Raw genomic sequence first — 70,441 nt, forward strand, 5'->3', positions numbered from 1 at the left:
ATAGGCACAGGGAATAAATCTTCCTTTCAGATGAAAACAAAAAAACATGCCAAAACAGTGAAAGCCGAAGCTCAAGAACAGGTCGATGAAAATTGCTCTTACCCGATGGTAATTTTCAACCTGGAGACAAGCGTGTGCTTGTAATGACAAGGTAGGTCAACATCATTGGCTGAAAAAATAGCTAAGAAAAGTTTTGGACTGTGATGTTCTTACCTTCTGAAAGGGTGAGTGATTCAAATTTAAAAGTCAACATCATCTGTTCTGTAGTAAATGTGGCTACACGATGAGGTGTTTCCGGGCAGTTTGGAAGACATAACCAAGCTTGCATTTGCTCATATTCTTGCAGAACAGTTGTTATTGACAATGGCAGCATTCAAGTGGGCTTCACCAGTCCAGAGGCCCACAATAAATTACATCAAACCTAGAAATTGCCTTTGAATAACAAGGATCTCTAGAAATTTTTTAAGAAACTGCCATGTTTGCTATATTTTGTATTTGCATTTCCTTTTGGGTTTTGGTAATACATTTAAATTTGCTATATATTGAGATTCAGGTAAGGTTTGAAAATGTGTTAAATATGTTTTAGAAAGAAACATGGATTCTTATTCCAAAAGAAGCAAACGTATGTATTGCTAAAGATGCTATTAATATCACAATTTGCATCTCCAGTAACCCTGAGCTGTCAATAACTCGGTTCAGAAACAGAAATTATTTGAAATATTTAGAAACAACTATGGTCAAAATTGGCATTCTTGCTAACTGCCACAGCCCAATTATCTTCTGTCTTGTAATTTGTATTGCTTTTTACACCAAGCAAAACACTGTATAACAAAAAATGTGTTAGATATGGAGCAGAAATTCTGGTTTACTTGTACTATGTGACTTGTACTATATATTATCTGTCCTATTATTTGCTTGGGACTCTATATTACTATGCACAGGTGATAGTTCTTCCATAACACTGGATCTCTGCTGTGTTACTTTAGACATTTCCATAAATCTTGGCGTGGTTTGTGGAAGCTATGCTTTCCAGTCAATGCCTCAGGCTAATGATCCGTGGTTGAAAATCCATCCAACAAGACTGAAACCACCACAACAGCCAGTCAGTCAGATTTCTTCAGGTCTGTCAGAAGACCGGTGATATTAGGGGTACTTCATGGGAAGAAAGGAGTAACATCTATTCAAACTTCGGACTAAACAAAGAGATTTTAGCTTTTTACCTCTTTACTCCATTTCCACAATCTGTGACCTAAACATCGGGTCTCATTATCAGGAAAAAAAGAAAAATTAAAAATGTTTTGCATCCCTCAGAGCTTTAATGAGAGTTTGACTACAGAGGAAGTCAAGGAATCGGGCCACAGAAGTACATTTTCTCCTATATGAAAAACTGACCAGCAAATTAAAGGTAAGAAAATAACTACTTCAACTGTGTAAGCACTTAAAAATATTTCTAGAATTGTGATCTATTAGATTGCAGCAGAATATTATCTACAGCAGAATATTATCTGCAGCAAATGGCTTCATTCTTACATTGAGGTGTACGACTGAAATATATCCACTAAGAATTCTGTTACAGCATGCTTATAGGTTATCTGGGAGAAAAAAAGGAGAATGCTGTATTTTACAGCAGAAGTTTCCCTCCTCCCCACCTACAAGTGCATTACTGTGCAGAACAAAAATAAATCAGAACAATGTGTTCATGAGCAATGAATAACCACAAAACTCACCAGAGCGGGAATATGGATTGAGATCACCAATGCAAAGTTCAGTGCAGTATGGACGGCAGTCTAATATTTGTTGCTTCTCAAATAAAAAATTAATTTTAAAAAATCTTATTTTATTTCAACCTTTTGATCTCCTGTTCTATCCGTAGCAACCCAAGATTTACGTAACATTCAATAACATTTGGATTTTGTCTATTGGAAACATCGTCTACCGGAAACAACGGAAAATCTCCAGTAAATTCAAAGATTTTGGATCATGCCCTGTAAAAAAAAAGAAAAAAGTTACACACAAATATACACATGGACACAGAATGGAGAAAGGAAAAGCAATAGATTGCTAATACCCATGCTAATCTATGAGTAATCATGACCCCAACAGCAGTGCCAGATCATAACAGCCGCAGTGCAGTTCCTGTAAGAAGGTGTAGGCTGAAGAACATTTTCTTGCATTTTCAGTGGCTTAGTGCAAAAGAAAGAGTACGGCCCAAGGAAACACACAGAAAAACATTTCTGACAGCTTAAGTGCAGTTAATTATTTGTAGGCGAAGCATTCTGCTATCAGCATTGATTTGCTGTATTTGAAACTGAAACAGTCATAGCAGAAACAATTTTATTTGGCACCGCTGCAATTACCTGGCTATAAATAGGACAGGCAGAACCACAGAGCAGCACCTTCCCAACGGGGCTGCCTCTCCATCACTCCAGGCCAGCATGCTGTGTAGCTACCCCTTTGGTAAGCAGCTCATTCAGGTCTCATCCTCTCACATTTTTTTCCTATGTCCTACCTTTTTCCTCTAAGCAGATTCAACAGTTTACAGATGGTACAAATGAGGAAAACAAAAACTCATTTAAGTGTGTGCTCATTGCACACCCGTTTGAAGTGGCAAAGGGAGATGATACTTTCTTATGACTTTTGTGGGATTTATCTGTATCATCAGAGCACATGAGAAAAGGAAACTGCTGCTCCTGACTAATGACATTCACCCTTCCAGGAACAGAGGTGGGAAGGGAGCAGGCATTGGGAAGAAATCTCTATCCTCCACCAACCAACAAGAAGGAACTGGAGGCAGGATAGCATAGATTATTTGTCCCTTAAAAGCATGACATGGGGAAGAGACGGCCTTGTGCTCAAAGATCACAGCATTTTTCTGTTCTTCATCAACAACTATGCAGTTCTTTACTTTCCTTTCTTTGGTCCAAGTATGCTTAGCTTGTGATTAGGCAGATACAGGGCCAAGGATGAAGAGGGCAAGAGATATCTTGTATCTCTCATTCTTCCTTCCTCTATTTGTGCTGCTTCTCTTATAAAACAGTTGGCAAGTCTAACAGAGAAAATGATAAATCTCGTCTTGAGAATATCCACTACATGCACATAAAACTGTTAGGAGGCCAGACCACACAGCCACAACACAGAATAACCTAGGGTAAATTTCTGGAATTTTTACAGTAATCATACACTTCTCATTATACAGGAGAACTATTTGACTTTAGAAAAAAAAAAAAAAAAATCTATTTTTTTTAATCCTTTGAGAAATCCAGAGATACAATCTTGCCAATGTAAAAAATTACTAATTTGGATACCAGTATGAATATGCTATTGAAGTCTACCTGCCACTACAGCGGCACCACTACGTAATGGTTTAGCACTGGACTGCAACCAACTGGTAGGAATCTGCTGGAGTAACTCAGCAGGATACTGCAATCCACCTGGGTAACATCACAGAACAAGGAAGATGCTGAGGGCTGTATCTCACTCTGTTGTCTGTGAGGTCCACAGCACCAGCAGCTTCTTGCTACTGCCTTAGGAAGTCTCATTACTTGAGTCCTGGTTTACATTAAACTTCCTTCAGTTAATGCTTTGTCCAGATTCAAAAATTGTTTCTGCTCTGGAGAAATTTCATTAAATTCAATGAAAGGCAAATATTTTCATATTACACAATATTTCCATTGACTTTAAGATTTTTCTTGAAGAGAAAAAAAAAATGGTATTGAGAGCAGGGGGAATACTTTTTTTTAATAAGGATTACTGGGAAGAACTGCCCATTCACAGTAAGGACTAGTTAGGGTAAGATACTCTACAGAATACTCTGAACAGCTGTGATCATCCACTCTTAAGAAAGATTAAGTTGACTGGAAGGAGAGCAGAGAAATCTTTTAAAGACATGGAAAACAGAGAGCTTTTCTGTGGGAGGAAGGAAAAAGGGAGGGTCCACTTCAAACAGAACGGAGGCTGGAAAGGACTGCTCTCTCGACGTATCAGGGTGGAAAGATTCGGTCACTTGCTTAGAGTTGAGAGTTTTATGAAGTAGCAAGATGCCTAGAAGTTATCACTGTGATGCTGATTTGCTCTTGTGAAACTAGTTCCTACACTTACGTAGAACTAGATGCTTCACTTAAGGATGTAGATAAGGAATTCAGTTACAATCATCAGGTTTTTGTGTGTCATGTGTTAATTTTACCATGGCAACAGAGCTTGATCACTTCGTTCTGTAACGACGAAGCGAAGTTTCTTAGCTGAAGCACACTCCAAGCAAATACAGTAGGGTCAGTGTGATTTCAAGAGCAGTCTAGCCTCTTCTGTAGTGTGTGCAATTCAAACTAATGAACCATCAGAGCCTATATTAGCTTCCCAAATAACTTGATCCAGCAGCTTAGTTGAGTGCTTCCAGAACTGGCAATACTATGTTGTAAGAAGTCAAACTACATCCAGCAAGACCTACTGGCTATGTCTGTACTTGTAAATTAAAGAATGTTAATACCTGGGACAACTTGATCTAAATATTGTTAGAATGACCCCGGTATAGTTTTTGCACAGGCCATCTGGCACTCTTCCAAACAATCATCAAATATGATTTGGGAGTTGGTTGCATGCTGCATACAGCAACTGTGCTTTGCAGGCTAATAAATAGGACTTAATTTTGTTAATGTAGCCAGATCAGGCCAGAAAGAGCCTTGGCATCATACGCACACAATAACTTCAGCTCAGTTTGGACATCAGATGACTCCATTCATCCATTGTTTCTGCACCATGCTCTAAGCCAGACAGTATGTTAGCACAGAGGCGGTGCTCAATGTGAAACTGTGTCTCTCCTGCTGAAGTCCTGTGCTCAGACTAAAAAGTTCTCAGCATTTGGTACAGAAACAATTTATTGGCTCTCAACAGCCAGACCAAATCTGGCAGGGTTAGCAATGTGCTAGTGCTAACAAAACCAGCTGTAACCAAGCTGGGGTACAGATGACCCTCAGTGCACTGTTCTCTGCAGCATCTCTGGTAGCAACATATCTTACTAGCTCCTTCCCAATGCAAGACCCAAGTGGTTTCTGTGCAAGGGGTGGTGTTTGTCTTGATCTTACAGGCTTGCCTACTACCCAGAGCACCACTGGCTGCACTGAAATACCTTAGTGACTTCGAGGGAACCAGCCCTGGTCCACTAGGTTCAGTGCCAAAATATATTTAGCAGCAGACATTTGATGCCTTTGACCATTCAGTCAAACAGATTAACCTAAAATATAAACAGATTGTGAGTATTTATGTACATGTGTATTTGTAGGTACATATATACAAAGATATACAGCCCATATATATGAATTATATGATAAAATTTTAAAATGTTTAAATTATTAAAAAAAACAAACATCTTTCAATACAAACCCCATACAAGACAAAAACATTTTGTGCATTCATTTCAGTTCAAATTTGACAGCAGAAATAAGGCTGCAAAACAGAATTACAGACCACGATTAGCTGGCCCAGTATCCAGCATTGTTATCCAGTTATCCAGCATTGTGATGAATATAATACCTATATTACAACCCTCCTTAATATACATAGCTTTTACCTATTTTTGCAGTCAGAGGAACATTGTTCTCATAAGTGCCTGGCACTATTAGGTCAAGGCCAAAGTATTTATAACTATTACTGTATGTTATTGGTGCATCACAAATGAAGTACAGAAATATACTGGATGTTCACCTACAGGAATAGCATATCATTAGAAAACAGCAACTGCAAATTCTTTTGTTATTATTGTTATGGGTGGAAAAAAAATCAACACTGAAGCAATTCCACAAGATCCAACATCCATGTTTGATTAGTATCATATTAATATCCCTGCAGAACAGCCGCACTTCTTATCTGAACTCCAGTTGGTCCTCTTTTTTCATGTAAGATGATCTTGCCCTCTGCTTCCTCAGTCCAGAACTGTCATTAAGAAATTTTACTCCCTGGAAGACAGTAGGGGCTATAGTTTATAATGAATCCACTTATCCGAGCAGCATTATCCCTGAAGAAGTGGATAGTTCTGTGATGTGGCCCACCTTGTTGCCTTTTTTTTTATCTGTGTTTGGGTTTTGAAAGTCCTTTTTTGCAACACACTGAGAAACAGGAGATAAACACAGTTAAGCGAGACATTCTGCCATCGTATTCTGCTTCTTCTTGCTAGGTCTCTCTTTCACGTACTCTATTTACTTCTTGGGATCAAAGTTTCCATCTCCTTGCCTTTTTGTTAATCACACATCACTTGGCTCACCCGTCCTTGCACCTCCAGCCTTTGCTGTCGTCAGTCTTTAATGATGATCTTTCAGTTAAGAGCTCACTAAAGTGTAGATCATGCTGAATGTAAAAGAAGAAAACAATATGAAAGTATTCTTTTGAGGCACACAGAGCACTTAGATTTTTAGAACCCTTTACTGTCTGTTCCTCAGGTCTGACTGTAATGGCCTGTGCTTTTCTCTGCATTTTTTCCATCTCTCTAAAGTATCTTAATTATGATATATTCAAGATGGGTATCAAAAAGCACTCAAGAAATAACACATTTATTATCGAAATCCTACTGCACCACAAGCTGTGTTTGAGCTTATTAAACTGCAGTCTGATGTCTGAATTTGAACAGTGAAGAAACAAAACGATTTTGCTTCAGCATGTTTGATTTTTAAAACTTCAACTAGCAGCTCTTGGCAGGGCAGGCAAGGTTTGCCATGAAATTGCATTATTTTGTTTCCTTTGGAGAAAACTCCATGAGGTAAAAAAACCCCACAAAATGCAGACACCAGCTGGAGCGAATCCACATATATTAAATGCAGCTGTGGAAAGCAAAGAAATGACAGTATATTGCCACAGCTCCGTTTTACAGCAACTCCAATTCTGACAACACCCAGGAAACTACAGGAAAAGCGAATGTAATTCATACAATTTTATTCAGCACCAGGCAGTGGATTTTGGCTTATGGCCACATTTTAGAATGAAGGAAGCAGGGCTCAGAGGAAGCTGCACAACAGTAGAATCCCAGTAGACCACGCTAGACCACACTACATAGCTGACTTTGACAGGGTCTTTTAGCCAACACAAAAACGTGGGGTTACAAATGCTTCTCTCTCCAGCCATGCCTTGCCATCTCCCCTTGTACTACAAACCCAGCTTGTCTAGCGTAATTGCCACGCTTTCCACTCTCGCCCCTGTGAAGAGGAGTGGTGAACAAAGACACTCAGCCCAAACCCACAAAGCTACTGGATGCGAAACCCCTGCTCAGATTCATCCATCTCAGGGTGAGCTGAGCACCTACCAGCTTCTGTGAGTCTGGTTCCTTCTACTTTCTTTCTCCCTCTCATGTATGCAGACACAGGCGCATACACACGAGGAAAAAAAGCTTTGATGTCAATAGTATTTAGAATTAGTATTGAAAAACATCAGCCTGTAGCAATGACTCCTCAAGACATGGGGAACAACAGAACAGATAACAGACCAATGATCAAAGGAGAAGTAACATTTATCTTCTTCCACCACATACAAACCTGCCTTGCAGAGGGATTACTGCGTGCAAGGCTGGCGTGAAGAGGCTCTCTGTGCAAATACATTATGGAAGAAGGAGCAGAAAAAAGGAGTCATAAAACAGCACCTACATTTAAAGTCTGTTAACCTTTGTTGTCAAGTAGTTTTATGATGTGATTACAGGGGTGACTAAAAGCATAAGGGTTGCACCAAGGCCTTACCTTCAATATGATATTCATATATCCATGTACTGGGCATTTGCAACTGTGCACTAAGGACATTTGACAGCTGAAAGGAGGAAGGGGAACAACACACAACTGGGGTGTTTATCTTCAAGCACATACTTAAAACAGGAGTTTGAACCATGCTTACACCACCATGAAAGAGAGATTGTAGGAATGACTACAGGCATGGTACACCCCATGTTCCTACCAACTATCTACTTACCTATTTACTTAATACCTTGAGCATCACATACATTGGCAGCTGTAGTATTTTTCTTATGATTCCTCTGAATCATAAGAAAAAAGATCAGCTGGTATAACACAGAATAGAATTTGATCCTAAACTTGTACATTAAAATTTTTATTTTATGTAATGTCATTATAACATAGGCTATTTCACCCATCCTAGGAAACTGCGGAGGAACAAACATTTTTTCCCTTGGTTTGGCCCTGGCACTTAATATTCTGTATTGAGGTGTCAGTAGATATAAGGACATGCTTCTGTAAGTGGGCACGCTTCCCTGAATCAAGATCAGAAGCATGTTTGGTAAGACTAAGGAAACCAGTCAGTTGGTTCCAGTAATTCCAAAAATACAACTTCACAGGTCAAATGTCTGTTTCTTCAGTGAAATGACCAGACTTACCAGTACAGATAGTAGAAGAAGGAAAGGAGATAGAAAGCTAGCTTACACCAGGCCTCTTTTTGACAGTAACTCAAGGTATCTGCATTCATGACTGCAGGTGGGTCATACGCTAGCTCTGAACTATCTGCTGGGCAACGAAAATACCTGAAAGAGCAGGAGAAGACACCTGGAATGACTCCATAACATTCTGCATTAAATATGTGCAGATACACACCCTTCCAATCACCATCCTTTTTTCAAGTCTCTGGCTTACTCACTAATAACTTACATATTGTGAGTGACAATGTGTGGCAGCTTGTGATCCCAGCATGGAGGAAAGATTATGAGGCTTTAATTGCATCTACACAACTGATTTCAGACATCATGACATGATGAAAGATGACAATCTCAACTAACTAACTGATAGTTCAATTCCTTCGACTCTGAAAAGTAAAAAAGTCAATATGGAGTAATATAAGAGCTGTCTGACTAATGTTTTCTACCTGTAGTACTCCTCAAGAATTTATCATCGAAAAAATTTTTAATTTGCAAATGTTTTTCTTCTTACGTAGGAGAAATTTCTAATTATTCTCAGCAGTGACTGGATGTTTGAGAAAATCCTGACAAAGGAACATTTTTTATTCATTGGCAAAGGAACTTTTGTCTTAGTTACTTTGCAGTAAAAAACAAAAGTAAACAAACAAAAAAGAAGTCCTCAGCAAAGTTAATGAGCTGCTTTAAGATCAGCACAAATCAGATAAAATACTGTTATTTTTGTTGCTTTGAAACAGTAATGTAACCACTGAAGATGGCTGGAATTGCTTATAGATAGACAGACAAACAAATATATATAAAGCCCCCAAAAGAAGTTATGTGCAGCAAACTTTAAAAGTAAATGTTGTCATAATAACTTTGACTTCCTCCCTTCCAATATTAGTCACATCTACTTACAATCTCTGACAACATTACAAATTATTTTACAGAGACCACAGGTGAGACCTTACTTAATGATCTTCATTGGGATGAAGATATTACACAGTATCTTCCACTGGTTTCATGCAGAACCTTTCACAATTAACTCAAATCTGTCTGTGGTTAAGCCAGCAGAAATTATGAAGCAATTAGAGCAAAGTGTATGGAGAACCATGAAAATAAAGACAGACAAAAGTTCTCTCCAAAGGTTTATATAATTATTTAGAATCTGGCCATTTTCACCTTGGACATGAAACACAATATAAAAAAACCCCAACCAAACAACAACAAATAAAAAACAAACAACCAAACAAAAACCCCCAACCAACAAACCCACAACTTTTAAAACCAGTATTATTGTCACACTTGGGTTGTTAAACCTTAGTAAAACAGCACCATTTTTATTGCACCTGACAAACAGGGAGAAAAGCACTTCCAGCTTCGTTCCATTTACCTTTCTGAGAACTATACTGGCACTCTGACTTCTGAATAATACACTTTATCATATGAATCTGCATTGCTACCAAGCTTTTGCAGAAAATAGTATAAAAAAAGCTATAACTTTTTAGTTTCTAGTTGAGATAATGGTCTTGCCTTCTCTACAGATTTACTCTTCAGGTTACTTCACAACAGGAGCTATCTGCTGCCATGTGTATCTTTGTAACGCAAAGAAACCCTGACAGACAAAAATCATCTGTGCCTTTACAAACACTGTGCAAATGCAAAACTTGCCAAGACTCCATACTGACAGCCACAAAAATTGATGTCTTTTGGTTATCTTCAGAGGCAACAGAAGGCTGATCCTCCACCAGAATGGAAACGAAGATGCAGCAGCAGCAGCCGCACTGCCTGGCCAGAAAACATTAAAGCTGCTCAACAGCAGGTCTTACGTGATCAGCTCTGAAAGCCCCTCCGTGAACATAAACAAATGTCAGAGATCCAGAGTGGAAACACTCCCCACTTTTTCACATGGGTAGTGTGAAGACAACTTCATCTACTGCAGTCCCTACTCCAAGAGTCGAGATTTCTCCCGCAGAACAGAAATTCTGCACTGTACAGCACAAAATAACTTATTTTACACTGAAAAAAAACCCAAACAAAAGCAAATATAAAGCGGTATATGAAGATGAGAAGCAAAATTGCATCAACTTGTCTAGTCTCTGTTTCACAATTCTGATGGAAAGGATTCCTTGCTAGGGCTGTAAGCAATAGGTACAAGATCTTTCAGATATGAACTGTTTTACAACTCCCTATCTGTGAAGTACTTAGAGACGCACTAAGTTCCACTTCCAAATTCCAGCCTATTTAATTTCCAAGTTTTCACTCAGTTGTGGTGAGTGCATCCTGATATTTTTGTAATACTTATCTAAGTTAGTAAACGGAAGCCACATTTATATTATTATGTGTTTTCTTTGTGTGTTCTAAGTGTTCAGCCAGACTCCTATCACTGCATTTCATACAATCTGCCTGTGTGCTGAGTTGGCAGATAAGATTAATAAGCAGTCAGCACATAAAAGACGGACTTACCTCCAGAAGTGATAAAAAAGCAAAGGAACATTTAACCCCAGTGTGAGCCACTCTTGAGCACACAAAAACATTATGCAGAAAAGACTATGGATAGAGTACTCCGGCAACACCAGCTAAAAAGAAAGGAACAGAAATAACAGATGTCAGTGAAAAGCCTCTTTGACTTTAGTCACCTAAGCAATTTTGCAGAAAAAAAACCACCTCTGCAGGTCTCCTGGGTGTCTGTGTCTGTCCCTAGACGTGTCTCAGCTGACAGACGGCCTGGCTATGAGCAATGAGCACAAGATGCAGCGCCAAGTTTGGCCAGGTTCTAACCACGGCTGTACTCCAGGTGCTTGCTGAGAGGCACAGGACAGATCACTTACTGTCTCAGCTGCTGCTGCAGATTTCTGTCTACAAAGTGTAGATTATATTGCTGCCTCCCTCACAGAAGCATTGTGAGAATGAATTAATGCCTGTAGAAGAGTTCTTAAAGAACAAAGTGTCATTCCTGATGCATTTGGAAAGGAAGTAATAAAGCTATTACTAAAGCTTCACTTCTATATTGGAGGAGCAGACTTTGAAAAACATAAGGCTGCTTCTACCATTTTGCTATGTTACATACACCCTAAAGAGATCAAATCTATTACTAAGTCAATGTTGTGAGACAAAACCCACAAAGACAGGAAACTCACTTCCTTAGCAAATCCATGGCTCCCCACACTTCTTGTTTCAGATTCTTTCTATCAAAAGAGAAAGTGAGTGGGCAGCTGGTAGAAGCAGAAATTTATGTGATGTTGATTCAGAGCAGATATTTCTAAAGGCATTTTGCTTTTTTCACTGCTTTCCCATTTCTTGGCTGGTTTTCTTCTCCTGTTTTCTTGCAATGCCTTTTCTCAGAAATCTCTATTTCTTTTCTTCATTCAAGACATAGAATAGATTTATTTCCAGCAGTACATACTTCTCAAAGGTAGAAAATCCCCCCCCACAGTTCACCTGCATCCCTCGCTGCATCTTGGAGCTACATCAACCAAAGTTAAATCACAAAAAGCATTTGAGGGGATCCTTTTGATCTAAGTTCATTTTCATTTATCAAATAATTAAAGAGAGCCCTATTTTTAAAAACAACATAAAACCTACTACACAGCTACTCCCAATGCCCACAATGCAGCTGTGTTGCAACGAATTCCATCTTCTTGGTTCTGGAAGTCTTTCCAACTCACATGGAATCTATTTTTTTACTTGAAGTAGTTAACACATTTGGATCTCTCTGTGTCTACACCTTCAACTTAAATATTCTCAAAAGTTTATCTTATGTGGTGACAAATCATGATACAATTACATAGCTCAGATTCCAGATGGTACTTAGTTACCACTGCTGGATTTTCTTTTATTTTTAGAATGTGATTTACAACATGACTATAACCTTTCCCCAAAGAATGATTCATCTTCATAACAAATTGCTAACAAGAAAGGCCTTAATGATGTACATCTACCTACTAAACATCACAAATCTTAAACACATCTTACATTCATTATCACCTATTTGATTTCTGATTTCAACAGAATCCACAAACTTAGCAATAACACAGCCCTGGTGCCTGATCAGTGGGCTGGCTGGTAATAACAGGGGGGGAAACCCAGGGTGAAAATTTATGCAGAGCTCAGAAAACAACAACAAAAAAATCTGCTGTGAAGTTAGAAAGGCAATGAAGCAGTGGACTCTCAGAAACAAACTCACTTTTCAGTCACAGGTTTCGGTGTAAATTAAATTTACCTATGCTTTTGATAGAACAACAAATAGGTCATTTATGTCTCTTACACCCTTTTCTTGGAGTGATATTTTCCTGTGGACATAAATAAATAAAGGATAAGTGCTGATCACAGTTTCTGAAGGGAATTCATGCGAAGAAGCAAACAGAGCCCAGCTTGCAAAGCCAATTACAGTTTATATTCAGGCGATTTACCTAAGAGACCAAATCTAAAAGTAGCTGAGAGAATTGAAAGCATGAAGTGTAGAAAGGCACTAACAGCAAGGCTTGTGAGGAAGAGTAAACTCAATAGCTGAATAACTTAAAAATAATGCTGCCTCAGTTCTTGCCTGTAAGGATCATCCTGCAGTTGGACACAATGTCCTCTGAAACCAATGGAAACTTTCAATCAACTTGAGCAAACGTGGGTTTCAGTTCCTGGGGAGAAGCAACTGGTTGAGAAACAAGTAACACTCAATCCTTGTTGATCCTGCTGATGTACTCAACTGCAATAGCAACTTCCGTGGAACAGAGAGCTGTGTGAGTGGAACTAAACCACAGTCTTTAATTCATTTCTGGAAGAACATATGCATCCATCAGATGGTAAACTTGTTAGGATATAAACAGCATACTTCTATTTTGAACCAGGAACACCCTGATTCAGATAACGACTTCTGCTTTCTCATGCAGCTCAAAATGAAGTCTCGAGATGGTTATGGAACGCAGACTTGAAGGAGAAACTGGCAAAGTAACACAGATCTTAAGGGCTGCAACTTGGTCACTTTGAGTTTCAAGCTAATGAATGGCATAGCAAATTTATCATCAGAAATTTCTCTGACTGACATTTACCAGTAGAAAACCAGAGGAAAGACTGAAAAGGAAGCCAGCTTCTAGATCAAAATGCTGCTAATCAGAAACACATTTTGATATAACATAACCAAGAGAAAGAAACTACCATACCTTTTAAAGTTTTGCTCTGATACATATATATAATATCCATATTAGCAAATATACACAATCCATCATTTGCATTTAAAATGTAAAAATTTTAGGTATCATGCTCCTATCATTACCTTCTCACCATAAACATTCAGTACATACTCATACAAAGTAGTACATACATACATGCGCATGTAGATAGATTCCTCCCATCTAATATCAAAGAAAATAAGGGAAGCTTTGCTGTGTGAAGACATGTAAGTTTGACTGAACTAAAGCATGGGAAAACAAGCACTGAAGCTAAGCACCTGTCAGCAGCTTTTTTTGTGCTTATAGGAATACAAAGACCTCTGTAAATTGCAGCTGCAGAGGGGCATCTCTCAGGAAGCTCAGTCCTAAATGATTTTATTCTGTTCCCTATTTCCTAAATATATTCTGTTGTTCTTATACAAAAGATAAACCCATCATTTTTTCTGTCAGTACTTTTCCGCCTTATTCAGTTCTCCTCCTCAAATGTAATTTTGCTTTTACAGAACATTATATCATTTTTACATGAAACAACACTTACAGTTTGTCTCACCACTGAACAGGGCACAAAATACCTCACAGAAAACAAAACTGGGAAGATATTACAGCAGAAATAGGAATCTCCCTTTTTCAGTGCTATTATATCCTCCTGCTTAGAAAATCAGCTGTAATAAGCGAACCAAACTGTTTTCCCAGTCACTGGTTAAGCCACTAAAATGCCAAGATCTCACACTTCTGTCCAGCACTTTGCTTAGGACTAGTAGACCTCAGTGATGCACAATAATAGTAATTCTCACACAGTTGCTGTTTATTCCCAAAAAAGACTCTGAGTCGACATTAGTCTCCAACTGTGCATGTCAAAGACTCCACACTGTAACCACAGATTTCACACCATACCCAGAAATTGCCAGCCATTACACACTCTTCCCTTCCCAGGATTTCTAAAAGTCTTCATTACACTGACAGTGGCCAAGACCACTTCCCTTCCTAACGCCTGCCTTCTCCTCCCACCCACGGCAGGAAAAACACCGAAGTGGAGGTTGAATCTCCTTCATGTAAAAAGTTGTTCACCTTACAAGCACACAAGGCAACACAAGGGCAAGTGCTGGATTTTGCACTTAGGATACTGCAACCCTGGCTGTACATACAGACTGGAGATCAAGATGCTGGGGAGCAGCTCCATGAAGAGGGATCTGGGGGTTCTGGTCAAACATGAGCCAACAGTGCGCCCTGGCAGCCAAGAGGGCAACCACATTCTAGGGTGCACCAAGCACAGCATTGCCAGCCAGGCAGGGAGGTGATTGTCCTGCTCTGCTCGGCACTGGTGCGGCCTCACCCGGAGCTCTGTGTGCAGGTCTGGGTGCCGTAGTATAAAAAGGATATAAAGCTACTGGAGAGTGTCTAGAAGAGGGCTACGAAGTCAGTGAAGGGTTTGGAGGGGAAGCCATATGAGGAGCGGCTGAAGTCACTTGGTTTGTTCAGCCTGGAGGAGACCGAGGGGAGACGTTATGGTGGCTACAGCTTCCTCACAAGGGGATGAGTAGGGGCAGGCACCGAACTCTTCTCTCTGGCTAGCAATGATAGGACCCAAGGGAAAGGCACAAAGATGTGCCAGGAGAGGTTTAGGTTGGACATTAGGAAGAGGTTCTTCACCCAGAGGGTGCTGGAGCACTGGAACAGGCTCCCCAGGGAGGTGTCACAGCCCCAAGCCTGACAGTGTTCAAGAAGAGACTGGACAACACCCTCAGATGCATGGTGTGAACTGTGGGGTTGTCACATGCAGGGACAGGTGTTGATGATCCTTATGGGTCCCTTCCAACTCACGACATTCCACGATTCTATGACAAGAAACTGAACGTACCACACATATGCTGAATCACTCCAGGGCCCCAAATCAGGCCTGATCTAAGTGCACGTGGCTTTATCGCAGTGGTTAATGCTGCTGCACCTACTTCCACTAAAAGACAGCTGCAGCTTGCCACTATGGTGCTCACTTTGCTGCTTTTTTCCACCATGTCCCATGCTAAAGCTGAAATGTATAATTTTTCCTCATAGGTAGCAGTAAAAGACAGGACGGAAATGTACCCAAGTTTTTCAGAACACAAGAGTTATTTTAATTACACTTTAAAAGCCATCTTAACAGCATCTGCCAGAGCTCACCTGGGTTACTGAGGAGTGCCAGCTCCTGAATTAAAGACATTGAGAGACAAAAGGGAGACTTATTTAATGACTCTGAAATTCTGCTAATTGAACAACATAGACTACAAAAGTCAGAAATGTAGTCCAAGCAAATAAAAAAGAAAAAGCAAGCAGAAACACAGGAAAATAGCAGTAGCATGTGCATTAGCCCAGATGATGTGCATATATGCAATGTGTGTACATTGAAACAAAAATATCATATCTGTTTGCTTCTGGTGGTGCACAAACCAAAGAAGAATGGGCAACTCTGTATAACTTAGATACACAGACCATACATGTTAATATTTTCAACAGTTTTAAATATACTGCTTGCATGGATGAAACACATGGAACACTTCAAATTTACTGCCGAAATACAGGAAGGCTTCCCACTTACGTTTTCTAGTGAATCTTTCTAATTTACATTACGTTGTTTGAGTCACTGGACTTCCAAAACCTGCTCTGAAACACTGCCCTAGAGCCCAATACAATGCTATAACAATAAATATACTAAGGTTTTTCAGTCCAAATTTTCAGGTTCTATTTCTTTCAGTTCTCCTGTTAAAATCCACACTTGTTTGTGTCTCTACAGGCTCTGTTCTGAAGCTGCTTATAGCAATCACTTAGAAATTCAGTTGTGTAGTCAAAATGGTTATAACAAACCTATCACCAAAACATCCTAAGCAATTCAAAACCGCGCTATGCAAACCAACAGAAATATTTCGCAATTTGCTATGTAGATGTATGCAACTAGCTGAAAAGAAAATGGCTGGAAAATGGATTCCAGATCATCAAAAGAACAACCTGCAGCTGAACCTACTAAGCTCACATAAACAGCTATACATTTTATCTGAGAGGAATGGTGCACACATGCAAGACTCTATGTTATGGACCAAATGCAGAGCAGAAACAAAAGAAAGGATATAACATCTGTGTTTTCACCCCTCCACCTTTCTGGATCACAACAATAAAGTGAAGCAGCACAAAGCCGATGCTTTGTAAAGGAAATTTCATTATTCTAATACACCATTGGAATTTCTTTAAATGGCATCAAGTGGATGTGAACATAAGTCACTCCACAGCACAAATACCAGACAATGATATAAAGAACACAAAGAACCTAATTATCATTCTCACAAAGCATTCTGTATCCATCTGTAACACAGTATCAGGTCTAATATTAAAATACAGGATTTCTGGATGTTCTTTCCACCTCAGCTACTAAACACGCCTATATTTAGGCCTATCATTTCACTTCTCATTGTCTCATTTTTGCCTTTTGCAACATGGGGATATTTAAAATCTACAGATTCCACTGGAGATAGTTTATGACTAGAATATTTAAGCTTTGTCATAATATAATGACTTGAACAAGAGTGACAGAAGAAGATCGGGTCTTCATGGGACATTAGTCAAGAATACCCATAAATATTCCTATATTGCAAAGAGTATGGGAGGTCATAAAAGCCAACAGGTAAAGAGGTTATGAAACATATTTAAAAAAAGACTTTTCCACTATAAGGCTTGCACAGCACCACCACAATTCAAAAAGTGCCCGGTCCTTGGAAGACATCATTAAGGCAGATGTGCTGTGATCTTACAAGTGTATCTCCTCTCCTAGCTGTTCTTTTCCACTCAGCAGGGATCAGGAGATACCTTCACAACCTTTCTTTTTTTAACTTTAATTCAGAACCGGTAACAGAAGCTGGGTTAGGAACCCTGGAGCGTGAACTTCTCTCATTTTCCCAACACTGACACGGAACAGGGTAACAGACGCTTTCTTGCCCTACCTCACTATTGTGTTTCAGACACAACCAGCCAAGACACCCCGCAGCTGGGTTATTCCAAGAGCTCATGCCGTCTTTGTTTGCTCTCCCAAAACTGGGGAGAATGACAATTAGTACCACAGCTGTTAGTTAGGATCTCAAAAACCAGCCCCTCATTTCCCAGGCAGGTCTGCGAATGCAGAAATCTCAGTGATCATTAAAATTAAGTTCAGCCATCTGCACGGCACAGGAAGGGCCCTCGGGCCTTCTCCCAGGGGTCTGCCCAAGACTGACAGTTTCATAAATGCTGAAAACTAAGTGTTCACTAAAGGGCTGTTTCTGTATCTGGCATGTGAAGATTGCGCTGTAGCAAATCTGCTCCCGCAGACTGACAGACAAACCCTGCCCTGCTATTCTAAGAGCTTTATTGAAAACATCAGCATCTAAATGCAAGGGAGGACATTTAACTTCCAGCAGAAGCAATTGTCATCCTTATAACAGGTATGATGTAAAATCATTGCACTCTATTTTTAGGTATTACATTGCTTTTTGTAATTGCATAGTGGCTCTATGGGGTCTGATACTGACTTAAATCCACAATGAACATTCTGTTAAACACAACAGTGACATTTGATTTAACCCCAGTTTCTTTAGTTTTATTTAAATGTAAATATTTACTTTATTGCGTATCAAATCAGAGCACATACAGTCCATTAGCAAGTCAAATTTTGCCAGTATCTTCAAGATAGTGCTGAGGAACAGATGCATAAATTACATTACCCCAAGCAGCTGAGAAGCACGCTGCTCTCAGGGGTACATTACAGGCAACAGCTACTCACATACATTTTTGCTCCATCTTCAGCCTCATTCTGCTTTTACTTGTGATGTTCTGACACTGTAAGGACATACGTTTACATATCCTCCAGCATAATACTGGAAGAAGTTGAATTGTAAGGCAAGAGGTCATCTATTACAGGGTAATAGTTTGTTTGCCACTCTCATTATTGAATAAACATTTAAAATATTAAATTAATAGCAAAATTCAGTTGGTTAACCTGGAACAGTTTCATGAGTAATAATAGTATAAAGACCCATATATATATCTCCCTTCAAAAGATATTTCGGTTTCCATCAGGTATCACATTGGCAAATCGTCCATTCTCCCTGGAGTAACAAGGGGGTAAGGACCAAGCTGTGACTGAATCACAAGTTTGAATTCTTCTCTCTTGCACTAGTTTTGTAACTTTTCCCCTTACGATCTACTCCTGCTTTGAACACCTGTGCAGGCACAGCAGGATACATCTTTTAATTATCCTTAAGCACACAGACATCCTTAGGTAATGATTGCTAAAAATAACAATTGTTATGTTCTAACTTTGAAAAGTGCTGATTTCAGGAACCTGTGAATTTGGCTCAAAATAGTGCTGGTACAATGCACATAGCAAATGCGCATCAGTAATGAATTAATTGCCTGTCAGAAATACTAGACTTTCTCTATGTTCTTTAGTCCTATCTTAAGGACTTTCTTTCCAGATAGGGTACTGTATACAAGGAAAGGACAAAAGGGATTATGTTCAGTACTTCTATTGCAATAGCAATACCTACCCAGTAAATATGTATCTGATATATATTCAATAAAATAAAAAGTGTGACAAGAGACACACTATCTCTAGTCAAGCAACATTTATGGGATTGTTTGGACACAAAGTATAAATACTGCCTGCTCCTTGGTCCCAGTTCTACTGTCAGTTCTGCAAAACAGCTACTGTGCCACTTTCCACTCTTTATGATGAAATTAAAAGTATGTGAGTGCCCAGGAGACTGAATGAATAGGGCACACATCCATTTTATCCCATTCTACACTTCATAGATGATAAATATAACAAGAGAGTAGGCAGAGAAGACTTAGGAAAGGAAAGGAGAGAAGCTTTTAGATTACCTGTAGCGAATTTCCTATCAGTCTACAAAAGAGGAAAAGGTGCCTGAGCAACCAAGGTACTGAAAGCTTGTTTTGTCTATACTGCAAATTTATTGGAAGATTCAAGAAAAATCATTATGTCCCTCATGTTTCCAGATGCAAACATAATCTCTATAAAGTGTGAATCGCTACCAACATGTTAACTTCATCCTCTTTTAGGCAAGCTGCAGAAAAGAAACTAATATAGAGGTGGTGAAAGTCTATAATAGTTCAGTTAAAAATATTTTACTTGTTTTTCCTGTATCCCCACTTTCTCTGTCGAGCTACGTTCCTCTTTCTTTCATTTGTGCAACTTAAGGACAGCCCCACTATTTATATGAAGAGCAGATTTTAAATTTATGTCATGCCTCTTTTGACTAACAAGAGATGCTGTACTGAAACTGTCTAAAAGTAACCCAGCCATAAGTCATTTTTTCCATAAACTAAAAATTGTATACTAGTACATTTTTAGCTAACTTCAAATTTCATCCTTAGAGTGTAAAAGGTTACTCGTTGCTAGTATAAAAATACTTTCTCAGAGCCACTCTGAAGGCCAGAAGAAAGTTGGCTTTATCATCTAATACCAGTTTAGCAGTATCTTTCAAATAAGTACTGAAAACCACACCAGTTTCATGTCTCTCACACACACTCACAGGGGACTTATATTAAATTAGTTTTATGAAAGATATTGTATTGACAGTCCAAATCCTAACCCACAGAATCCACACAGCATGGCAAGCTTACATCCTACAAAATCTACAGGTCTAATTAGCACTTTAGAAAGAGCAATATCCTTTATTCCAGTGCCTGTATGAAAACTCTAGAATTTCTTCTGCGGCAGCTTAGGAGCTAATTATGTGTGCATATGTCTAACAGGGGGGTGTAGCTCATACTCACTACAATGTTGATGAGACCTATCTCATAATATTGTCTATGTTTATTAGTATTGCTGTAGAGCAAGCATCACAAGACTAAGCATACAACACGAGATCATTTTACTCCCAACAGTCATAAACTGGACTACAGTAGTCTGAGTCTGATTCCAGACTGGGCTGGATTTGAACAGCTGCTGTAGAGATTAAAGGCTACATGCAGTTATTAACTCAATGATCCATCAAGACCCCTCCAAACAGCAAACATTTTAACTTCTACTAAAACTAAGAGATTCAAACTATGCCTGCTAATAAGAAAACTAAGTAGCTCTCTGCAAACAAGATTTCCATCATCAGATCAGCTGCGCAGCCTTTCCTTTTCTGTCACATACATGTCTTGTGAGTGTAAACAAATGCTCTTCATATTTCTTATCACGGTTTTTTGTTGTTGTTGTTTCGTTGTTGTTTTTTGGTTTTGTGTCTGTGGTTTTTTTTTCTGTAGCACCTGGCACAATAAGGTTTTATTCTTTACCTGAGTCTGGAAGTACTGCAATAACACCAACACTAATATAATAGAAAAGGAGAGCCAAGTCTTGCTGAAAGGAATCTCAGGCTGAAGCACAATAGGGCCTTTAAAAGATCAAAGTATCCCACTAAAGAAATAAAAAAAGAATGCAAAATTCAATCAGTGGCCAAACATAGGACAGCAGTATATCCACCTAATCAGAACAAAATCAGATTTGCTCCTGTATTATATTTTCTTCCAGAAACAAAACAAATGGAACATCCTAAAATCATCCATTTGAATTTACTGAAGACTCCTTTAAAATGTGAAGATTTTTCATATGATAATGTTAATTCAGAATATCACCATAATCCAAATAACCGATCTTATGTTTAAACCTCTAAAAGAAAGGATTACTGAACAACTGTTTCATATCCTATTGTCTATCAGGCCAGTTAATAGAAAGCTCAGACCTTGATAAAACTAGAGGTAAAACTGCAATCTGATCAAAAGGCACCCTGAATTCTTGGAAATATGTGCCAGACACCTTCCTTCATGACACAGTCCTCTCCCAGTAACTGCCAGACACAAAGGGAAGAAAACTATTTTACACGGAGTAAAGCCTTAGCAGCTCAAGTGAACGGCTACAAAGTCGTAAGCTGAATTGTCTAATCAAAAACTTGTATTTCTTCCCCTCATTGTACTCAGTGTTTGATCTTTGTGGTTTCTTCTGACTTTCACTGGGAATTTTTACACAAATTCAGACCTATTTAGTCATAACCACACCAACAAAGCATTACATAGTTTTTATCTAAATGGTTTCCGAAGTATAAGAGCTCAAAATCCAAATCTAAGTCCAGGCCTATTTTACATTGGTTTATGCTTGAATATCAACAGATTTCTTACCTCAGAGCAATAAACAGAAATTGCTCCAAGTTCTCAATGACAAGAAGAGACCAAGAGTGCCCACAGAAGCCTTTTACAGCTGTTCTTGCTGTAGTTCAATCTTAGAGACGAATGATAAGCATGAACATCAAACTTGAAGTCAAACACATTCAGAAAGCTTCTTAATATAAACCAACTCTGTTTTGAGCCACTGAAATGTAGTGCAAACATTGAAAAAAAAATCATTTGAGATTATAAAAATATTTTTTAAAATACACAATATTTACTTAAATCAATTTCTACACAGCAACGTCTGCTTGGGTACAAGCTTCTGTATTGCATTGGGTCCCAGGAAGAAAGAGTCTTGAATAACTACCTGGGTACCTGCAGTATGTTTTCTATCTACGTAGTTGTATATTCATTCTTCAGAAGTTATCCACATTGTCTTTTGATTAGGGTTTTTGCTCCTAGTCACTCGGTAGGAAAGGTCTCCTGATAGAATTCCTGCTGCCCAGATGATTAGTCAAAACTCGGGAGTTTCATCATATAGATGAGGTATGAAACGAGAGAGCATTAGATATATCAAGAAATACAACGTGTGCTCAGAAAACAGTAACAACTATGAACCCTTTGGTCTCTAATGAGAGTGGACAAAGCCCATGTGCTCCCTCATTGTAACAATCGCTGTTAAAGGGAAAAATGTCACACGGTGCTGTTTTTTATTCCCTTTTCATCTTTGTGACAGCAGCTGTTTATCAGAACTCTGGATGCATCACCTTCTTTGTCCTGCAAGGTGGAATATCACTGCTATTCCACAGTCCAAAAATACCTTTTGACTAGACTAAAAATCCTGCTTTCCTCTCAGATAACACAAGCACCTAAATTTCAAAGGCAAAATGTTGACTGCCGGTTAGGAGGTGCTGAATATAATGCATAGCACAAACCTGGTATGTATTTACCTTGCAGACTTATCCCTCTAGTCCCTCTATGCTGCAACATTTTCTGTCAAGTCTAACTTAATGAGGAATTAAAACATCTTTACTGAGGTTGTAAAAATATATATAGCACTGCAAAAAGTAAAACTATTACTGCTGTTCCCAGTTCTACAACAAACTCATTTTCTTATTGCCTATGAGATTTTTCAACCCCAGGAAAAATGATTCCTTCTTACATATGGATGGATGTGCACCAGTTTAAAAATTCCTTGTGATTATACATAATATTTGCTAAATTTGCTTATATAACATTAATTTAAGCTTTTTAATGAACTATGTTATAGGCTTACAGAAGTACTCTGCTAATGACTATCAGCCTGCAGACTGACTAAAAGAATGTCATGCATCTATAAATCCCTAAATCCATGACAAAGCAATCAACTGACATATCAAGAAACACACACTTAAATCCAACACATTATCTCAGGCTTTCCAGTGACTATCAGGCAGAACAACAGAAGGAAATTATCATCATAATAACCCTCATATTTATCAAGAAGACTATGAATGGTCTATGAAATCAGCTACTGTGACACCTGACATTCTCCAAAGGGATATGTCCACTGTAGCTGCTGCATGCAGAGAATGGCAGGAGCTACTGGTAGGGGAAGGTCTGGAATCTAATAAGGTCCAAGTATAAAATTATTTCATCTGGCAGTTACTCTAGTGCATATTGGTCAGTCTCCTTCATCGAAAATATGCAGAAAGGAAACTGTCAGATGTATAAGGATAAACAAAGAAAGATGGGGCTACTTTTTAGCAATGCTGACTTCCCATAATATTTATCTACACATAAAGCAGAACCACCTTCATACTCAGAAAATACTGTTTTCGTCTGCTATTAAGCAAAAATATACCGTGAGTTTTTTCCAAGCTTTGAGTATGTGCATTCAACACTGACAAACAGGCATGACACAGACCCAGGATCACACCTTCCTTGGTGTGGTGGTTGCAACTCCTCTGCTCTCCTGGGTCACTCCACTGCCTGGCTACCAGGGCAGTCAGGCACAATTTGGGGAAAACAACTCCCATTGTGCGAGTGCAGCGAGATGGAGCACTGAGGCACCTCCCATGTTCTCGTAGCTCCACTGAGAACAATTCCCCATTGTGTAACTGCAGTGAAGGTGGGAAAACTCGAGGCACAAGTGTGGTGAGCCAAGACACGAAGGCACAACCCTTCATACTCTTGGAACTCCTGCTGTATGGGAATAGACCCCCTTTCTGCCTGGGAAAGGTAGCAATCACCAGTCACTTTTGACAGTTCGGTACAGGTGTTACCTGGGACTCAGCCTGAGCAAAATGGTACCAGAACAATATGATCTAGAGAGCTCTGGATGCTGTCAGAATATTACCTCATCGTAAGAGTGGCTACAGTGGAAAAATACTGGCTAAAGTCAACAACTTCACGACCCTGCAAACAACGATCCTAGAGTGAGGCCCTCTGAGCTCTCCTGGATCACAGCGGATGTGACTCGGCATCTCCCTCTGAGGTGGGACATCCCTCAGAGACATCTCATGATGAACTGATGCCACAAAGCCACAACTGAGAATGGATTCCTTGAGTTTCAATAAATCACTCATTCAGAAATGATGATGCATTACAGTGAGCAATTTGCTTAACTTGAAACAGAAATTTAATAGGTATACCTCCACATATATTCCACACACCTATCCACAAAAAGCCATAGGTTTGTGTGTGTGAATATATTCAAATATCCATGTATTAAGGTGCACAAGTATGTGTGTTTATAGATTGGTATGTAAGTTTTTAATCATATACCTTTGTGTCTATATGTAAGTGATTTAACTTTCTCTTTTATATATACGGTGTGACCCTTGGTATCATCAAATCTGTAATCAGGTCATTGTTCTAATATCCAGAAATCCCACTGAATTGTTTTAAATAATTTTGTTAATCAGCTGTTGATTAAGCATTATTAGAAATCATATATTAAAATTGTGATCTACCTTAATAAATCCTAAATTGTTGCCAAATCAAACCTCTGTAACGTTCCATTCTGTGACTCTTGGAATACTCCATCTGCAATTGAATCTGTGGTGTTAACCCACAGCCCTTCAAGCTTACGATTGATTACTCACACATATGAATGACTTTCATACACACAAGTAATTTTTGGTGGTTTTTTTTACAGAACATTTAAATACAGAAGCATACCAAAACAAAATTGGATGCAGACACTCAGGTGTCTGGAATTATGTATTAAGCTCACTAGGTTTTATGTTTTATTTACATATCTCAGTGTGAATGGATTGTCTTCTATAACTGCTATGTAAGGGAACGTTGGTTTTGGTTATTTACCAAAATCTGTAAATACATTAAAACATAACTGTGATGTGTATTAGGGTATATACTATGGAATATAAATTTAAAAGATAGATTTATTTTATTTTTGCGGAGCAGAAAAAACAGAATTGAATGTGGTAAGCACCAGAACTATTGAGTACAGAATAAATTTCCACCACTACCACAGATCCAGCTCCACTGGAAACCACAGCAACAGAAGTCTTAAAACAGCCCAAGCACTGGCAACCATCAGCCTCCTAACTAAAACATTAAAACTTGTTTCAAAAAAGATTAGGTGAACAGGTTTTTGTTTTGTGTTGTTTTTTGTTTTTGTTTTTTTTTTAAACACCCCAGCTTCTGATTTACAATCTACTGTTGCTACCACTCGTACTGGAGTGTTGAACTGGCTAAGTCTGGTTATTCAAAAGTTGTCCCTGCAGGGTTTTTGTCTGCATATTTGTTTGTATTTTTCAAGACAGTTCAAGTTCATCTGGAACATCTTTGATATTAATGTTACCTTGCCTGCAGTTAGATTTCCTGCTGAATTTGCTCTCTTGCAATCATCCCTTCAGGGCTTGCAAAAAAAACCCCAGACAAATAAAATCAAGAGAAAGGATTGAGCTCCGGTACAATATTTTCTTCCACTTGCAGTTTTATGAATTTTATGCCTAACTTAATCAAAGTGTTCCACGACAGTAGGAAAATGAGGAAAAGTCTGTCTTTTATCTACCTCAATTCCCTCCCTCCCAGGTAAATTCCATTTCCAGTTTTGCTGTTCATAAATCAATCTTACTTTAGCTTAATGGGATTTAAAAATACAGTTGACAAAGTTTACCTATATTGTTCAACACTGTTTGGCATGGACAAACTGCAGTCTGAAATACATTCACAGAGCAGGAAGTGAGTTCAATCTACTCTCCTCCTTGGTAAGGATTTCTAAGATTAATTCAAAAATTATGACTCATAACATAATCACAATTTAAATTTCCTCAAAGGTAAAGTAATAATATTACAGTAGTTGATTAATGAAATAGTGTTTTAATCTAGGAAATTCCTGATTGTCCTTAGTGCTAAGAATAAGTATATCCAACAGAAATCAATCAGGTGGATTTCTTTAAATACAACTGCAATTACAATTACATAATGTTGCTGTCATCATTAACCAAATATACTTTAATAACCCCACCAAAATATTTAATCACAAAAATCATGGTAAGCCTATATGGCATACCTCACCTATCCCACTCCTCAGCAGGACTAATGATCCCAGAAGTCTGTCCTGCAGTACATTGTACTGCTTCTACTAGTGCAAGGCAAGTCATTCACAACTGGTTGTGTGTGTGTCTGGTTGATGGCAGAGCTCAGAGGGTTGTGATCAACAGTGGAGGATCTGGTTGGAGGCCCATAGTTAGTGGGGTTCTCCAGGGGCCAGTGTTAGGTCCAGTCCTGTTCAATCTGTTCATCAATGACCTGAATGAAGAGAATGAGTGCACCCTCAGCAAGTTTGCAGATGATACCAAACTGGGAGGAAGGGCTGACACACAGAAGGCCATGCTGCCATTCAGTGAGACCTGGACAGGTTGGAGGACTGTGCAGAGAAGAACCTGATAAAGTTTAACAAGAGCAAGTGTAGGGTCCTGCACCTGGGGAGGAATAACCCCAGGCCCCAGTACAGGTGAGGGGCGGACCTGCTGGAAAGCAGCACTGCAGAGAAGGACTTGCGAGTTCCGATCAACAACATGTTGACAATGAGTCAACAACATGCCCTTGTAGGCCAAGAAGGCAAATGGTATCCTGGGGTGCATTAAGAAGAGTGTGACCAGCAGGTCATGGGAGGTTATCTTCCCTTTCTACTCCGCCCTGGTAAGGCTGCATCTGCAGTACTGTGTCCAGTTCTGGGCTCCCCAGTTCAAGAAGGATAAGGAATTACTGAAGGGAGTCCAGCGGTGGGCTACAAAGATGATGAGGGGCCTAGAGCACCTTTCCTGTGAATAGAAACTGAGCGAGCTTGGTCTGTTCAGACTGGAGAAGAGAAGGCTGAGAGGAGATCTTGTCAATGTTTATAAATATCTCAAGGTTGGGTGTCAAGAAGATGGGGCCAGACTCCTTTCAGTGGTGCCGAATGATAGGATGAAGGACAATGGGCACAGGCTGAAGCATAGAAGTTTCCATCTGAATATGAGGAGAAACTTCTTAATTTGAGGGTGCCAGAGCCCTGGAAGAGGCTGCCCAGGGAGGCTGTGGAGTCTCCTCTGGAGACATTCAAGACCTGCCTGGACACATTCCTGGGCGATCTGCTCTAGGTGAACCTGCTTTAGCAGGTGGGGTGGACTGAATGATCTCCAGAGGTCCCCTCCAATTCCAACCATTCTGCGATTCCGTGTGACAGAAGCCTATCCTTATAGAAACAAAGGTAACTTAGCAAAAGGAAGCACAGACTCCACAGCATTCGCCAGTATTAGTGTGTGTCCTATGTGAATCATGTAACACTTGTATGACACATCCATGGCCACGCATGGCATATTCACCAGTTTACTGAGCACACGAACGAATGCACACACATATATATACTATAAATCCCTCAAAATACACTGCTAAATGAAATTACATATCTGCATCCTGAGAGAACCTTGTTTTCTGCTAGCTTCAGAAAATAGGCCCTTCCCTTCCTTTACTTCAGGATGGAAGGGATTTGACCATGGCTATACAAAGTTCATAGCTTCTTTAGACATAATCAATCATTCTCCAGTAAAGAGAAAACTTAGGCTAATCCAATTCTATAGCACCACAAAGGCACGGACCTACATGTACATGCGCTGGCACCATATATACCTGCTTCACATGATTTCTCTTCATTTTAACGATATAGAAAAAATTTCCCCAAGCCAAACATCAGAAAGCACCTGGATGCAGAAGGATTACATCCTCCACTGTATTTTGGAAAATGTAAAGAAGTTATATTATACCTGGTGACATAACACATACCTGGTTATAGTTTGTTAATAATCTTCTCCAAATATTTTGGACTTCAAGACATGGGAAAACAGATAAGTTGTGTTTCATAGAAAGAGAAACAGACCTAAAGCCTCACGATGTTATAATGGGGGATATACTTAGTGCTTGCTGAAAGCATCCTAACTGCTATTTTCCTGTATCTCTATAGCTGGCACTCAATTTTTCACTGTTTTTTCCAGAATTCTCGCCAACAGTGAATCCTTTATACTATATAAACTGAAGCTATTTTTAGAGATTGTCAGATTTGAAGACTACAAATCTTTGTAGTTATTCCACCTTCCTCTTCTTGTGTATAATCTTCCAATTAAAACAAACATTTCCCCAAAGAACTTTGAAGAAGAGGCTCCATTAACAAACTGTTTAAGTGAACCAGAAGCAAGCCAATCCCTTATGAATACAGAGTCTGTAATTAGCTAAAATGCTTCATTTTGCTGTATACAGTGGGGCTGAGGCTCAATAAAAATTAAGCACTGATGCAGGCAAGACATTCCCATGGGGCTCACATATATTAATACATTACCACTCACTAGTTGCTTTACATTAAAGAAACTGGGACACAGCTTGAAACTGGCTGGCTGCCTGCTTGATAAAAACAGAAAGCTATTGGTGATAGGCATTTTCTCTTATTTCACATCCTTAGTGTCATAAATAGGTGAAATAAGTACCTAAATGTGGCTCCTAAACAGTCACACGTTCATAAAACCATATCTGAATCTAGTTGTTAGCTTGATTAGGATGCAGTCAGCAGTCCACACTTCAGTTTTAAACTTCTTAAGCAAAAGTGCTGAATAATTTAGGTAGCTCCATCACTAGTCTGCTGAAGCCCATTTATGGGAACTTGAATATGTAGAGTAAAATAGTTTGGAACTATGATTATTTTAACTTCAACAGGACAGAATCCAGAGAACAATTAGTGTTTCTGAAAACTCTTTCAAGGTACAGATGAGTAACTCAACCCTACATTTTATCAGCTCCTTCAAAACCCTCAGAAACTGAGGCACTCAGCATCCTTCTTGGGTCAAGTTAAAACAAATGCTATATCAACTTCTCTATTCAGGCAATTAAAAAACTTATACATTAAATAGGTAGCTAATAAAATGTTTAGTTTATCAAATAGTAAGCCACTATTAAAATGAAAGAAGGTATTTCTAAAGCCTGTATTACAACAATATCAGTTTATAGAGCTATAAGCACCTCAGGCTGTAACTGCAGGATGATTCACTCCCTTTGAAAAACATGTTCCAAAATGAATGAGCAGATGCCCTGAAATTTCAGTTCTTATCCAGAAATCCTCTATTAACTTTTTATAGTTTGTCCTACTTATTCCATACAAGGTCATAATGACTTTCAATTCTGCAGTAGAACTCAGCCTTTCATCAATGGAGTGTGAGGATCATTCAAAGAGAAAACAAATGCAGATGACCACTTGATGGCTTTAGTTCTCATAAACTTCACAAATCCTAGGCTAGTTTATGCTCACCTTTCGCAGGAGGAAGCAAATGCGCTCAATATTTCTCAGCCGCTCTCTCTGTCAAGAAAAAGTGGGGAAAAGGTGAAAGATTAACTGGTGTTATGAATTAAGACACTGTATTACAATTACAACGGGTCAGTATCAAAATTAATGTCTGCAGGGAAGCAACACACATTATTCTGAAACAATAGTATTCACTTCTTACCTACTGGTTGCAAGTCAAATGACTGACCCATTTCAAAGTCCCAATAAGTTATTTTTTCAATTTTACTAGGTGTAACACTATAAACTGGGGATTCCAGCCTGTGTTAGCCTTGGGCCTAGTTGTAGTAGAAGTTGTAGAAGTTGTAACTTCTTTTTAAGTCAGCATTTGTGGCTCTATGCAATGGTGCCAATCTATACCACAGTGCATTTTCAGGTACCCAACCTCTGGATTGAAGGTAATTCTGAATGGAAAGAACAACTGCACAGCTGGTATGGGAGCCCATCCTCTATCACTAAGAGTATGCCCAGGCAATATGTGATACTAGAATTTAACCCGTTAGTGAAGAATTTCTGAAATGTCCTAGAAATGACATGTTAAAAAACTGATGCATTCATAAATACTGAAAGTCACTCTAATCAAGCACTGTGACTCAAAAGATGCTCTGAGCTTGATCCACAGAAAGAAGTTCAAGACAAATTTTCTTTTAAATAGCTTGTAATGAGAAAAATCACTAGAAAAATCAGATTTCACTCTGCATAACCCCACCACTAGAGTAACTGTGAAAGATTCTACTGTTGATTACAATGCAGAAGGCAGAGTGGTTTTGTTGTCCTCAGAAGACTACCTGGTAGTATTTTCATTTAGACATGGAAAAAAAAATGTTCTGAATAATGACCTTTTTTAAACAGGTAATGTAACATACCAATGTGAGAAGCCAACTCTCCCTAAGCTTTTTGCTTTTCAAATGTTTTACATTTGCTCCAAGTTTGAGTTCTGATTCTGTTCTCCAAAGAAACGTCTCTTTTCCTGTCCCCAAGTTTCAGTCATTTTTTTAAAAAAAGAATTATTTTGGAGAGACAGTGGAAGCTTGATAGGCACCAGACAAACATTGTGCCTCTCTGTGGTATCTGTGATCTAAAAGAGATTCAGAAATTTCAGACTCCCAGTTGCAAGCATGAGAATGGACATGTGGATGTGCCTGTGAAGCTGCAGAAAGCTTTTTTGCCTTTAGTAGGAAGTACATGGAGAGGAAAAGATAATCCTCTTAATTCTCTTTAGAGGACAGATGCCTAACTGCAGCTGGCCTTGGAGAAGTAGGAAGTCCATCTTTGAACTGCAGGTAACAGAGGAAACCAGGAAATTTTAATTAAATTCTCAGTACTGCCATTGTCTTTGTCTCTGATTTCTCTCTAATTCAGCCTTCTCTTGTCAAAAAGGCTCTATCCTCTGCCTCGAAAACACTGTAGAAAATACTTAAGTAAACATCAAACATCCTTATAGCGCAATAAAGAAAAGTACCCCACCAAATATATGGAATATGTGCATGAGCAACTATGCATAGGGAAAAATGAAAATACTCTTGACCAAAGACATAAAAATAAGAAATACCTGCTAAAAATCTTCCTTTTATGTCAATATAAAAGGCATCAACATGTATACTGTGCAGAAGAAAAAAATCTGAGAGTATTGTTCGAGTTATCACAGAAAGTTTCATAGGAGAGAGTGAAATACATCAACTGATCACAGAATAGTTTGCTGTGTCTTACTAGAAACTCTATAACGAACTTTTTGATTATATCACTAATATGATTGAAACAGGGGCTTACTAACTTTATTTTTTTAATTCTGGAGACCAGCTCCATTACCACTTTAAAATAAAAGGAAGTTATTTCCATGGAGCATCTTAGAAGTTTAAGGAAGAAAATAAATTACTGGAATTTGGTACATAGAAATACATATTTCTTGTGTGCAGTTCTGAAGATGGGAAGTGAAAGCAGATAAAGTAAATTCAAAATCAGATTACTTCCAGTAAATTCAAAACCAGATTACTTCAATTGAAGCCCTTCATAGGATTTCTTCATATAATTTCTTTCTTCTATTCTCATTCTTTGCTTATGTGTTGGTGAACAGTAAACAAGCCTTCTTATTTGAAGATTTACGTAAAGATTATGCTTAATATCAGTGGTCTAAGCAGTACCGCAAACAAGCTACTGAATCTGGTTATAATTTGTGGGCAACACAATAACTTGATAATCTGTAGAGATCAAATTAAACACCTGTCATAATCATTGTAATTCCCAGTGAGAAGATGGGGAACCAAGTTCAGCTCTCAGTTCTGGTGGTACAAATCTGATACATTTTTGTAATAACTGTAGTCAGCTAAATCACCCCAGATTACAGCTTTAATTAACAGAAGAATTTTCATATTTAATGAGTTGCATTTTCATTCATTAGGTAAAACCAATTTTACAGTCCCAGGCTGATATTTAACCTTTTCAAGAGCAGATGCAGCAGAATGTGTTATTTACTCTTAAAGCACGGGACAATTTAGGACCCTGCCATGGGACGGAGAGATCTAAGAATGCACCTTTTATCAAATCTCTTCAAGCTTTTGACTCATTGATCCGGTGTGGGAGAAGGTGGTCACCCCATGCTTGAACACAGAGAAAGCAAATTATGTCAAAAATGAAAACTCATGCCATAGAATGAAAAGATAAAAAGAAAGCATTAGCATCACATCATATATCCTTCAGCTTCTGAACTTCCAAATTATTCTCCTGCCTCCTTCAGCAAAAAGGAAAGTTATTAGCAAAAAGAGTTGCCATCTGGCTTCCTAAAACCAGCCCAATAAATCAATTTTCCAAATTACAGTTAACTTCACAACAGACTCTTCGTCCATTTCCACACTCATACTGACAGCTCAGTGTGTGTCTCCCTGTCTTTAGCAGCCGCTGCTTAGCAAGCCCCTGGTTGTACTCACTGCATGGGCCGGGTTGCACTGATCTATTGGGCTCTTGAAGTCTGTCCGAAGTTCATCAAAGGCGATTATCTGAAAAACAGTTTTTTCAAATATTTTAATAAATGGTTATCCAAATGTTTATTTTTGCTTTAGGGCTTAGTTAGATGCATCACCTCCCTTCCTTCCTTTCAAGAGAAAATATGGGAAATTAGCTTCCCCAATACTCTCCTTTGAGAACTAACTAGTTAAAACAAAACATGGGATACTCTTACATACAGCACTGAGAACCCATTAATCTGTCACTCTGTAAAATCATATCTATAGCCTTTTCAGCATTGTTGCTTTCCAGATTTCTTGTCTCATATCAGGTATAATTTTTTCTCAAACTTCCAAAACAACATGAAATTATTTCACAAGTGAACGCATCTCCACACTTGATGGAAAAAGTCATTAGCTGCCTAAAACACTGCAACACATCAGATACGCCATTCCAGGTTTAATACATACGCAATAGCCCCTTTTTATTAGTTGTTAAACGTACTTCAGTTATCAATTCTCAATTAGTGTCAGCTTAATTATTATTAAGTCTCTTTTCATTATAAAGTAAACTTCTCAAAAGGTAAACTACTCCCGAGCAAAACATGCCCTTCCTAAATTCCATCAGGTTTTAGAACCTTTACCTCAGACCTCATTAATGGAGACATGTCTTTTGCTCATGTCTTTTAGTTTCCCCTATCAACTGATAGATTCAGACACACTGGTAATTATTGCCTGCTTTTAAAGTACAGCACATCAGAGTGTCCATAAAAATAATAATGCTCAATAATAGTTTTTTGGAAAGAAAACACCTCAGCATATTTCATTCAAAAATCTCAAAGCATGTTCTTTATTTTGTGTTTGTGTTCTGGTAATACCTTTCCTTCTGCTTGCTTCATCCGAGGAATGAAAGCTCACTCTGACAGACACCACATAAATATTAATATATGTTAAAACAATTATTTCTTTTCAGACAATTTACAACCCAGGAAAGTATTTGTTCTCAATAAAAAGATGATGGAAGTACAAGGCAGCTGTTGGGTAACTGGCATATGAGTGGAACAACCATTCTGTGAGATGTTACAGCGTGCCTGCTACCCAACTGTTCAAAAAATAATCAACGGGGTGTCACCACAGACCTGCTGTATAGGTAAAATAAACTCACTTTACAGATATGGAATGCAGGAGCAGAAATCCTGAAAATGACCTACCTGTGATTGATATAATAATCTGGTGAGAGGCTTGAGAATAAAATCTAGAGCTACCATCCACAAATCTAAGCATTACTCTGCATCCCACTCTAATGCTGCATTCATCACACTGAAGTGCATTTATTAATAAAATCAAAAGTGTGGCATTTTACAAGAGCACTCTGCAGAATTCAATTTATTCAACTATGACAAGTCACAGTGCCAGAATAAGCCACAAAGAGAACTATAAAACATGATTATAAGTGAAGCATTTCTCCCCACGGATGCAGTATCTCTACAAGTTAGGAATCAGATCTGTGAGGGATGTTTAAACTAAAGTAAAGGAGCAAATAACAGAAACCGTGAGAGAGTCAGCGTACAATTGTGAAGAAAAAGGCTTATGACATCTCTATATTTAATACTTCTTGAACAGGTCTTCATATTCTCAAGCTGGGCCAACTGTTAAGAGGGTAACAACCACACAAGTCAGACACACACACTTCTGTTCGTAATTGGGTATCAACATCAGCACTGACAGAAAGGGGAAAGGATGTCCCTGTTCATGGCTGTAACACCAATTTACTTTGAGGTTCTGCACATCTCCCTCAAATTCTCTTTGTTTCACCGCACTGGTGCTTACAGATGTAGCTTTGAGATTAAAAAACCCCTGTTATTAGCGTTGAATGACAACTGGTTTTAATAATGTACAGTGGTAACAGCTTTTTTCTGTTATGAATGTAGAGATGAGCTGAAATTTCCTTGAGGGAAAAAGAAGAAAAGAAAAAGAAGGAAGGGGAAGGGGAAAGAGGAAGGGGAAGGGGAAAGAGGAAGGGGAAGGGGAAAGAGGAAGGGGAAGGGGAAAGAGGAAGGGGAAGGGGAAAGAGGAAGGGGAAGGGGAAAGAGGAAGGGGAAGGGGAAAGAGGAAGGGGAAGGGGAAAGAGGAAGGGGAAGGGGAAAGAGGAAGGGGAAAGAGGAAGAAAAAAAGAAAAAGAGTGACTGTGCTGCACCTTCCTTTTGGTAGTCGGTAACAGTAAGCAGGAGTTGGAGACAATCATGATATGGCAGCCAGTGCAAGATCCAGCTCATGGTGTGAGGAAAGACTGGTCTGTGACAACACCATGAGGAACCCAAATACTGGAATCACAGGATGGATCCCCTTCAAGAAGCCCAGGAAAGCCTCTAAGATTCACTGAACACAAAGACAAGATGATAACCCTGAAGTGTGCTTAGATGAAAGAGAACTAGGTAGCTCTGAAAACCAGAACCATGAAGGCAGGACTCTGTTGAGCTAGTCTTAACTAATGCAGCTGAGCCTTGAAGAAATCCTAAACGACAGCTGCTGATATGCGATTTATTTTATATTTTATATTTGCATTATGTCTAAGTGCATTGAAACAAATCTGACAGTATTAAGCACATTGTTTTCACAGAACCAGACAGTGTAAATACAACAATGTCACAGAAAAACCCTTGGGGAGCGGGCAAATTATGACAAAGTTAAGACACATTCCTGCCACACCTGCAAGAAACAGATTGGGGTCTGGTATCAAGCACACAGGATTGGAGAGAAGGTTCTTCAGTAAAAGTTCCAGTGTCTCTCTTGAAGGACACCAACAGAAATAAATCCTCCTCAACTCTCAGTGTTTTACTTCATAAAAGTTCCATAATAGTTTATGTTTTGTTAAATCCCCAGGAACAGAAATCCAGCAACGACATGACAAATATATTTTAATTTATAAAAAAACACATTCCTATTTCTCAGTCACAGTGCAAAGCTTGAAAGACTAATATTAGGTAGGCTCACAACTAGAAGGAATATAAAGAATCTCTCCCAAAGTTTGGGGGGGCTTTTTTTCGTTTGTTTGTGGTTTGGGTTTTAAATCTCACAATGCTGTGTGCTGCAAATGAGAAACAATAGAAACAAAACTGTAGCTTCTAGATTGGCAGTTGCTCACAATACACTATTTAACTTCACAACAAATTATATTGTATTACTGAACATGAGGCTGGGTTGTGCTGCAGCATCGTTTATGTAATTAATTAGGAAACATTGTCCACTTTCAATTACAAGCATGCTTGTGTAGCACTTTAATGACCTAGGGCATGTGTGGCCACAGTTGTCATTTTTCCCTACAAAAAAACCCCAAATAACTAATGACTTGCCTCCACAAGTATTTCACATGGTTTTCACAAGGGCTGCAGTGTTCTAACCGTACTCTAGAGAAACAATCTTCTGCCCAATTCCATTTCGGCTGGTTGCAGCACAGCTCCCCGATTCCCAAGCATCAGCCCATCAGAGCTGCTGAGCACTCTGCAACAGCATCCAAGTACACTCAGGGTCTGCTTCACTTCCCAAACTGCTGCTCTCGTCAGCAACTTGACAGAGTAGCTCATTTGGAGGAAAACAACGTAAGAAATTCCAGTCAGGGTACTCCACTGTTTAAATTGGCATCATTTCGTCTGTGTAAATGGATGCATTTTATAAACCGACCAATGTATTTCAGTTATCCAATCTAATCTGATCCAGGGCAGCAGTCAAGACTACAAAACATACATATGCGTGACACCAGCAACCAAATCTCTCCAAAGGCCACACAATAAAAAGATCATTCCAAAGAAAAACGACCAGCCTCCAGTCACAAAGCTAAGCAGACAGCTGAGCAGATAGCATTTTAGAAACATGTGCCAGGGACTGATCTTACACAGAGGATAAATTTATTTGTGTTAGTAAATATTACTGCTGTACACAGCTTTATGGAAAGACGATTAGATCCATGTTATATTTATTTAGGAATTCCAAGGAAAAGAAAACAAACAAACAAACAAAAAAACCACCACACTAAGTTATCTGGCTAGTTGCAAAGCTATATCAGGAAAAAAAAAACATCATCATGTTTAGCAATAATTTATATCATTACTGCAGAAAGGGGCCAGGAACTGAATGGAAAATTGATATTGAACTATCTTCTGACTTGGGGAATCTTCCCTGTGATTCCACATTGGAAAATATTGCAGGAGGTTTGTTCTGCCACTGCCATGCTTCTTGTCTGGTGATAGAAGTGTACTTGTGGGTGTTATCCACCTAATACAAGTAAAGGTTTATAAAAATACTGGTTGCATTCTCTGGTGATTCATACCATCTGCAATTCTCCCAATTCCAAGCATAATTCAGCAAGGAGTTTGGCCCAGTTTAAACACAAACTGAACAGACGCGACTGTGATGACAACCTATGTTTCATTACAGCTACAATTGCAATGATATTTATAAAACTTGTTTTCATTACCCACACTCTCTGTGCTCATCTCTCCAGACAATAACAGCTTTGAATAATGAAGTATTCACATAAGATTGAATCGGAATTTTGTTTTCTTCCTATGTTTATGCACCCATCAAACTTAAAATTTCACCTATTACTGGCAGGAATTAATTATGTTCTCTCATTTTCAGGGAAGATAATTTTTTTTTTAAATCACTGAGCTCTTACAGAAATACATTTTAATTGAGAATGTTACATATTAGGGTGGCAGTGGAGTTGGTGTGGGTGTGAATTCAGTGACAGCAAAGAAGTTGGATATTATTGCTTGTTGGTATCTCAGAGAAGTTAAGATGGAACAGAACTTGATGACAATCCCACCAACCACAGAACAGAGCAGTAACACTTAACATATGTTTCCTCGTCACCACCCTGTCAATAGACAACAATCCCATCTTGAAGACACTGTCTTTAATGGTTCGTTTACACAATTTGTCTACCCCTCCACCCTCATACACAGGTTTCCCAACACCCATATCAGCAGTTCAAGGGCTGTCTGCAAGTCAGCACACAAACAGAAGGGGGACAGGTTTAAGAGCAAGCTGTGCTCCTAAACTTCATGCCTGCCCGTCAACTGCTGTATAGACATATTTACTGTGCTTGGGAAATAATGTTGAACATTTATCACGTTTGAGCCATGTTGATACAAGCTGGGTGAGTTACTGTTGGATTTTGTTGAGCAGAAGCAGAAACAGACAGAACATGTGAGAGACAGCCAGGTCAGAATGCAAAAGGACCTGAAATGGGAGATGATGAAAGATGAGGAATGGAAGATTGGAACTGTTTAGCCTGAAGAAAAGGAGGCTGAGGGGAAACCTTACCACTTTCCACAACTGCCTGAAAGGAGGTTTTAGCATGGAGGGTGTTGGTCTCTTCTCATAAGTAACAAGTGATAGGACAAGAGGAAATGGCCTCAAGTTGCACCAGGGAAGGTTCAGACTGGATATTAGGAAAAATTTATTCACAGAAAGGGTTGTCAGGCATTGGAACAGGCTGCCCAGGGAAGTGGTGGAGTCACCATCCCTGGAGGTGTTTAAGACACACAGATGAGGCTCTTAGGGACACGGTTTAGTGCCAGGTTAACAGTTGGACTCTATGATCTTGAGGGTCTCTTCCAACCAACTGATTCTATGATTCTAGAAATCACTGTCTTCACACGATGGAGTAAGGGAAGCATACCGAGAGATACAGAGAATGGTGACATTGACAAAGCAACAGACTGAATGACCAATTTTCGCTATCCAATTCTCGTCATCATATGAAATTAATCTGAACAAGAAATTTAGCTATGGGATTGGTGAACATCTGTTCAAGATGGTTGTTCCTCTTCCTTCTTTCTCTTCTGGTTGAACTGATCTGGTTCATGCTATCAAGCATTGTAAAGACAGCAAGGAAAACCCTTCCCCCTCCACAAGGATTCCTCTGAGTCAACACCTCCATTGTGATCTCCAGTGAGAAGGGTCATTTCAGCTTAAGTGGCTGTTGGTCACAATACATTCAATATTCTTGCAATATCCTATAAATCATAAGACATGTTAACTGTAGAATAATTTCGTTAATGTTATTGTCTTTGATATGGCCCAGAGACCATACATGACACATCAAGTAATGTAGATGTAAGATCTGAACCTCTTTAAGTACTGTCTTCTTTCCCCTCACCAGGACGGCTTCCTCCTAAATTCAGCACTCACAGAACCACAGATTACTAAAACCAGGTCTGAATCAATCTGACAGTCTTCTTTTAAGAACACAATATAGTGCTGACATTAGACTAGGAGAAAAAAAATGAAATCAAATCACTGGGAAAAAAATTCTGCCTGCAATATGAACAAATCCTGTTACACAATGCTGAACTGTACAGGAGTACACCAGAGAGCAATGTGTCCTGCTTCCATTCAGAAATGTAGAAAAAGGATGGAATGCAGGTTGTGCTATGACAGGAAGTACCCTTTTTTTTTTAACTTGCCAGTGCTTCAGCATATTATTTGTCATTTGTTTTTACTGAACATTACTAAACGTCTGATGGGCTGGGGTGTCCTGAAACCAAGAGCTGGCTGCTCAGAAGAAATGGTGTCCAGCTCTCATTTTATATTGTATTGTAATAAATCACTGTCTTCCTACAACATCTTGATTGCCACTGAGCTGCGCAGCTCTGCCTTCACAACCTCTGAAGGCAGAAGGGACAGAATTTCTGCTGCAAAAAACACAGCCTGCTGTTGCACTATATCATCTACCTGCAGCCCCTCAAAAAAGGGGCATCCAAGAAAAAAATGAAGGTACAGTGATAGGAAAACATCAAGAATGTGTGCATATGCACTTTATAAACATTTTATAACTACTTAAATAGGAAATTAACTTCATGGAAGGGATGGAGGCTCACAGTTCAGAATATGCACAAAGCTTTCAGATCAGACCTACATTTCTTCACGACAGAGGGGTTATCAGTTGATTCACTTTCTAGAACACCTGGAGCTGGGGAGACATGCAATGGGGGAGTCGTTCCCAGATTCTCTTCACAAGTCACCTTCTCCCTTCAGAAGAGGGAATGAAATAGGCTGTTACTGCCCAAGTTAATTCAAGAGAAATGAAATCGGCTAAACACAGAGGCTGATGCTGCAGAGCATCGTCCTATATGCTGACAAGCAGCTGAAAAATAATCTTGTTCCAAGTCTTTGGGTTAACTTTCACACCCCTCAGAAAATTTCCAGATCAGTATAACTCTCTGCTTTTCACTTCTTAAAGAGGGAATTTTTATATCTTACTAAGAAAGAACGAAACAAGAATGTTACATGGTACTACCCACTCATGTTCCTAAGACTAATGGTCTGTAGCCAGCATTGGATCTGTACTTAACAAAGGTCATGAAGGTTTCCTGGCAAGCCTCAGAGCTGCTTCATGTTCAGATTCACAGGTTCAACCTACAGACCCACTGAAAAAACACAAAATTATTCGTCACTATAGTAAACTCATCATTTCAGCAGGCCTGATACTGAAGCATATTCACTTTAAAAAGCTGGAGTTGTTCAATATTACAAGTTTACAAAGCTGTCCTCACTCATGGCCCCAGTAAGTTTCTGAGTGTAAAAAGATCTCAAAGAAAGTAACAGTTCTTTGTTAAACAAACTATTACAATTTACCGGAGATTTAGGGCAGAAGAAAATAAAACTTAAACTACAGTTTGACCAACACATGGAAGTCAAAACACGGAAGTCATACAAACTTTCAAGGAAACATTACAGATTTGGTTTAGTCTCCAGTTTCACCTGGAAAGAATAGCTACCATCAGCATTTTGTTAAACAGCACAAGCAATCAGATCCTCACTTTTAGTAAGAAGAGGTCTAGACATACATATCAGAGTTTTCAAAAACATTTTTTCTCTAAGTCAGAAGAAAAAATATTTCCAGCATTTCCAATGAACTAATTCTGAATTTCCATATTTAAAACAGAAAGCAAAGTTTTATTCCAACACTGTATTTTTGCTCTGGAATTTATTTTGGTTTTAGGAAAATCAGATTATACGAAATAGCTCAATATTCCATTATATTTATTTTAAACAAAACACACTGCTTAATAGAGATTGAAGCATTTTATCTTCCTTTACAGATCAAAGTCTCTTGTTTGTCCTGTAATGAAACAGTAATGCCAGTAAATATTATTAATTTTCAAAACAGAATCCAGAGAAGAGAACCAGAGGAGACTTCCTGGGCTGTCAGCTTTAGCCCCCAGTTTCTGCAGACACCACATCAGAAGGTCCAAGTGGTAAATACCCTAAGCTCATTTTAAAGAGAGGGAGGAGGCAAATTATTTCCCTTTTCACCACTCCATTTGGAACACAACACAGACCTGCTCTGAAAGTTGGGAGCCTTCTCCTAACTCTTAAATTCATTGCATAGATACCACAAACAACGTGTATCATTGCCAGGGCTGCTTCATTACAACAGCTACTTAGTAAAATGAGGAAGATTTATTTTGTGGGAACTTCCATCAAAATTGGCACAACACCAAAAACATTTGTCTTCAATTCAGCAGAAACTCCATCTGAGCTCATGCTAATTGACATTCATACAAGCCCACACATACACACACAAATCTTATGCATTACAGCCCTTGTATGGGAATTAATAACAGAGCTAAATGATGCTGGCACTGTATCTCTATTTCATATTTTTCCTAATGTAAGTGGATTAACTCTTGGGTGTCTGAAGCTTTTTATCCTGACACCTGCTAAAAGAAACTAGATCTAACCAATCATTTTTTTTAAAAAGTCACATCTTGCCAAATGTCTTTAAAAGCTTTTACACATAAGGTACGTGTATCAACTTATCCCTGCATTATTAACCCCTCACTTCTAGCAGCCGAGAGACAAAGGAAGATCCTTATGAAAACAAGAAAAGGGCCATGAATAACACCATGGCACAACGAGTGGAAGAGAAATTTTTAAATGGTGAAATAAGGTTCCTGTTTCAGGCTTCACCTGGTTATCCAGCAAGCTCAGGGGACATCACATTCTCCTCTTGGCTATCTAAGGAGGGGCAAATTCTGTGCCCACTGCTGCCTCCCAACAGAAGAGGTGTCCCTGGCAGGGAAGCACAGCACAAATTTCCTCTGGAGACGACGCAGAAAGCAGGAAAATCCACCGTGAAGGTCAAGGTGTGGCCAAAGAGATAAGAAAAGCTGCTTGCAAGACACCCATGTGACTGCATCACCACAACTCCAGTTTGATTAGGAACGGTGTGAGCAGAGAGGCCTGACCCAGCTCTGGTCCCCACTCCTGCATCAATGCCACATTGCAGGAATTTATATATGACAGGTTTAGAAACGGTCTCCATAGTCAGCAACTTTCAAATTAGTGATGGCATTCAGTCCATTACATAGAAATTTGAAGGTGTTTTATACCAGCAGATATCACCACTGCTACTTATGGACTTCAATATCCCTTATTTGAAAAGATAATCCAAAGATGCACTAAAATCTGCTTATTTAGACAGCAGTTCAGATTCAGAATGGCTTCAGAAAGCCCAGTAGGCCAAATACCTACAGTGTTTGTGTGGGTTTGTACTGCAGATAAGGAACCTGTTAACAGAGTCAATAAATATTGCCGGCTTGGTTCACATCACAAACTTTCAGAGTGCAGTCTTAACCCCCATGACAGGCATGAATAACATGTGCCTTTTTGTAACAGCCAGATTGCTGCAAAATACGCACAAATTTAAACGTACATGCCCTGAAAAAGTACTAGATAGAGTCGGAAAGGAAAAAACCCCAAATCATTCAGCTTAAACATTACTCATGTTGTAATTTTACATGGATATATTATCCTAACAGTTGAAATATGCAAACCCACGTTTGTATCAAAAAATAAACCTTTAATCCTTGCCTATCCTTGGCAATGTTCCTTCCCTCACCCCTTTATTTGGCCATTTTTAACTGCTTATCTCTCAAACCCAGCAAGTGCTCTGATATTTGTAACAGCACTTCTCCATTAACCAGATGGGTGTATCAGTCAATGTCTTGATGTTATCTCATATGACTGAGTTCCCTGCCTTCCTCCATATGATCTCAGCTACAAACCTGCCTGGTATTTCAAGTTGCCATATTGGGGCACATTTGCATCTTAATTATATTTAAAGTGAGGCTCAAATCCCTCTGGAAGCTGCAGTTACATGATCAATGAAGCAAGGACAGGACATAAAGCAAAATAATTTGGAGTGTTCTTTGCACTGTCAAGTATAATTCCAGTGGAAATCACCCCTGATTCTGTGTTCGTATGAAGAGCTCTTCTCTTTTAGAGAGTGACAGACAGCAATTGCTTAGAAAGATCATTCAAAATTACATTAATAAATGGGTAACCTGCCTCAAAAGCGAGAGAATTTTATCCTCTTCTTCATATTTTATTCCCTATCTCTATCTTCTTGTTAAACATCTCCTACTAAAACAAGAAAAAAAGGATCAAACCTTTGTTTTCATCATACCTACCCATATAATTTGGGAGCTTCCAAAGCCAGTGTATGTGAAATGCTGGTTTTGATGAGAATCTTCATACTACAGCCAAATAAAGTGCAGAGAGGAAAGTGAGGTGAGAGATATTCCTTTATTCTCTTATCTCTCCCCAGCGCATTTACTTTTCTGAATATTACACTTATTAATTAACCACACAATAACACAAGTAAAAAATAATAACTAACGATGCCCCCTTCAAGGCAATTAAGACCTTCACAAATGCAAAAGTATCATTTCCATTTTGTATACAAGAGGAAAAAACAAAGCTCATAGAAATTAAATGATTTACAAAATCTGTGGCAGAAGAACCGAAGGCTCTGGATTGCTGCACCATATAAAATATTAAGGGAATCAAAGAATACTGTCAGTAGACTAATAACATATAAGAAGTGAAACTGTGTATGTCTATCTGATTATTGTACTGTTGTTCATCACTAGAGCAGAGCACTGCTTTAAGCAGTGCCTTTTTGGATTAGGATTGCAAATGATTTCAGAATCACTCAAGGGCAGAAAATTGTTCTATTTGTCAGATTTCACACTAACAATTGTATGGCATTTCCTTGCTCTACTTAACTTGAATTTCATATGCTGACAGTATTAAACAACTCTCCACACAGAAATCCAAACACATTGCTAATGCAAACAAAGCTCTTGTGGCTCCACCCACAGCTGCACAAAGATATACCTGGGCACCTACTCTTCATCTCTCAGTTGAAGTTCTTTTGTCTGTAAAAGGATATTATATTTTGGCCAACATGATTTAAACCTTTTATGCTCTAACTGGAAGCTTAAGCTAACTTTACAGACATGAAAATCTTATTGTAATTTCCTAAGTATTTAAGCCAGATCCTAAGTATTTTTCAATAGAAACTCCACTATGCAAAATTAAAAACAGAATCTCCATTATGCAAACGCGATTCAAAAGGCTTTCCTATCTATCTATGGAAATGTACAGGTATAATTATACTGCCCTAATTAAATTTTGAAGCAAATACATAGAGGAAGGCTCCCTTGCTGAGAACACACGTGCACAAACATACCAGTTTGTATAGTTATACTATTCTATTTCCCTGCATAAATAAAAACTATATAAATGAACAAAAAACAAAAAAACTATATAGATGGAAAAAAGCAGTATTATTGCTTCAGCTACGCAAAATGAGATTTCCAAGTCTGTAGAGAGGTACCAGATAAACCACTAAGAATAATTATGTGGCAGGCACCTGAAACAGTCCATCTATTAGTACAAGAATGAAAAAGTCCATCCATGCTGTGAAAAAGACAGAAATTTATCTTCATGAACGCAACCATACCATATAGAGCTTTGAGTGCTTTGAATGGAAAGGTACTATCTCCACGGGTTACAGGTTATTATTGCAATATTGCAGACAACTATTCGAAAAAGCAACCTGACTTTGGAATGTAAAGAATTCGCTTGTTATTAGTTTTGACAAAAACAATGAAAAAAACACTAGCAGCTGCAAAATTCTGTCACAAACACAACATTCCCAGAAGGATGATTTGACAAGCATCTATTGACAGATTTCTACAACTGCTATGAAAGACACTTTTAAAAATCATTTCCTCCAACTGCAAGGAGAAACAGTTTTATTGACTAATAACAGCATTCTGGACACAAGTTTCACTTCCTCACCACAGACACTGAAATACATTCCCCAGTTATACTGAAATCAAGATGTCAACTCTCCCCTGCAGGAGAGAGACTTAAGTCTCACCTATTCCCCAAACACAGAGTTCAGAAATTACCTGAGCTTATACCACAACTTTATGCCCACTCACTCTCTTCCAGGCTAAACCAGCTGAAATCCAGCCAGGTAAAAATCAGCTGTGCCCATATAAACTGCAGTTAATTAAGAGAAGGAAGACAAGCAAGAAAGCTGTGCAGGAGAGATGATGCTAATATAGCTGTTTCTAAATAGGCTAATAGTTTTGTTCCCTGCAGCTAGAATGCATTTCAAAACACACCTCAAGCAGAGGAGGAATTTTTAAAGTAAGCTGAGGCTGCTGTGCTTCCTTTCTGCCCCAAAGGATTTCATCATTTTGTTGTCACAATTTTTTTTTAAGCCTTGCATTACTGTATTCAGTACATGGAAACAGTTCAGAAAGTAGCAGTATTCTGTGAATCAAAACCTTTTTTTAAAGGGATACAAACAGTTGTTACTACTAATAAGAAAAAATAATTTAGCAACAAAATTGGTGAATACACCACATGGTTTTGAATAGAAAAAAACTTGCATATACATGGAGATGCATTGCTTAAATTTAATTACATTCAGTGTGGTACAAATAATTGTTATGCCTCAACTGACCTAAAAATCATGTCTCCTATCTCTCACAAGACAACCTGAACTATCAGGTTATTCTTTTTTCTTTTGAAACATGGGATAACAGCGTCATTTCCACTGCTGGTATCATGCTACAGTGCATGAATACACATTTCACTGAAGGGATTAGAGAGGCAAGTCACCTACCCTTATTTTTCTATATAAGAATTTTGTACAATATAAGGCCATTCCCTCTAGCAGGATACCTGTCTCTGGACATTCTACAGGCCAGTGATGAAGCTAATTGTAGCATAGTTTGAGCTGGAAGGGACCTTCAAACCTCATCCAGTCCAACCCCCTGCAGTGACCAGGGACATCTTCAACCAGATCAGGTTGCTCAGAGCCCCGTCCAGCCTGGCCTGGAATGTCTCCAGGAATGGGGCATCTACCACCTCTCCGGGCAACCTGGGCCAGTGTTTCACCACCCTCATTGTAAAAAATGTCTTCCCCATGTCTAGCCTGAATCTCCCCTCCTTCAGTTTAAAATCATCACCCCTTGTCCTGTCATCAGGGTCTCAAAGGCCACAGATCTGAGGTTGGTACTCCCAAGTGGCTGTATGTAAGCTCACTTTGTTCTCCCAATAAAAACTTATAGAGGATTTAGAATCATAGAATCACTTTGGCTGGAAGAGACTGTCAAGATCATCAAGTCCAACCATAACCTAAATCCAGCACTAAAACATGTCCCTAAGAACCTCATCTATAAGTTTTTAAAAACCTCCAGGGATGGTGACTCAACCACTTCCCTGGGCAGTCTGTCCCAGTGCTTGACAAATGTCTGACAATGTTTCCCACCAGCCCAAACAGTTCAAAAATCTATGAACCTTTGCAGGCTGTGGAAAATACAGGTTGAACCTCTGTAGCAAAGGGAACTGAGTATAAATCTCCCACACTCTCTGTACTTTCAATACAAGCATGCCACCAGTATTCTGCCCTGCATATGGACTCCTCCTCCCACATGCAATGGAGTATTTTATGTGGATTCTTTCTAAATCAGACAGATTATTCCATTTAAATAACAAGATCAAAACCTTTTAAACATTTCAGTATTTAACTGCTTCTGATTTCTTCAGTTCAGCACCAAAACCCCAAGATCCGTTACTCACAGAGCCTGTGACAACAAATTGACATGTTGCATCAGGAATGCTGTCACTTGTTAGTTAAGTACTAGCTCGACCTGATAGTCAGGTCTGTTTTGAAAAGCGATCTGTTACAGTGTGGATTCCTAGCAAAGGCCACACACTCAGCAAGCTAAGTAAGGGCATCCTAGCAAAAGTCATACAGACTCTTGCACCAGCTTTACCTTCTGTCCTGGAAAGGATGAAAACAAAGACCACATTTGTAGATAAATTGAACAAGCAGATGTATAAAGGTAGGCCAAAGCTTTACCCCTCGTCTTAATCTACTCAATGGGCCAAGAGCAAATTATGGGAGTCTGGATCCAAGCTCTACAGCTGAGGTGTTGACTTCAGGTTTGTGGCTCTGATTCAGTTAATGGCTGGTGCACATAAACTGCTTTGCAGATCCCTCAACCAAGCAGGGTGAAAAGAAAACAGCATTATTTTCTATCCACACCCAGGAGAAGCTGGGGAACTCAGCACAAAAGGGAGCACTGCTTTGTCCTTGCTTCTCTTCATACTAAACTCCATACCACCTAAGAAAACACAATCAGAAATGAAACAACTAGGACATATTTCTCACTACCTCTATACCACAGATTCATTGATACAGGCTTGTACATCTACTTGTATAGGCTAGATTCTTCACCGCCCAGCTTATTCCATTCCAAGCTGGGGACAGGCTAGACTTGAGTTGGTGAAAGACCTAATACAAAAGGCTGGCCAGATGCAGAAAGCAGGAGGAAGGGTGGTATCCTGGTCACATTAGGCCAATATGTTAACTCTGGCTGGAAGCAATATAGCTGGTTACCTACAGATGTGAAACAGATCCTTCTGGCCCTGTTTTTCCTCCAAATTACAAATAATTTCAAATTTACCCCACCTTAAATGCAATGTGCTCCCATACAATATTTCTACTTGCCTTTTTGTTCTCATCAAACCTACAGTACAGGGGATATGCGAGGAGAAAGATACAGACACATTAAAGCCACAAAGCTCCATCTTCACAAATTGTTCTCAAAAGGAACTGAAGCACTTTTTCTATTAGTTAAGAGCACAAAGACAAAAATCTCAAAGCTAAGAATAAACAGGATACTTCTGCAAAATAACTTCAGGAAAAAGGTAGTAAACAGAGGGGAAAATATGCCAGAATAGATACAACTAGAAAAAAAAATATTTGCTCCGAATAAGCAGGCAAGAGAATGAGACCAAGAGAGAAGATTATTTTTTTTCCAATAGCAGTGAGATAAGTCATTGATGAGACACTGGCCAGCTGGCTAGTGCTCCCTCTGAGCAAGTTTACAATCTTATCACCACATTTCATTATGTTTGTGAGCTTTCAAAGATTCCTGCATATAGTCACAAGTTAGTATTTTGACATTTTTAATTTCTGTTTTCCTGATACATGCTTGGGAGAAGCATTACCTTCCTTTCCCCCACAAGCTCCTTACACTGAGTGCCTTCGATTTCCTCACAGGTTTGCATTGCTGCTGCTACTTCTTTTCCCTTCTCTCATGTTCTCCATTCCTACCAGTAGTGATTTATGAACATTCACCAAAATCCAGAAAACACATAAGGGCATCTGGGGTCTGTTGCTAAAAAAACTTAAATCTGTGCAAGCATGTCACTTATTACACATACCCACACAGAAGACTCATTACACAGGCTGTCCAAAAATGTTCACCGCCTGAATTTAACCACACTCTGGATTCAGACACCTTTCTCAAATAATTGAGAACACAGGATTATTGTTTGGGAGACAATCTTCTTTCTTGTTAGTCTCTTACACATTTTTTTTTTATTTCCCCTCGTTTGCTTTTTCCTTCACTTCTTTCTCTGTGGACTCTTCCTTCCTGCTCTCTCATTTCATAGAATCATTTCAGTTGGAAAAGACCCTCAGGATCATCAAGTCCAACAATAACCTAACTCTGGCACTAAACTGTGTCCCTGAGAACCTTGTCTAAACGCCTTTTAAACACCTCCAGGTATGGGGACTCCACCACTTCCCTGGGCAGTCTGTTCCAGTGCTTCACAACCTTTTCCATGAACAATTTTTTCCTAATATCCAATCCAAACCTCCCCTGGCACAAATTGAGGCCATCTCCTCTTGTCCAACCACTTTCCCTCCTTCACACACCATTTTTATTCCCTGTTACCCACTCAACAGTGGGGTCCTACCAGTGCTGCCTCAGAACGGAGCCCGCTGTGGGCTGGCAGGCAGGGATGCTGCTGGATCCGTGCTTCCTGCATCCCAGCAGCAGCACAGGAGCCCAGATGGACCAGCAAGAGGCAGGACAAGGGGCTCTTCTAATGCAGGTGGCATCAGGCAGGGATGATCAGATTCAACATCTTCCCAAGTTTTCTTTCTTTCCCCCCAAAAACAAGACAGGCAGAACTCGGAGGAAATAATTCCAAGGCCAAGACACACACAAAACAGCTATCAGCAACACAGATGTGTTTGCAGGGGTAAGGCAAGGTGAAGCAACACAGCAGCAATGCAGCTGTGGTTGCAGAAACAGGGCAAGGGGGAGACAGCAGCCAGTAAAAATGACCAAACATTGAACACAAGACCACAGCAGCTCAAAAAACATTCTCATTTGTTCACCTATCTTCTTATGAAACTTATTAGTTTAATTACATGATTAAGGCTAAGGATACATTTCAGCACAACTTCAAATAGGTCTACCACTTAAATGATCAGCAAATCAATTTTCTAAAGGATCTGCTAATAGTGTTTATATAATACTGAGGGAAGAACAACTCTTGAGCAAATGCAATCAAATTGATCTCGGTGGAGCCTTCATTATGCTTGCTCATAAATGCCCATTCTGTGAATGTACCAGGCGGTTTATACTTAGATGATGATATGATGTGAACTATTTAGTCAGAACCCTTAATGCAATAAAATAATAATGAAACAGAAGATTGACTAAACAGTCAAACACTTGAAAGACTGAGTCAGAGCACGAAGATGGTTGGCATTTAAATGCATTCAAAAATCAAATGTCATTCTATTAAAAAAAAAAAAATTAAAAAATGGTGTTTGTATCAACAATGCCTGTCACTCGTGCAGCATCTGTTACCAGAGAATTGCAAGGACTAGAGCTTATTAATTCTTACCATTCTACTGTAGATTTAATTTTTTAAACTTTGGTTCCTCCAGTGTTGTGCTTATCTTAGACTTACAGCTGTATTTTTAAAATTTTATACATTTTTAAAAATATATATCTATCTCTGATAGCTAGAATATAACATGACCCACAAAAGTGTAGAAATACAAAAGGACCCAAAACTAAACCAAAGGTTTTTCATTATCTATTGCATTGGTGAGGAGTTGAGAGCAGTATGCTATGGGACAGCTCAATAAAGGCACTATTTCTTCATCTCCCTTATGTTCTGCTTCATGTTCTTACATTCTCAAAACTGGAGCTGCAAGTTCAGCAGTCCTGCAGCATCTTGCTGAGAAAACCTACTTCCATTGTAAATGCTTTGTGATTTTTCAGTGCCTTCTAATGTAACTTTTCACAATAACATTTCTAAAATAAATCTTTGCTTTATATAGTAATACTTTTTCAATGGGAAGTGGAGAAAAATATAAAGACTCTTGTCGTGCCTTCACAAAGTGTACTGATGTTCCCTTGAATTTTCCTGGGCACACAATGTAACATTGAGCAAGAGGCAGATGCTGCACCCCAGCAGAAAAGTTTTGTACGCAAACTGGGGGGTTAGGATGTACATGCTTCAAGGTGAAAAACTGGCTGTATCATCAGACTGAAAGGGTCACTGGTTTGAAGTCTGACCGATGCCCACTTAGAAGTGGAGTTCCTCAGGTATCAATCCTGTAGCAAGTCTTGTTTGATATCTTTGTCAATGACTTGGAAGATGAGACAGATGGGGCCAGTTTGCAGATGACATCAGATTGGGGAGATCAGCTGACATACTGGAGGGCACAGCTGCCATTAAGAGCAGCCTGGACAAGCTGGAGGAACCAGCCAGCATGAGGCTCATGATGGTCAACCAAGCCAAGGGCAAAATCCTGCACTTGGGATAGACTGGGTTGCCTGGGAGCAACCCAGCAGAAAAGGACCTGGTCATTCTGGTGGACAACAGAAGTTTGGAGCACGTGACATACAAGGAGAGACTAAGGGAAGTAGGTTTGCCTAAGGCAGGATCTAATTGCTGTGTTCTGTTTCTGAGGTGGGTTAGACAGAAGTCAGCACAGCGCTTTTCTCAGAGGCATGCGCCAAGAGGGCAAGAAACAAAAGTCAGAAGTTGCATCCAGAGAAATTCCAACCACATGTAAGAAACCAAATGTTGACAGTGACAGGAATAAAGTACTGAGACAGGTTCCCAGAGAGGCTGTGGACTCTCCACTCATGGAGAGTTCGTAAATCATCCGGACAAGGCCCTGAGCAGTCTGGCCTAATTTCGAAATCAGGCCCACCTTGAAGAAGAGATTTGGCTAGACAAATTCCTAGGTCACTTCCAATTTAAATGATTCTATGAACCTTTTATTATTTCTTTTTACAGGAACTGGATATTTCTAAAGTTATAATTATTATCAAGGAACACAAGAACCATTGTCAACAAACATCTCTCTTGCTCTCTGCGCAGCATCATAATCACAAATTCATCTTTTGGATGGGAATTTCCAACTGTGAAACAACAGCAGCTGATCTAGCAAATCTAGTAGTATTTGACATTCTTCTGCCTTTACCTCATCAGCTGACTCTGTCCTGTGACTTTAGGTGACTTTCTATTTGCAGAGTAGAAATAATAGTAATTCTTATATCTTTCATATAGGAGACTTTGGTTCCACAGAAAGTGGAGGAGTTTTCCAAGCCACCAGCCTCCAGAAGGGTAAGTCCCTCAGTATGCCCAGCTCATGAGTTGAGACCTAGTTCCATTGCTTGGTAGAGTTACCTCCAGCTGTCAGCAGCAACACTGGTTATAAATGAACCGCCTGTCAGAGGCACTGAGGAAGAGGAACAGGTCAAAGAGAGGTCTAGTGTCTGTAAGAAGAAGATTCTTATTCTCTGCTGAGCTTCTTCCTCATTCTGAAAAAATATTTTGATACAAGGATATTTATGTTGGGGTTGGGGGAAACAACTAAGCCAAAGGTCTGAGGGCTGAATTCAATATTTTAAGTGTGATCTAATGTAATATATGGTGTCTAAAACAAATATACATAACAAGAGCTATAACTTCATGCCTCAGACTCAATTGAGAGTTGTACTCAACAGTCTAATAAAATATGACAGCTGTATTGCCATTGCCTTGCTTATTAACGAGCATAGCCATTTAAAAAAAAAAAAAAAAAAACAAAAAAAACAACTAGAAATACATTATTTACCAATTTGGATATAAAATCCATTTAGTAAGTACATTTTCCAACTAATCTTAAGACCAAGAAAAAAAACAAAAAAACAAATCAGATATGTGACGATCAAATAATGTTTAAATAGTTCTCTGCCCATTTTTGCAGAAGGCATAAGATTCCACAGACTAATTCATTTTACACATGTAATGGAGTCACTGTGACTTGTGAAGCATCTGGAATTACAGCCAGTGGCAACCAGTCACAATGTAAAACCTTTTCCAAATAAATCTCATCATGACAGTTCAAGCATACACAGAGATCCAATTTAATCTTTCCACAGCATTAAAGCCTGTAGTAAAGCCCGAACACTTCCATGATTTTTTTTTTTTTAATTATTATTTAAGCATGACAAGGTAACTAAACTGAAATATACTTATTTTCCAACATTTTCTCCACAGCCTGTGCTGCCTGGCTTAATATCTGTCTGTCAGCATTAATGTGACAAACTTCTGAAAGAAAAGTTGTAAGGGAACTGTCAAGCTACGTTATAGCCAGACCAATCTGGTTGTGCTCTGTCTTTAAAAAGAGTGGAAATCTCAGACTCATTCCTGAAGCTGTCATGACTATGAAACCTTCAGGGACAATGTGTTTAGCCACTTATAGAAGAAATAATATCTTCAAGAAATATGTATAACATACAGCAACAGCATTTGTGCTCCTGTTCATCAAACCTTAATGTGATTTTATTTTTAATCACATAATTATCCAATATTCTCAGAGAACTGAATTAATTACTTATTAAAGGACAGCACTGAACTTCAACAACTGAAAGAAAATTCAAGCTTGACCACAAGTCTGTAAGGAAATTACTTCCTTTTTAAGACAGGCTCTAAAGCATTGTAAATAGGTTAAATTGAGTTGACTGGCAGCCTTCAGAGGTTCAAGTGATCTCATGGATCTCTTCATTGGTTTCAGGTATGGCAGCTAGCTCTTCTCCCAACCAAAGCTTCAGAAACAACAAGACATTGAAACACAGAGAACATTGATAGACTAGCAACCAGTTTGTGACCAAAGCGCTTTCCTCAACTGAATTTGCTATCCACCCAAGCTTTAAGTGATTCTTCTGTGTACTTTTTACCTATCTTTAAAACGAAGGTTGTACAAATCATCAAAAATTAGGCTAGGAATTTTATGAGGAGCACTGAGTGAGACAGACACCGAAAACTCACCAAATTCCATGTACACAGATCTTGAAGAGCTTTGAATTTTGTTCCTAAACTACTGCAACTTGAGTACTAATAAAATGCAGTCCACATCACCAGGACAGTGCAGTGACAAGTAACAGAAGTGGCAACATCGTATATGTACACAGCACCTCCTGTCAGAAAGCAAAGGCATTTAAGGGATATATGTTAAATAAAATGACATAAAGTACTTCGAGTTCAATTCTATTACCCACACTTAGTGAATGAGAAAACAAGGCATAGATAATTCAAGCTGTCTGCTAAACACAACACACAAAGCCAACAGCAGAAACAGCACAGAAGGGCTTCCTTCCCTGGTGTTCGCAAAAATGGATGCTTTAATTTAAAACTAAAACTCCATCTTAGCCTATACTACTCTGTTCAATCACTACTTCCCACTGGTTTTGAGTACCTGTGAACTTGTAACTGTTAAGTCAGGCCAAAGTAAGTAGTAAATAGTTTATCAGGATTCATACTATCCACAAATTTCAAAAGAAAACTAAGAAAAAAAAAAAAACGTATAAAACATTAAAAATTTTCAATGTTCTGCTACTTCATTCGTCTTACAGTTGGTTCAAGTAACTGTCACCAACTTCAGTGCACACAACTCTTGCCATTCCAGAGAGGTGTTCCCAGAGTCATTTGAATTCATAATTATATCAGAATACTCCAAAAGCCCAGCAAATTTAGTACAATTTCTCAGGCAGGCACTATTATTTCTTTCCACTGGCATGATATTCCTAAAACTTTCTGACAATGTTTAAGTACTATTGGTTACAAAGCAATCACACACATTCAAAGATATGCCAGTACGAGTTAAAAAGAGACGGTCAGCCACAGAAATTCTTCTTTTAAAGAGTAATGTTCTTGGTATTTGTGAATTGTTTTAGTGTGGCACTATAAAATGGAACATTTTGCAAAGTTCTTTTCTTAAAATAAAAAAAAAAAATAAATCTCAAAGCAGATGATTTCATAGTAAAACATTAAAAAATGGAAGGACACAGATTACCCAAAACTAATGTATTTGCAGTGAGGTGGGACTTCACACAAGCACGTCACATTTTACGTGATGACAAATAAACCACAATTTGGTCACCTTCGGTCAACTTCACTTCATACACAACCTACCTGAAATCTGAGGAGCTACACTAGAACTGAGTGTGGTTTGTCAAAGCTTGGCATATCTCAGTTAAATGTTAACAGGAAGCTAAATCTTGGTTCAAGATAGTATAGGAATGGAGTAAAACTGATTAGTAGAAAGCTGTTTACAGAGAAGAAAAAGCATTGAAAACAGCAAAACAAAGTGTTCATCAATGAGAAGACCATATACTTTGTTCTTGAATTTACAACTTGATTAGATAATGATATAAAATTATGTAGTTAGCAGACCAAGTTCTGCTGTTAGTTGTATCACTCAATCGCTCCCAAAACACGCTCAGCTGCATTAGTGCAGATGAGAGGACACCTTGGCCAAAACACGCATAAATGATACCTCAGCCAGGGCAGCAGAGAGCCAGCATAACTGCATTTCTGCAACAACACGCACATACAGAATATACTCAAATTGACTGTACCCAGGTATCTCTGTGTATTACTTTTCCGCCCTCACAAAACATTCACTCGAAGTTCACTCCACATTTTGAGGCTCACTAACTTCACTTGAAGACAGTCTCCTTTAGCTGATATACATTTGGTTAATATGGCTCCAAACACAACCAACTTTACAAAACCATATACTTAAGAGTATTCAAACTCAGGGAAAAGTTTCAGATCTCAGATGGAAAAGCTGTCATGAATTTTGAAAGGACTCATTCATACTGTTATATAAAGTTTAATCTGAACACCACGAGAGTTGTTAGAAGCAGCCTATATAATTCTATAATGGGAATGTAAGGTTTTATTAAATTCCAGAGGCTGGTTAGAAGAAACCAAGCAGAAAGGTCACCATACTCTACCAAATTCTCTAGTACTTTTCCACAACAGTGGCATGAAAGCATCCACTTCTACATGAAGTTTCTAATACTGTGTCATTACAGGTATAAGTAATGAGGGCATTGTACAACCCAAATGCTTAAAAAATTCCCATACCACAGAGACTGGTATTGGTACTGTATAGTACATAGAGAATTCATTTTTTCAGCCCTTTTCTTTCATTTAAGATGTATGAGTGGAAATCCAGCAATAAATAAATCTTGTGCGTAGTTTAAATAAATGTTGCTGATAGCGTCTAATTTTTTGTTGTTGTTTTTTTATCATGACAGTCACCACTGGCAACCTACTTAAGAACATCACTCAGTGGTAGGAAAAAATTATTACATGTTCCAGATGTCTGAAGGAGTTTGTGTTTTGTTTACAATTCCTGTAAAATATTCTGACCAGCTTCATTCTGTCCACCCCCAAAGACTACAGAGCACAGGAACGTATAGAGAGCCTTTAACTTCTTAGAGGAAAGTCATCAGAAAAGCAAGTTTCAAAAAATAAAAAACTTCTTTTTGCCCCCTTCTTTTGTTTTGGTTTCACAGTTTTATTGAGTCTATTAAATCAATATTAATTAAAATTGTAATTCATCTGACTTCCCAACAGGAAGAAAATGAGATTTTATTTGATCCGCTGCTAATTAATTTCAGATAACTGCCCAAACCTGAGCCAGCTTCAGGTATAAAGTTCGAATGCTACAATCTTTTCTTGTCCTTTAAAATAATTTACAAAATATAAATTATCATTCACTTGTGGAACCTCAGAAATATTTCAAAGTGATGGGATGCTCAGATTAATCAACAACTTATTCCTTGTAACCAAATGTGTTAGTTGTTTTCTGAAAAAAAAAAAACAAAAAAAAACAAAAAAAAACCAACCACACTTCAAAAGCATTTTAACAGGAAAATATAATTATTAAAATCCTCCACTGCCCTTATGAGAGCCTATTTAGAATATATTTACAGTGGAAGACAAATCAGGTCACAGAGAAGGAATAGGAGTTTTGTTTCTTGGGAAAATTGTAACAATGAGATGTTTAAGGTAGAAGAAACTTCTATGACTCAATACATAAGCTATGTGTCAGACTACATTTTAGAAAAAAATAAAACAAAAATATTATAACAGCTCATACAAAGGATAATAAAAATCCTTGTGTTCTATATATGTGGGTAATGAGTACACATAAAAGTTTATTCTTGCAGGGTGTTAAGTTATCTTTCTATGACCTTCACAAACTATATATTTTAACAGAATTATTACCTATATATAAGAAAAGGTGGTACCAAATCTTGCTCTATTACAGCAGAACAGCATTTCCAGACATTTTCAATTTCAATCCCTCAGCAATTTTTCAACAGATGTAAGAAACAAACACCATAAACTTAATCCTATTGACAAAACGTTTCCTTTCCTATTTGCCTCTTACAGAGCTCTAGAACTAATGGATTGCTCTCCGTGAGTTTACAGACTGAAAGTTGAAAAATATTTCACTAAATTTGCATTAATTACACTGATTTATGGAAGAATAATTTGCCAGATTTGCTAGAAGTACTGTATGTCTTCAGACAACAACTTCAGTTCAGGAAACAGACAACATGATAACAGGCTTCAAATATATTTAAAAAATCATTAAAAATGTGATAGTGATGAAAAAAAACCTGTTTAATTCGTAGCAAGAGATTCAGAGTAGCATACACTTTTAACTCTAAATCATTTGAGGAAGCTGTGGAATTGTGACTTTTGGGGACGTAAAGGTTTGGGGAAGAGGAGGGAAGAACACATGAATAATCATCCTAACTTTACTACTCCTATTTTCAGAGAACAAGAGTGGCGTAATGGACTGCCAGAGACCCTTTTCAGCCTTGCAGTACTTGAAATCACTACAATACTCAGCATTACCATTACCATCACACTTTTGTGGTTTCATTTATGCGAAAAAACTCATAACTGTACCATTAAGAGTTCAAAATAATTTGATTTCAAAGAATTCTCACAACAGAGCGATCAGTTTCATACTTCTAATATGCTTATATGTGACTAAGCTAGAAGTTTTACTCTCATTTAAATAAAAATAAATTCGGTATCTCCATTCTTTGTTAGTCACAGGAGGGGCTTTTTTATCTTACTCCATCAGATATCTGCAGAGGCATTCATGAGACTTGCTCTATTTTTCAACTTCTCCTGTTCCATCCTGACTGTTTATGGCATGAAGATCTTTGTGTAGCACATGCATAGAGTAAATAACTCCAAAATGTGTAATCATCTAAAAGAATCGCAATATCACTGCTGCAGAAATAAACACCTTCTTGTGTAAGTTAGATGCTTACACCCCCCACAGTCACCCAGCATACAGTAAGAGGTGAGCACCACCATTTTCAAGTGAAATTAATGAAGGTGGACTCCAATATCTAGTTCATGCATCAGAAGGATGAGGAAGTTTCACGTTCAAATATGACTTGTAAAAAAGTTATTAACAGTCATTATTGAAGGGAAAACAACCCAACTGCTTCATCAGCTATGGGGTGGTTTTGCCCCTCACAAGGCTCTATTCTCAGCCAAGACAAACAGCTGTTCTTACCTGGCAGATCTCACGTTTTAGCACAGTCAGTTCTAGAGCCATAAGAACCTTCTGACCCAGGCAAAGCCAACTCGCCGGCAGGTTGCATTCACGCTCAAGGCTGGGGCAGCATCCGGCTGCGCTTCCCAGAGCACGGACGGTCGGGTGCATTTTCACAAGCTACCACAGCAGCACGGCCAGCAGTGTCTACGCTTGTAAAAACTTAGCAAATAACACACCCCAGGCAGAGGTGCGGGCGGCGGAAGCGTCCACTCCCGCCAAAGGCCGCCGGCAGCGGGGGCTTCGCCTCGGCCCCCCGGGCAACGCCAGCCCGCCCTGGCGCCCCTCTGCCCTCATGACACGACCCCCGCCCGCCTCACCCCCCCAAAGATCGTGTGTCTCCCCCAGGGCTGGAGCCGTTTACAATTGTCCTCACCGGCGGCGGAGGGGCCGGGATACTCACATGCCAGATGGCGAAGAAGATGAGGGCGGCGCAAAGAACCAGCGACAGCATGTAGCAGAAGGCGGCGAAGGTGAAGGCCATGGCTGGGAGAGCCCCCCGTCACTGCCTGGGGGGTCCCAGCGGGCGACAGGGGAGAACAGCGACCCCCGAAATGCACGCGGGGCGAGCGACGAAGCGACCGGGCCACACACACAGCCACAGCGCCGGCAGGGAGCGGGGACGGACGGACGGACGCCGCGCCCCTCACAGCCGCTCCCGCCGCTCAGCCAAACCCGTCCCGACCCCCGCAGCACCGGCAGCGCCTGGTGCTCCCGGCTCGGCCCCTCTGCTGTCCCCTCCCCGCTGAGGCGCGGCGGTGGGCGGCCCCGCCGGCAGGGCGCCCCCGAGGGGCGGGTCCCCTCCGCGGGGGTGTCTGGCGGTGGTCCTGTCACGACAGCCTGAGAGGAACGAGCGTGGGCTGAGGCCAAATCGGTTCAGTAACAAAATTACTCAGAAATTTGCCAGTGGTCATCTGTGAAAAGTCAAGACTTCATGGTACAAGAGATCGTGATTCCACCAAAGCCAAGTCCAGTACAAGCTTCGTTTTTTAATGTTTACGATATATTTTTGTTTAAAATTATGCTATATTGTCTTCAACACAAGATGCACTTTTATCCTGAGGAAATAGTGCTGATTTGAATCAAGAGTCAAGGACAGCAACTAATAAACTAATCAGGAATAAACTGATGGATTGTAACCTTTTACAATCAAGCTGCTCCAGACGGTACATGCGATTTGATGCTTTAATTAAAAAGAACAGAACACGGCAAATTGTAATGAGCTTTGCTGTCATACAGGGATGCGGTAAATGCATCATAATTCTCTGACCTTTTAATTCTTTTGTACCTGAAATCCTGCAGAGTGTATGCTTGTGAAAGTAAATGGTGTATTCATAATCGGACATTTTGAAAAGAGCTGTAAATGAGGTAAAGGAGAAGACCTTGGAGATTTTTTTTTGCCACAGTTACTTTAATATCTGGATATATAATACCTGTGTTAAGATTCAACACAGAAAAACTGATGCTTCCAAGAAAAACAAAATAAAACACCTCTTTCTGGAGCATTTACATGTACACACAGACACACGCATCTATCTATAAAAATAAAAATATACTGTAGATGTCATAAAAGATGGAAGTGGAAACAATCATTAAATCTCAGTTTAGGACTACACTCTGAGGTAAATATTGACCTGTTTCTCACTTTCATCTTCATCTACATTCCAGCTATGTATTTGCAACTCTTCTGTGAATACACAGGTAAAATATTTGTATCTCGTTTTGCAAGGAGTCAGTTTCACAGCCCAGCACTTCCAAGATCGCACCATGTTTCCTGAGGTTGATTTTTAAAAATACATTGACCGTTAGCCATATTTCTAGTAATTAACCTTTCCTAGTGGCTGATTAATTACAAAGTTTCTGACATACAGTGAAAGGAAAATTTATCAGGAGGCATTTAGGACATTTTTGTCCTACTGACTTCTTGTTACATTATACCATGAAGACACCTTAAGTATTGTGAAATATTTAAGTGATGGAGAGTGGTGAGAAGATTTACCCTTCACTCAGTACATCACTGAGATTTGTCTCAGTAATCACTAAAAAGTATTCCTGGTCTCCATCTCATTACAAACTCTTTACAGCTCTCTGTGCCACAAGGACCTCACAGCAAGGTGTCGTTCCTTTGTCATTTCTGGATGAGACTCCTGCAAACCAGGGCATCTGAGGCAAAAGGTGAAAATAATATGGATGTACCTGACCCTTTTCTCATCGATTTAAGACACTATGAGCACAGCAGGAACATCAGCCTGTCTATTAGTTCACCATCCACTTCTAAGGTCTTGGTCCTAACCTTCAAATAAACTGATGGGTCTGATTGTAGCTGCATGAGAAATTACAGTCCATCACCCAGATGTGCTCCTTTGAAATAACGTATATCAAAGGCCAGAGGGTATGGGAGTGGAGGATGCAGCATTATCAACTGAAGGGATCTGGAACAGCCACATCAGAGAAATACAGAGCATAACCACTTTTAGAAAACAACTGTTACTTTCAAAACTGCTATTTTAACACTTCTTTTCTCAAAATAAACAAAATTACATCCACCCATTAAGACACACCTGGGTTTCTTTTCTGTTATGAGGAAGAAAGAAATGGTCCAGAAGTTCTGCAGCAGCCCTCTAGGGAATGCGCTAATCCTTGCTCTCAGGTGTTCAGCAGCTTGTTTTAACAGCCACAGCCTCAGATTTAGCACCTTGTCTTTCATTCTGCTGCCTCCAAAATTTCACAAATGCTCATGTTTCCTCCAGGTCGTGTATCCCCAAGCCATTCCCAGAAGGTACTGCTGTTCTCACCCTGCGGCACACATCTGTAACCCAGGAATGCAACAGCAAAAATTGTTCAGAATGCTGAAGTGTGGAGATGAATTTCAGACCAAGTAGAAAGTCAGTGAGAAACAGAAAGTAAATTCATGTCTAGACTGATTTAAATAAATAAATAAATAAATAAAAATCTGTATTCACTCACCTTTAACCAGAGGCTATTTCTTTTAAATGTATTTGTTGATGGGTCACGCAAGGTACTTCAAGCTTAACAATACTTCCTAGCACAAGTTTTTACATGAACTGGTTTTGTAGATCGTATCCCACAACACACGCAAGCAGATCATGACAGTGTGTTCATAAAACCAGTGGAGAAAGGGTTTTTATGAAAGACTGTGTAAGGGTGCTTGCTTTACTTGAGCAGACTAAGTTTTGGAATTCTACATTTATCAATGAAACATACTTTTTGTGATTTGGATTTTTTGTTTGTAAACAGAATGTATTTGTCATTACCATCCATATTTGTTGGAGAATATGATTGCAGATTCCTGAAGGAATTACAGAATATAATCTGATCCAAATTTCATACAGAGTCATCACAAGAGCATAGATGGTGGTGTTGCTTTTGTACAACCAGTACTGAGATGCTGATTTTCAAAGCTACCACTCTGCAAATATTATCGTAGTTCAAAGCACAGACAGTGAGGATTTGGGATTTTTTAATTAGGGACAGCTTTTTACCTTGAGAGGACCTCTATGAAGGGACCCAAAAAATTCAGTCACTAGATAAACAGAGGAGTACTTCTGGTGAGCACCACACAGCCCTCCAAGCCAAATGACATCCAATGTTCCTATAGAACATGTGCAAATAAATCTAGTAGGTTTACGAGTTTAAGATGTCCATATGTTAGCAGGCCTTGGAACACTTAATTTTATATGAAGTGACCTTTTGTGCTAGATAATGAAAGAATCTGAAGGTACTGAAAGAAATTTCCAGTGGCTAATTTATAGAATGGCATCAGAGATTAGAAGAGACTGCTGGAGAGTCCTTTCAACTCCCAAATAAGTATCATAACTCTATAAACCTAAAGGACAAAACTTTATAAGACCAGTAGACCCTGAAGTGATAGTCTAAAATCACCATAAATCCACCAACAAGGTGGTGTATCCTCAGTCAAGGTGGTTCATAGTTTTAAGATTCATATATTATTGTTACAATGTATAGTTTTAAGTGTAACATATTACTGAGTGCCTATTAGAGTAAATGCCATTACATTAATTAGAGAATTGTCATTCATTTGGTTGAGTGTGTTTTAATAACATATCTGACTCTCTCTTTTGTGAACTTTAAGTAATACTAAATTATTAACACCACTTATATACAAATTGCCTTCATTGGTCTTTACAGCTAATATCCCATAAGGATTAATAGAAACGTTTCGTACTCTCATGCATTATTATTTGAGATTATCTGCAGATTCCAGATGAAATGTCTGTATTACTTCATGGTCAGTTCATTTTCAAAAGGTTACTTTTGCAATAATAAAGGCAAGTGACATTTTGTTAATGAAGTCTTATTTTCACGCACCAAAAATATGATAGTTCGCAAACCCACTGACAATAATCTCATTTTACTGCCAGGTGAATAAATACGTTATTTCATCTGCTGTTAGCAAGAATACAATTCCCACCTTCTTTTGTAGGAACCGGCTAATTAAGTTTTAACTACATTATCATAGGATCGTAGGAAAGTTTATGTTGGAAGGGGCCTCAGGAGGTCTCCAGTCCAACCTCCTGTCCAAAACAGGGCCAAATTCAGGGTCAGACGGGGTTGCTCAAGGCTTCTTCTGGTCAAGTCTTGAAAACCTTCAAGGATAGAGATGGCCCAGCCTCTCTGGGCAACCTGTTCAGCTGCCTGTCTCACGTTGTCTTCAGCAGACACCTCCATTCTCAGCCTGTATCACTGCCAGGGCTTATTGCTTCCCTAGTACAGGACTTTACATCTGTCCTTGTTGAATTTCATAAAGTTTCTGTCAGGCTATGATCTCTGTGTTTAATTATTGAAATCCACTTTAAAAAGCACAGGTTAATATGCAGTGTGGAAATGTTCCTAAATAGCAAACAAACAAACAAAACAAACAAACAAAACAAAAAACCCACAAACAAACAAACAAAAAAACCCACAACTGTTCAGAGCATGACACTGTACTGCTTTGCTTCTACTCTTCACTTGCCAGCCAGTATCGGAATTATACACGATCACTCTCATGCCCGTAATGGCCACTGGCAAAATTGGGACTTCAGATTTGCAACTTAGGTCATTCACCTGAACTAACTGATCTCTTGTTCTGCCCCGTGCTTTGATAGCCAGCACCACAGAAGCATGATCCACATTTTGACTGTTCATGTCACTGATAATTTGGTTGACACGGAATATCTGAAATGGTCTTAGTTACCTTTGACATTACCTGATTTGCCTCTAATCAATACATGAAAACTTTACAAAAGTAATTCTTGCTATCATTGGTTAATGCTGTCAAGAAGGATTTGGGTCTGCGCTTGGGAGAGAGTGGGCTCCAGTTCTGAATAACTGAATTCCATCAAAAGAATGAAAATGGAATGTCAAATTTTCTGAATAAGTAACCTATGAGAAATCATCAGTCACTGAAGATCCTGCAGAGCTACATATGCTAATAAGACAATTTGGATAAGATATGCTTTTGTCCAAACATTGAAATAACGTTCCTCGGATTTTAACAGTGTTTCATTTTTTTCCACCCCAGAGCCTGAAATATTCTGCTAATCTACAAGCTCTGCTGGTTGCTCCCACCCATCTCATGCTGTATCAGATCACACCTCATGACTCCATCATTCTGAACAGAGAAGCCAAAACAAAGTCAAATATGTGATGCCCTTCAACAATTCACCTCCTCAGAGGAAGGTTAAATTCTCTCATATCAAACCAAATGCTCTTCCTCTTTGTCTCTTTATACTGAGACTGCTACTGAATGCTCATCTCTACTGTCCAGCAAACAACAATCTGGTGCAGTAAACTAAGGCCTGATGTCTTTGCTATAGCTTAGGAAAAATTCAGTATTTAACCAAACTGACATCTGCGTTCTAACAGAATGAACGGCCTTAGTCATTTATAACTTGCACGGATAAATGAATAGCTACAATATGGTCTGTCTAAGTATCAGTGTTGCCTAAGGAATACATAAACATTAAATTATGTCTGTATTTATTCAGAAAAAAAAGTGTTTTCACTTCTGATGTAGTTTTATGAGAAGTGGGTGCATCTGTGATGTGAAACGGAGGAGAGGCTCTGCAGATGTACAGCATCATGCACTGAGTGATAGTACAAATGGACTGGTTGCCATCAGCTCAGGACCCTTGTAACCTGCCTCCTGGCCCTCTGCCTCTGCTAAATTAGTATTGGGTTTTACTGATCTCTGCTTAAAGGGGAGAAAAAAATCAACAGCCCAAAAACGATAAGTTGTATTATTTGCATATCAGTAACAGAAGTCTTTATCAAACACTTAATTTAATTAAAGATTTCCAAAACTGATCCCCTAAACTTTTGTAACTTTGAATCATATTTCTCATTTTATACCAGACAGAACACTAAAACCCCATAAATACAGTTATTTTTAACTGCAGGAGTTAAACTACTGGTTGTAGCACTCTGTATCATTTGGAATTGCTAGTCAGTTTAGCTAAAATCTCTTATAAAAGCTATTTTAGCATTTGACAACAAGAACTGAAGAACTCATAAATTGGAAAAATACCAGAAGAAAAGGCTGGAGGTGGCAATGGAGGAGTGGGAACATGTTTAGCAAGAAGTCTCATGAGAACGCTGTACTGAAAGATCATTCCTGTTCTAAATATAAACCTTTAATACATTAGCCATCCTGTTTTTAACATCATAATAAATATTTCCAGTCTGAAGCAGAACCAGCAAGACAAGACAATACTTTGCAACTTACGCATTTCTTACGAAGAAGAGAACAGGAAAGGTTTGACATCCTGGTTGGAGGTTCTAGCGCATTTTATACTGCAAATATATCATCTTCTGTCTTTCTTTACTTTCTGTTATCCTGAAAAGTCTAAATAAACTTGACTAGACCACAAGAGTCAGACAATGGAAATTTGAGTCTATATCTTAAGTAAATATTCAGAATGCCATCTGAAATACTCAATTTAGGAATCGTTAGGAGAAACAGTTATCGTGATGTAGTAAATAAAAACTCTGCCCCTACTGAGTGTATTTTTGGAAGTTAGTATAAAATCTATGTCATACAGAGTTGCCTTTTTCCAAGCCCCATATGTTTTGTACCCACTTCATGACTGATGACATTAACCAGCAAGGATAAGGTATGATTTATTTTATTAAACAAATGGTCACTTTTATTTCTGAGACAAAAGTGGCTGAGCAGTAACCGGTGCTCTACTCATTCATGGTCTCAAAAAAGAGCTCTCCTGTGTCATTTCTTAAAGACTTTACTTGTCACTCAGAGTTCTGAAGCAGTTGTTCACCGAAAGATCAATGAAATATGAATCTCAGAGCCTACTAGAGAAATGAAAGAGCTAACTGTGATCTTAACTACTCATTACCTAGGAAGAGAACAATGACTCACATCTACTTCAGCACGTTAAACAGCCTTTGAGAAACTATCATGACTCACAAGTACTGCGAGCACACGCACAAATCTGTTTCTCAGTTCCAGGCATTTAGTTCTCCTATAGAGAAACTAAGCTCTCTTCTCCTTGAACCTGCCACAGCCTTACATTAATGTAATCACCTTGACATCAGCCAGCTAATTGAATCAGAAGGGTAGATGCTACATATCTGTTTCTTGCTGACTGGGTTACATAAATGGTCGATCTATAAACTGATCAGAAGTAGCACATAATAGGAATCAATTGTTTGTTTTTTCCTAACAGGTATTGTAAGATTTTGCTTTGGATTGCAATTAAAGCAACTCTCAAAATCGAACTGACTCCAGGAAGGTTTTCTTTGTGGAGATGGTTACCTAAAACAAAACTACTTTTCAGCAAGTGTTTGAGGAGGGTGGAGGGTGTGGTATTTTGTCTTCTGAAGTGTTCATTTTAGTGACAAAAAAAAATCCATACCCATTGAAACAACATCAGCAAAACTATTCAGTTAAGCAAAGCTAATCAAGTTGACAGACTCAGAGTTGAAAAGAAAGCAACGATGTCATTTTAGCAGTACTGGCATTTCCAATTAATGTTAATGATCTATCAGTTACTGTTGCCATTAATATGTATATACATATGCTGCCTTCTGAGAGGTACTTACCATCCAGATAACTGAAAAACAGAAAGCATTTTTGCTGATCTGAGCTGTGGAGCAGTTTTCCACTGTGATGATCTGAATATGACCAGACAAATCCCAGTGGAGATCACACTGCAGGAAAAGGTATCACACTGGACAACCCCCTGAGTATTCACATATTTGTTCTGGCCCAGATGGAGAAGCTAATTGGTGATAATTAGGGTGTAAATTTCCAAGCACTGCAGCTTAGCTGCCCTAATTCCCACTAAGGCCACTTTGTCTTGCTAGTAGACAGTAATCTTGCTTTGAAAGTACAGGAAGCTGTTTTGCTTCTAGCAGTGAAGTGTCTCCAGCAAGAATAGTGTGAATTAGTGAATGGTAACTTCACATCCAATTAACTTCCTTCTGTTAAAATGCCCATGAATAGTGGAGATGGCTTGTAGTTGACTAGCAGGCTAATAGATGCCCAGAAATAGTAAAAAAAAGTCACTGGGAAAATTAATTAAGATTATTTACATCCACGAATGGCATTATGGAGTCCATTTTCACCTTGAAGAGGCAGGACTAGTGCATCCCCAGGAAGATGGTAGAATTATCGCATAAAAAGTTAAGTAGTTGAGCAAACGCTTTGACTTGCCTGCCAACAAACTACTCATCTGAGCGACTAGGGCAGCTGCAGGTGGCACGGCGTGCACACCCTGTTTTGAGAAGTCATCCTCTGATGGTTGTTCACCAACCTGTCTGAAATAACCAAAGCCAACTATTATCAGAAAAGTGTCTGCCTGGCAAAACTCCGAATTATACCAAGCACAACAAGGTTCCCCTGCTAATCATCTCAGCGCAAGCAAAGAGGAACAAAGACTTAATTACTCTTCCAGCAAATGGTACCTCCACACTAATATCCAGAAACTGCACTGGAGAGCATCTGTGCCTTTATCCATTCCAAAATTATCCTATGTGGATTATTTAATCCTGCAGGGCTGCAGGTATGAATTAAACCCGAATACATTATGTTGTTCCCAATCCTTTGATTGTATTTATCAATATGCCTTGTTAGCAAGTGTGAGACTTCCTTGAACTTAATGAAAACATGTTCATAAAACACTGACCATATGTCCCAAGGGCAGTGCTGTGTTTTCTAAAGATGTAATTTGTAAAAGGCACAGAGAGCTGAGAGTTGCTTTAAGTCAAGCATATTTACTTACATCTTTAACAACATATTCTGACCTTTATTTCTTAGAAACCAGAGAGAGTCAGTTAAAATGAATGAAATCAACTTGTTGAGTTGTAAGAAGCAAAAATAAAAATATTGCCTCTGTTAGCTACAAAAGTGCATGAATATTGCATGACATCTTCCATTTTTCCACCACACAGCCAGGGTTTTCTTTAATAACACAACTTTTAGCTTAGAAACTCAAGTCCTAGAAACATTAGTTTAACAGTGCTGCAAAGACAAAGAAATATTCAACTTGATTGAATTCCTAAGCAAGGTGTGAAATCCAACTGGAGGAAGTCTGTAGGTAAATGAAGAGCAATCGTCTGACTAAATTTTGATCCAAAGCTGCACCAACCATAGCCATATAAACCACTTTTATGCATAGTGTCCTTTGTTAACTTACTTACTGACTCCACATCAGATGTGAATTCCAAACCCTGCAGTTTTGGGCCCCAAAACTGAGGCATCTGAATTTACTGCCATATTATATTGTGAAAGCAGATCACCACATTACTTCATATCTGAATGTCTGTCAAATTCATGGGGGCTAACAGCAGATATTCACCCTTCTGTTTACACAGCTTCTGAAATGAGATTCTGCTTCAATATGTAGGTTTTATGGTATCTTTATGTATTGTGAAAATGTGCTTTTTCATAACAATAACTAATATTTTACTGTCCTTGCAAGCAAGAAAAATGTTTATTAAAAAGCACAGAACATTGTAAGACAGCCTGAGATATGCAGGAAACGTCCCCACAGGAAAGCCAGTTTACTTAAGGAGGCTGGCACACATCTGCAGTGTGGTTTATATTTTAGCAGTTGCTATAATCTCAGACCAACTACATCTTTTCAAGAATCCTGAAAGGCAGATGGGGTTCCAGAAGACTAGTAAAGATAAACACCATCTTCAGAAACAGAAAAGGGAATAGCCAGGTAATAATTAACATTTTGGCACGTTTAATTACTAGTTCCATGAGTTTTCTCTTAATTCACATTAAACAAGTACCTAGAAGAAAGTAAGAAAAAGTAGCAAGAACCAACGATTAATCCAGGTAAAATTGTATCAAATGAAACAAAATTCTTGCTACAACAAAGTAACAGGGCTTGGGACAACGAAAGAATGAACTAAAGCCATATAGCCTAGGTTTTGACACTGTTTGACTTGACAGTTTCAAATCACAGAATCACAGAATCACTTCAGTTGGAAGAGACCCTCAAGATCATCAAGTCCAACCATAACCTAACTCTGACACTAAACCATGTTCCTAAGAACCTCATCTAAACACCTTTTAAACACCTCCAGGGATGGTGACTCCAACACTTCCCTGGGCAGCCTGGTCCAGTGCTTCACAAGCTTTTTTGTTGGGATTTTTTTTCCTAATATCCAATCTAAGCCTCCCCTGGCACAGTTTCAGGCCATTTCCTCTTGTTCTATCACTTGCTACTTGGGAGGAGAGACCAACCCCCTCCATGCTACAACCTCCTTTCAGGCAGTTGCAGACAGCGATAAGGTCTCCCCTCAGCCTCCTTTTCTCCAGGCTGAACAGCCCCAGTTCCCTCAGCCGCTTCTCATCAGACTTGTGCTCCAGACCCCTCACCAGCTTTGTTGCCCTTCTCTGAACTCTCTCCAGCACCTCAATGTCTTTCCTGTAGTGAGGGGCCCAAAACTGAACACCGGATTCAAGGTGGGGCCTCACCAGGGCTGAGTACAGTGGCACAATCACTTCTCTAGTCCTGCTGGCTACACTATTCCTGATACAAGCCAGCATGCTGTTGCCCTTTTTGGCCACCTGGGCACACTGCTGGCTCATGTTCAGCTGCTGTCAATCAACACCCCCTGGTCCTTTTCTGCCAGGCAGCTTTCCAGACACTCTTTCCCAAGCCTGCAGCACTGCCTGGGGTTGTTGTGACACAAGTGCAGGACCCGGCACTTGGCCTTGTTAAACATCATACAATTGGCCTCAGTCCAATGATCCAACCAGTCCAGATCCCTCTGTATGGCCTTCCTACCCTCCAGCAGATCAACACTCTCACCCAATTCAGTGTCATATCTGCAAACTTACTAAGAGTGCACTCAATCCCCTCATCCAGATCATTGATACAGAGATTAAACAGGACTGTCCCCCCTGAGCCCCGGGGAACACCACTCATGACCAGCCACCAGCTGTATTTGACTCCATTAAATAGCTCTCTGGGCCCAGCTATCCAGCCAGTTCAGAGAGTGCACCCATCCAGGTCATGTGCTGCCAGCTTCTCCAGGAAAATGGTGTGGGATACGTTGTCAAAGGCCTCACTGAAGTCTAAATACACCGTATCCACAGTCTTTCCCTCACCTGCTAGTTGGATTACCTTGTCATAGAGAGAGATCTGGTTGGTCGAACAGGACCTGCCTTTCATATACCCATGTTGACTGGGCCTGATCATATGGTTCTCTTGTATGTGCTGTGTGATGTTATTCAAGATCATCTGTTCCACAACCTTGCCCAGCACCGAGGTCAGACTGACAGGTCTGTAATTACCTGGATTGTCCTTCCGTCTCTTCTTGTAGATGGGTGTCATGTTAGCCAGCTTCCAGTCAGCTGAGACCTCCCCAGTTAGCCAAGATTGCTGGTAGATAATGGACAGTGGCTCAGTGATCACCTCTGTCAGCTCCCTCAGCATCCTTGGATGTATCCCGTCTGGCCCCATACACTTGTGGGTGTCCAAGTGGTGTAGCAGGTTGCTAACCATTTCCCCTTGGATGATTGGAGCTTCATTCTGTTCCCCATCCCTTTCTTCCAGCTCAGAGGGCTGGGTACCTGAAGCACAGCTCTTCTGATTGTTAAAGACTGAGGCAAAAGAAGGCATTTAGTGCCTCAGCCTTTCCCTAATCTTCTGTCACTACGTTTCCCCCTGTGTCACTACGTTTCCCTCCATGTCCAGCAGGGGATGGAAATTCTCCTTAGCCCTTCTCTTGTTGCTAATATGTTTATAGAAACATTTCTTGTTGCCTTTCACAGCAGTGGCCAGGCTCAGCTCTAGCTGGGCTTTGGCCCTTCTGATTTTCTCCCTGCATAAGCTCACAGAATTCTTGTATTCCTCTTGAGTGGTCTGCCCCTCCTTCCAAAGGTTGTAAATTCTCCTTTTATTCATAAGTTCCAGCTGCAGCTGTCTATTCAGCCAAGTCGGCCTTCTTCCCTGTTGTCTTGCCTTTCAGCACACAGGGACAGCCTGCTCCTGCACCTCTAAGATTACATTCTCGAAGACAGACCAGCCTTCCTGGACTCCTTTGTCCTTCAGGACTGCCTCCCAAGGAACTCTGCCAACCAGCCTTCTGAACAGGTCAAAGTCTGCCCTTCAGAAGTCCAAAGTAGCAGTTCTGCTGACCGCTCTTTTAACTTCTCCAAGAATAGTAAACTCAACCATTTCAGGATCAATATACCCAAGGCGACTTCCAACAAACACGTTGCCCATGAGCCCTTCTATATTTACAAACAACAGATCCAGTGGGGCTCCTTCCTTGGTAGCCTCACTAACCAGCTGTGTTAGGAAGTTGTCTTCCATGCACTGCAGGAGCCTCCTAGACTGCTTCCTCTCT

At 39.3% G+C, this 70,441-nt stretch overlaps 1 protein-coding gene across 1 annotated transcript; it reads right to left on the minus strand.

Moving 5' to 3' along the window:
* Positions 1-5,243: 5,243 nt before the first annotated feature.
* CNIH3 (cornichon family AMPA receptor auxiliary protein 3) lies at positions 5,244-58,344 on the minus strand. The gene is made up of 6 exons (XM_065834937.2): positions 57,993-58,344; positions 32,449-32,517; positions 29,492-29,539; positions 10,838-10,950; positions 8,360-8,503; positions 5,244-6,336 (listed from the first exon to the last, which is right to left on the minus strand). Exons 1-6 carry the CDS (start codon positions 58,071-58,073, stop codon positions 6,309-6,311), a joined length of 483 nt encoding a protein of 160 aa, XP_065691009.1. The 5' UTR covers positions 58,074-58,344; the 3' UTR covers positions 5,244-6,308.
* Between the last annotated feature and the right edge of the window lie 12,097 nt (positions 58,345-70,441).

Source organism: Patagioenas fasciata, chromosome 3, assembly GCF_037038585.1.
Source record: "Patagioenas fasciata isolate bPatFas1 chromosome 3, bPatFas1.hap1, whole genome shotgun sequence".
Classification (NCBI taxonomy): domain Eukaryota; kingdom Metazoa; phylum Chordata; class Aves; order Columbiformes; family Columbidae; genus Patagioenas; species Patagioenas fasciata.

What these genes read in the sequence shown, in the direction of transcription:
- CNIH3 (XM_065834937.2), bottom strand. Translation starts at nt 58,073, where the DNA reads ATGGCCTTCACCTTCGCCGCCTTCTGCTACATGCTGTCGCTGGTTCTT. An exon ending in TCTTCTTCGCCATCTGGCAT is followed by an intron (nt 32,518 to 57,992) that starts GTGAGTATCCCG and finishes ACTGTTTTTCAG; the next exon opens with ATAATCGCCTTTGATGAACT. An exon ending in AGTGCAACCCGGCCCATGCA is followed by an intron (nt 29,540 to 32,448) that starts GTGAGTACAACC and finishes TTTTCTTGACAG; the next exon opens with AGAGAGCGGCTGAGAAATAT.